The sequence below is a fragment of the Moschus berezovskii genome, chromosome 24, assembly GCF_049115385.1.
Source record: "Moschus berezovskii isolate FMDL1 chromosome 24, NW_MosBer_1.0, whole genome shotgun sequence".
Lineage (NCBI taxonomy): Eukaryota > Metazoa > Chordata > Mammalia > Artiodactyla > Moschidae > Moschus > Moschus berezovskii.
In genome coordinates, this window is record NC_142483.1 from 38,025,044 (window position 1) to 38,085,991 (window position 60,948).

Below are 60,948 nucleotides of genomic sequence, written 5' to 3' on the forward strand. Positions count from 1 at the left end.
TATAGATTTTTTACTGAAGGCCATTCTGATCGGTGCGAGGTGATATCTCATTGTAGTTTTGATTTGCATTTCTCCAATGACGTTGAGCATCTTTTCATGTGCCTTTCGGCCATCTGTACATCTTCTTTGGAGAGGTGTCTACCTAGGTGTCCCAACCATTTTTTGATTGGGTTGTTTGTTTCTTTAATACTGAGCTGCATGAGCTGTCTATATACTTTGGAGATTTTTTCCTTTGCCTGTTGCTTTGTTTGCACATATTTTATCCCATTCTGAGGGTTGTCTTCTTATCTTATTGATGATTTCCTCTGCTTCAACTTTGAGGTTTAATTAGGTCCCATTTTCATTTTCAGTGCTCTAGTTGGTGGATCAAAAAAAATACTGTGATTCAGATCAAAGTGTGTTTCCTCTAAGTTTTATAGTGTTTTACATTTATGTCTTTAATCCATTTTGAGTTTATCTTTGTGAGTTTTGCCACCAGAACACACACGGTCATAGCAAACACCCTCTTCCAACAATACAAGAGACAACTCTGCACATGGACATCACCAGATAGTCAATACCAAAATCAGATGGATTGTATCCTTTGCAGCCAAAATGGAGAAGCTCCATACAGTCAGCAAAAACAAGACCTGGAGCTGACTGTGGCTCAGATCATGATCTCCTTACTAAAAGACTCAGGCTTAAATTGAAGAAAGTAGGGAAAACCACTAGAGCATTCATGTATGATCTACATCAAATCCCTTATGACTATACATCAGAAGTAAAGTCCAGTGCTGTAAAGAACAATATTTCATAGGAACCTGGAATGTTCCACGAATCAAGATAAATTGGACGTTGTCAAACAGGAGATGGCAAGAGTGAATGTCGACATTTTAGAAATCAGTGAACTATAATGGACTGGAATGGGCGAATTTTATTCAGATGACCACTATATCTACTACTGTGGGCAAGAATCCCTTAGAAGAAATGGAGTAGCCCTCATAGTCAACAGAAGAGTTCAAAATGCAGTACTTGGGTACAATCTCAAAAGCGAGAGACTGATCTCTGTTCACTTCCAAGGCAAACCATCCAATATCACAGTATTCCAAGTCTGTGAGCCAACCACTAACGCTGAAGCTGAAGTTAAATGGTTCTATGAAGACCTACAAGACCTTCTAGAACTAACACCAAAAAAGATGGCCTTTTCACCATAGGGGACTGGAATGCAAAAGTAGGAAGTCAAGAGATACCTGGAGTAACTGGCAAGTTTGGGCTTGGAGTACAAGATGAAGCAGGGCAAAGGCTAACAGAGTTTTGCCAAGAGAATGCACTGGTCATAGGAAACACCCTCATCAAACAACACAAGAGATGACTCTACACATGGACATCACCAAATGGTCAATACAAAAATCAGATTGATTATATTCTTTGCAGCCAAAGATAGAGAAGCTCTGTACAGTCCTCAAAACAAGACTGGGAGCTGACTGTGGCTCAGATCATGAACTCCTTATTGCAAAATTCAGACTTAAATTCAAGAAGGTAGGGAAAACCACTAGGTCATTCAGGTATGACCTAAATCAAATCCCTTATGATTATACAGTGGAAGTGACAAATAGATTCAGGGGATTAGATCTGATAGACATAGTGCTTGAAGAACTATGAACAGAGGTTCCTGACATTATACAGGATGCAGTGATCAAAACCATTCCCAAGATAAAAGAAATGCAAAAAGGCAAAATGGTTGAGGAGGCCTTACAGATAGCTGAGGAAAGAAGAGAAGCAAAAGGCAAAGGAGAAAAGGAAAGATCCGTCCATCTGAATTCAGAGTTCCAAAAAATAGCAAGCAGAGATAAACCATTTCTAAGTGACCAATGCAAAGAAATAGAGGAAAACAAGAAAATGAGAAAGACTAGAGATCAAGATTGCTGGGAGTAATATCAAGCTCAGATATACAAATTATAACACACTATTGGCAGAAAGCAAACAGGAACTAAAGAGTCTCTTGATGAGAGTGAATGAGGGGAGTGAAAAAGCTGGCTTAAAACTCAGCCTTCAAAAAATGAAGATTACAGCATCCAGTCCCATCACTTCATGGGAAATAAATGGGGGGAAAGTGGAAACAGAGACATTTTATTTTCTTAGGCTCCAAAATCACTGCAGACAGTGACTGCAGCCATGAAATTTAAAGACGCTTACTCCCTTGGAAGGAAAACTATGACCTAGACAGTGTATTAAGAAGCAGAGACATCACTTTGCCAACAAAGATCCCTATAGTCAAAGCTATGGTTTTTCCTGTAGTCATGTACAGATGTGAGAGTTGGGCCATAAAGAAGGCTGAGGGTCAAAGAATTGATGATTTTGAATTGTGTGTTGGGGAAGACTCTTGAGAATCCCTTGAACATCAGGGATGTCAATCCTAAAGGAAATCAACCCTGACTATTCATTGGAAGGACTGGTACTGAAGGTGAAGCTCCAACAGTTTGGCCACCTGTTGTGGAGAGCTGATTCATTGGAAAAGGCCCTAAAACTGGAAAAGATTTAAGGCAGGATAAGAAGGGAGCAACAGGATTCGATGGTTGTATTGCATCACCAACTCAATGTACATGAGTTTGAGCAAACTCTGGGAGATAGTGAAGGACAGGGAAACCTGGTGTACTGTAGTTTATGGGGTCACAAAGAGTTGGATACAACTAAGCGACCGAACAACAGCATAGTGTTAGATATTGTTCTTATTTCATTTTTTTATATGTCACTGTCCAGCTTTTCCAGCACCTCTTATTGAAGTCTTTCTTCTCTCTATTGCATATCCTTGCCTCCTTTGTCATACGTGAATTGCCCATATATTGGTGGGTTTATCTGTAGGCTTTCTATCCTGTACCATTGGTCTATATTTATGGTTTTATGGTAGTACCATATTTCTTGATTTCGGTGTTGACCATCTGGTGATGTCCATGTGTAGAGTCTTCTCTTGTATTGTTGGAAGAGGGTGTTTGCTATGACCAGTGGGTTCTCTTGGCAAAACTCTATTAGCCTTTGCCCTGCTTTATTTTGTGCTCCAAGGCCAAATTTGCCTGTTCCTCCAGGTGTTTCTTGACTTGCTACTTTTGCATTCCAGTCCCCTATAATGAAAAGGACATCTTTTTTTGGGTGTTAGTTCTAAAAGGTCTTGTAGGTCTTCTTAGAACCGTTCAACTTTGGCTTCTTCAGCATTACTGGTTGGGGCATAGACTTGGATTACTGTAGTATTGAATGGTTTGCCTTGGAAACAAACAGAAATCATTCTGTCATTTTTAAGACTGCATCCAAGTACTGCATTTCAGACTCTTTTGTTGACCATGATGGCTACTCCATTTCTTCTAAGGGATTCCTGCCCACAGTAGTCTGGATCATGGAGAAAGCAAGAGAGTTCCAGAAAAACATCTATTTCTGCTTCATTGACTATGCCAAAGCCTTTGACTGTGTGGATCACAATAAACTGTGGAACATTCTGAAAGAGATGGGAATACCAGACCACCTGAACTGCCTCTTGAGAAACCTGTATGCAGGTCAGGAAGCAACAGTTAGAACTGGACATGGAAGAACAGACCGGTTCCAAATAGGAAAAGGAGTACGTCAAGGTTGTATATTGTCACCCTGCTTATTTAACTTATATGCAGAGTACATCATGAGGCATGCTGGGCTGGAAGAAGCACAAGCTGGAATCAAGATTGCCGGGAGAAATATCAATAACCTCAGATATGCAGATGACAGCACCCTTATGGCAGAAAGTGAAGAGGAACTCAAAGGCCTCTTGATGAAAGTGAAAGAGGAGAGTGAAAAGTTTGGCTTGAAGCTCAACATTCAGAAAACTAAGATCATGGCATCTGTCCCATCACTTCATGGGAAATAGATGGGGAAACAGTGGAAACAGTGTCAGACTTTATTTTTTTGGGCTCCAAAATCACTGCGGATGCTGATTGCAGCCATGAAATTAAAAGACGCTTACTCCTTGGAAGGAAACTTATGACCAGCCTAGATAGCATATTAAAAAGCAGAGATATTACTTTGCCAACCAAGGTCCATCTAGTCAAGGCTATGGTTTTTCCCGTGGTCATGTATGGATGTGAGAGTTGGACTGTGAAGAAAGCTGATAGCCGAAGAATCGATGCTTGTGAACTGTGGTGCTGGAGAAGACTCTTGAGAGTCTCTTGAACTGCAAGGAGATCCAACCAGTCCATTCTAAAGGAGATCAATCCTGGGTGTTCATTGGAAGGACTTATGCTAAAGCTGAAACTCAATACTTTGGCCACCTCATGCGACGAGTTGACTCACTGGAAAAAGAGTCTGATGCTGGGAGGGATTGGGGGTAGGAGGAGAAGGGGATGACAGAGAATGAGATGGTTGGATGGCATCACCGACTCGAAGGACATGAGTTTGAGTGAACTCTGGGAGTTGGTGATGGACAGGGAGGCCTGGCATGCTGTGGTTCATGGTGTCGCAAAGAGTCGGACACGACTGAGCGACTGAACTGAACTGAACTGATACTTTCTTGATTACTGTGGCTTTGTAGTATATTTTGAAATTGGGAGCCCGATTCCTCCAGCTCTGTTTTTCTTTCTCAAGATTGCACTGGCTATTTAGAATTCACATGTTCTCCTGAAGAGCTTCTCTGGTCCTTTAGTCTACAATAAAGAATGTTAATATCTTTAATTTGTTGAGGGTTTTATTTCTGTAAAAAAGCTCAAAGATACTGTTATTTGTATCCCTTGAGTTGGAACCATGACCCTGTCCGAAGGCTACATTACTGTGTCTTGTCTGCTCCTCACTTGTCTCTGCATCCCCTCCCTTACCTGACTGACAACTGTTTGAAAGGTTTCTGTGCCCAGGAGCCCCACAGGGTCCAGCTCTGTTTCACTTATTCTGTAACTAGAGAGATCATACAGTTTTTCTTTATCAGCCAGTAATATGATAAGTAACACTGATTGTTTTTTTAAATGTTGAATCCACCTTGCATTCCTGAATAATCCCAACATTATCCAACTTGATGGAGTCAGTTTGCTAATACTACCTTAGAGATATTTGTTTTTTGTGTTCATATGCATATTGATATGTAAATTCTTTTTTGGTAGTATCTATTTGAAGTTTGTTATCAGTATATGCTAGCCTCAAATGAAAGGAAGACCGTTCCCTCTTCTATTTGCTGAGCAAAAATGTGCAAATTCGGTGTCATTTCTTCCTCAAGTGGTTGGTAAATTTGACCACTGAAACCATCTGTGTCTGGAATTATCTTTGTAAGAAGTTTGTTGAACTAAAGTCCATTTCTTTAATAGCAAAGGGATATTCAGATGTTAAAGGGTCATCCTAGGTCAATTTTGGTAAGTTGCATTTTTCAAAGGATTTGTCTGTCTCATCTACAGTATCATTGTTTGCCACACCAATTAGGGTATAGAATAGTAAGGTGAGTCAAGTGCCAACCAGGGAGCAGGCACGAATAACAAGTAAACAGTTACTGGGCACTCCCTCTTTACTGGGGGATAACATGACATTTACGCCTGGCAGCTCCCCGAGATAGGTTCTATGGATAGTCTCATTTTACAAAGGAAGTCGGTGTCACTTTTCCAGGGTCACACAGGTATGCAGTACAGATGAGTGTCTAACAACCCCGGGGCCAGAGAAAGGCGCGGTGAGGTATAATTAAAATAAATGTACAGTCCTGGTCCGTTGGGTCTCCCCAGGAGCAAAGCCTGGCTGTGCAGGACGGGGAATAACTGAGGACCCTTGCTGAAGGTAGAGCTAGCTGCCGGCAGCGAAGCGGGAGAAACGGGGGAGCCCGGGAAAGCACCGCCCGCCCGCTTCTGCGACTTCCCATTTGCGGTCAGCCGGCGCGCGTTGGTGACGTCACGGCGCCTGCCGCCCGGAAGTGCACGCGACGGCGCCGGAGCCGCTGGGACGGTGAGAAGGCGTGCGGGGCCGCGCGGGTGCGCGCTGCTGGGGGCCGAGCAGCGGCGCCGGCAGGGCCCTGGGGCTGCCCCGCGGGCTTGGTCTTGGGGAAGGCGGGTGCCGGGGCGGTGAGAGGCCTCTTCCGCCCTCGGGAGTAGAGCCCATAGCCGAGGTCGTGGGACCGCGTTTCTGCTGCCATCTCACTGACCCGGCTGATTCATCGGGCTTCCCCTGGTCGCTGTCCCTTCCTTGCGGCCGGGCCTCTGGCCTCCCATTTAGCTCCAGCACCTGTTGTGGGGGACAGGACACGCCGTTTCAGGGCCTGGGTTCCCACTGGGTGTTCTGTGTTGAAGCGTGGCAGGAAGTGCAGTGTTTTTCCTCACCAGTTCTTTGACTAAGGAGAACTCGCCCCCTGGTGGGAAACGCCGCTCTTTGAAACCTGCTTTCCAAGTAAAGGGATGGTTCTCTTCTGGGGTGTCTGTCGGTTTCTGTTTGCGGTCTGTTGCTGCCTACCAGAGGCCCACCCTGCATGGAAAACGGAGCGTGATGATGAGGGACGACAGATGGCCGAGTGTGGATGGGTGGGATTCAGGAGACTTGATGGGATAGGCGGATGGCGAATCAGGCAGAAGCAGGCAACAAAGACAGATGATAGGAAAATATTTTATTTTACAGTGCATAGGACATATCCCGGGGTCATCAGTCTCAGGTGTGTGTGAGCAAATATGCTGATGTACACACGACTGTGACATGTTCTGGAGGAGAGCAAGTGTCCCTGCAAGTATCTGAGTTACATTTTCTGGAACCACTGTCGTGGCAGCCTTGTACAACCCTCAGGCTTTAACTGAGAGCCTTCTCCCAGGAGAGCGTCCCAACAGTAGAACGCGGCATTAACACAGTAGCACGTGCTTCAGGAGGGCAGAACCCGGTAACCGCAGGGGTGGACCCAGTTGTAATTCTCCCCCACGTTGTCAGTTTTTCCCGTTTTTCACGTGGTCAGGAGACGACTTTGTCTCTGTTGATAAACGAAATCCCTGCGCATCCCCTCATTGTCCCGCGCTTGTAAATTTCATCCTGGTGTGTGCGTGCTTGTCTTGTAGATGCGAGGTGGTGACTTTCTCCCCAGATGCTGAGGTGCCTGGATCCCTGGCGCAGGCAATTACTGAGCTGCAGCTGGAGCAGACTGTGCCTCCTGAAGCACTCTCTGTTTACAATGAAGTTGCAGTCTCCAGAATTCCAGTCACTTTTCACAGAAGGATTGAAGAGCCTGACAGGTGAGAAGTCAGATGCCTCTTCCTGCTTTGGAAGCTTGTATAAATGGAGAGGCAGAGAGGTAATGTTTTTAAGCCAACATTCGTAGTTTTTTTGTGATTGTTGAGCTAATGAAAGCACGGTTTACTATGAATAATCCAAATCTATAGCCAAGTCATGAGAAGAGGCGAACAATGATTGCAGTAAAGAGTATGGCTTTTTTGTGTTACCCCCACATACTTTATATGCATCACAGAATTGGGCCTACTGACTTAAGGATTAGATGCTTTTTCTCCTGTTGTATTGTTGAGGAAGCAGAGGCTTAGGAATGTGAAATTCCTTGGCACCATTTTTATAACTAATAACTGGAGAGCTTGGATTTGAACTTTTCTGTCTGATTTGAGAACCCAGCTTGTCACCACTAAGCTGTATTTCTGGCCCAAGTATCAGTGCTTTCTGGGAGAACCAGAGGCGGAAGTAAGTGGGAGTCATCTCCATTTGTGCTTATATAAACCTTATCTGGAAGGGACACAGGAAATGGCTTTAGCTAAGTGCCTGGTCACAGAAGCTTCTTGTTGCTTGCCTCAGTTCTCAACTTGGTATCAACTATTGCTGTTGCGGTGCACACAGTTGCATTGAGAGTTTATGGTCTCTTAGTCGGATCTTTAGAAATACAATGTTATTGTTTAGTGACTCATTCCTGTCCAACTCTCTGGGACCCTGTGAACTGCAGTACACCAGACTTCCCTGTGCTTCACTATCTCCTGGAATCTGCCCAAACTCATGTCCGTAGAGTCGATGATGCCATCCAACCATCTCATCCTCTGTCGTCCCCTTCTGCCCACTGTCTTTCCCAGTATCAGGGTCTTTTCCATTGAGTCGACTCTTCACATCCGGTGGCCAAACTATTGGAGCTTCAGTTTCAGCATCAATCCTTCCAGTGAATATTCAGGGTTGATTTCCTTTAGCATTGACTGGTTTCATCTCCTTGTTGTCCAAGGGATTCTCAAGAATCTTCTACAGCTCCACAGTTCAAAAGCATCAATTCTTAGGCGCTCCCCCTTCTTTATGGTCCAACTCTCACATCCGTACATGACTACTGGAAAAACCATAGCTTTAACTAGATGGACCTTTGTCATCAAAGTGATGTCTCTGCTTTTTAATACACTGTTTCGGTTTGTCATAGCTTTTCTTCCAGGGAGCAGGTGTCTTCGTTTCATGGCTAGAGGCACTGTCCACAGTGATTTTGGAAGTAGAAACGTGACCTTGCATGTTGGTTTGTCCTTTAGATTCACCTGGGGAGCCTTTATAGCTTCTGAATGCTAGGGTCCCGCTCCTGCCCTACTGACGGGAATCTCTGAGGCGTATGGGCATTTATAAATTTTTATAAAAACCACTCCCTTAATTCTGACGCCCAGAAGGTGAAGGGACTGTTGCTTTAAAGTGACTGTCCTTTTAGCAGCTAACTTTTTGTTTTAATATTCGTTCGGCTGCATCAGTCTCAGCTGTGGCCTGTGGGATTTCCTTGCAGCACGCAGACTCCCTAGTTTGGCGCACGGGCTCAGTAGTTACGGGGCGCGGGCTTAGTTGCTCTGTGACGTGTGGAATCTTAGTTTTTCAACCAGGGATTGTACCCATGTCTGCTGCATTGCAAAGTGGATTCTTAACCACTTGAACACTGGGAATGTCCCTGTATTAGCTTATTGACAAAGCTACTTTCCTGTTCTTGAAATAAGGTGATTTTTAGGTATATGTTAGAAGTAAATGGTCCAGAACTACTTGAGTTTTATAGTTTTATAGACCATAGTTTCATATGGTCTCGAAGTGAGGGACCGAAAGTAGATACTTCACTCTGATTTTTAGGTAGAGTGAAAAAGAGAAATGGGTGAAATTAATTTTCATTAACTTTTTAGTACATCTCATTTAATTCAATACATCTAAGATACCATTATTTTAAAGTCATATTTGTGTACAAATTATGAGTGACATACTTCCCATTCTTGCTTATAAATCTTTGAAATCTGGTGTTTAGTACAGATCATCTTAATTCAGACTCGCCACATTTCAACTGCTCAGGAACCACATATCTGTAGGTTCCGACTTACAGATGAATTTGAGTTTGTTCTTTATACGTCTGGATGTAGATGATGTAGAAAATGTATTTATTTTGGCTGTGCTGGGTCTTCACTGCTGTGCCATTTTTTTTTTTCCCCTCTAGTTGCGGCGAGTGGGGGCTTCTCATTGCAGGTGCTTCTTGTTGCAGGGCATGGGCTATGTGGCACGGAGCCGTCAGCACTTGTGGTGTGTGAGCTGAGTAGTTAGTGGTTCCTGGGCTCCAGAGCGCAGGCCCTGTAGTTGTGGCACACGGGCTTAGTTGCTCCGTAGCAGGTGGGATCTTCCCGTACCAGGGATTGCACCCACGTCTCCTGCATTGGCAGGTGGAATCTTCACTACTCTGCTATCAAGGAAGCCCCTTCTGTGTTTTTCTTTTGGAAACAAGACGATGGATATTGATTACTGTAGGTCCTTGAACAGTTTTTGACAGTTGCGTTTGGCTTCCTAACCCTGACTTCAAGCGCTGAATGTTCTTTACCTTGAGAGGTGAAGTCCTCAGGAAGTGAGAAACTGCAGAGCATGGTAGAGAGAGGCAGTGTTTGGCCCATGGCCTTGTCCCTGAAAGACCAGCCCAGGGTTTCTACGTTATGGTGGAAGTGGCAAGGATGTAATCTTTCAGTGCAATGCCCAACAGTTAGAAAATCAAATAATTACTTCTCTATGATCTCTGCTAGTTTCTAAAGACTTAGAAACTAAGTGCTGCTGTGCAGTTTAATACTGCACCAGTTGTGAGAAAATGATCGCTGTTTTGCCAAATGTAAAATTAGTTTCCCCTTGTGCAAGAATTTGGGAGGTTTAGGATAGTGGGCTTCCCTGGTGGCTCAGAGGTTAAAGCCTTTGCCTCCAATGCGGGAGACTCCGGTTCAATCCCTGGGTCGGGAAGATCCCCTGGAGAAGGAAACGGTAACCCACTCCAGTATTCTTGCCTGGAGAATCCCATGGACGGAGAAGCCTGGTAGGCTACAGTCCACGGGGTCGCAAAGAGTCGGACACGACTGAGCGACGGAACGGAACGGAACGGAGGATAGTGTATGATGCTCATATAGAATTTCATGTTAGTTTATTTCATGTAATTTGTTTTCCTTTTGCTTAAGGATAGCCATATGATACTATTGCTGTTGTTTAGTTGCTAGGTCATGTCTGACTCTTTGTGACCCCATGGACTATATAGCCCATCAGGCTTCTCTGTCCATGAGTTTCCAGCCCAAAATGCTAAAGTAGGTTGCCATTTCCTCCTCCAAGGAATCTTCCCGACCCAGGGATCGAACCCACGTCTCCTGCTTTGGCAGGCCAATTCTTTACTACTGAGCCCCCTGGGAAGCCCCTCCTTCATTCTATACTTGAAGCTAAAGTTCCAAATGTAATAATTTTTGTGTAAGTTAAATGGTTATTGTTCTACAGTCACTCAGTCCTGTCTGACTCTTTGCGATCCCATGGACTGCAGCACGCCAGGCTTCCGTATCCTTTACCATCTCCCAGAGTTTGCTCTAGTTAATGTTCATCAAGTTGGTGATGCCATCCAACCATTTCATCCTTGGTTGCCTCCTTCTCCTCCTGCCCTCAATCTTTCCCAGGTTCAGGGTCTTCAGTGAGTTGGATCTTTGCGTCAGGGGGCCAAAGAATTGGAGCTTCAGCTTCAGCATCAGTCCTTCCAATGAATGTCTCCTTGCTGTCCAAGGGGCTCTCAGGAGTTTTCTCCAGCACCAGAGTTCGTGTGACCTGCTCATGGGTCATAAAATCAATTTCATGGTCATGACCAGTGTTAAAAAATAGAGGAAACGAGATAAAGAATAGAGCAGGTTAGATTGCATGGTATATATAGTAAGGGTGAGTACTATTTCATGAAACTCTTGTTTACCCTCCCTGTCTGAGTCTGATGAAAACTGTGCACTAACAGATAATTTTAATGTTTTAAGGAACCGCGGACCCTATATTAAGGAATCACCGGGACTTGACTGGAAATGTGGGGTTAGAGGAGTATGAGCACTCCCTCTGGGAGGGGCTCCCAGAAGTGGTTTCCGTGTGCAAGAGCTTTTAGTCAAGCAGGGAGGTAAAGGGAGCAACCTTGGTTGTTTTTCAGCATGTGATTCTGGGGCGTCTACAGAGGTATGGAGCTGGGAGGCTTGGCAAGGACAGGTAGGGGAGGAGGATGGCGGAGCATGGAGGTTGGCATGGGGCTGGAGAGTGACGTCTTGAGTTGTGATTGCAGTGCTAGAGCTCTGGTGCACCCTCCTGCCGAGGACCAGTAGGAACACCCCTCAGCGAGTCCAGGCAGAGTGTGGGTTGCTGACCGAGGAGAACCTCAAGGCGTCTGAGAAAAACCACTGTAGAAATGACTTTTTGTAGGATTTGGGCTTGCATCACATGATTTGGGAGCTTTGCTGTGGATTAGGGTGTCAGGAAGCAGGGGTTAGTCTGATGGTCTTAATAAGCCTTACCTGGAAGGTGGGAACACAGCTTGAGGATAAAAGTGGTACCTCAGGCACAGTCACCTGTATTAACTGTGAGCGGGTGCTGTCCGGACAGTGCGTGGCTCACCTTTATTCACACGTGATGACTAGGTGTCTTGATGCACACCGGTCACAGAGGCCTTGTCTCGTGTGGATGTTCTCTGATGTGGTGGTGTTGACAGGAGGATCCCAGGCCTCACGTGCGACTCCAGCACATAGCAGCAGCTCGGCTTGGGTGGGGAGTCAGGCCGGGCCCTGGTTCATGCTCACTGGATTCCGTGTGGGTCCCTCAGTCACGGGGTGGTTATGGTGGACTCAGCCTTGTCTTCCGCCTGCAGCGGAGTCCGCTCTGGGTCTCCTGGACTCAGTCCTCATGGTTGTTGGCATGTGTGGCTTCTCTGGAGCAGAGCTGTGAGCTGGTTTTATATGTGGCTTATTTCTGGAAGGATTCTTAGCTGCAGTGTTCACCATGCATGGTGTGATAGATAATATTTGATGGCTTCCTGCCTCAGCATGCTGTTTCTTCAACAGAAAACACACCGAGGGGTGTGCAGGAACACTTCATCTTTCTGGAGTATCCCCTGTACTTTTTGGTAGTGATTCAGATTTACATTGATGACCTTGAGGCATTTAGATATTCTGAATTAACCTAAGGAAAATTCTGCCAGTTCCCTGCTTCTCATGATTGTTGAAGTCGTTCTGCTGTAGGCAGGTCCATTCATTGCTGTGGGCTTTGTTCTCACAGTTGTTTTTTTTTTTTTTTTAATTTACTTATTTTTAATTGGAGAATAATTGCTTTACAATGTTGTATTGGTTTCTGCCATACCACAGTGTGAATCAGCCAAGAGTATACCACGCTCCCACCTCCCACTCCTGCTCTCCCAGTTTTATATAAAAAGAGTGAGTTCAGTTATCTCTGCTGTGCCAAATAGATGGAAGAACTTGTGATTCTGTGATTCTTGAAAGAAACCCACTGAAATAAAACACATTCCTTTTTGTCTCAGAATTGTTTGTCAAGGAAAATCATGAGTTGCGGATTGCGGGAGGAGCCGTGAGGGATCTGCTGAGTGGGGTGAAGCCGCAGGATGTGGACTTTGCCACCACGGCCACCCCAGCTCAGATGAAGGAGCTGTTCCAGTCGGTCGGCATCCGCATGATCAACAACAAAGGAGAAAAGCACGGAACCATCACTGCCAGGGTGAGTGAAGAGTCTGACAGGAGTGGCGCTGCCTTTATGAAAACTTAAAACATTGTATGGATGATTTCTAGTGTTTAAAAACCTAATAGCAAAGAAGCTTCATTAAAAAAAGAAGTCTCCTCTGCCTCCTGTGAAATCCTGCGCCCTCCTTTGTTGCAGCCCCTTTCAGCGTCGGTACCTTTTCCCTCCACATTTCTAAAACAGACCTTTCTAATGCTTCAGTGTTTCATTTTCGTTTTAAATTTCCAGTCTTAAGATGTTGTTTATTGACTTCCTACAAGGAAGACGACTTAGCCTTCTTAGTACATTTATGCCGTAATTTTTGGCTGAATGCATTCCTCCCTGTTGTTTGCAGCTAGATGGTGTAATGTGCTTGACTCCATTCCTTGTGTCTCATGCTCAGGGATTTGCCTGCGGTTAGTAGTGTGTCTCTCTGACACGGCTCTTGCACGCCACTCATTCACTCTGCGCCCCGCCTGTGCACTTCCTCTGGGGGCCTCACCACAGCGGGTTTCAGTTCCTTCTTCTGGAGCCGGCTCACCTGCTGCTGTCTGCTCCTCCCACCCGTGCTCACCCTGGGTTGTCCGCGATCAGCTCCCAGGAGTGTCCTTGCCCTTTTCCTTATTAGACCTCCTGGTTCCTGATCCCATGTGCTGTTCTGTCTTGGTTTATGCCCTCATGTTAGTAGCCTGAGAGAGCTTGGCATGAGTGAAAACACTGCTATCTTGCCTCCATTCACGCTGATCAGGTAGTTTGGTTGGCTGTGGAATTCAAGGCTGGGAATCACTCTCAGGCAGAATTGTAAAGGCTTTGTTCTCTACCTCCCAGAGTTGCCACTGAGAAGCCTGAGCCTGTTCAGATTTCTTCCTTGTTTGAGAACTGATTCCCCGCTCCCCACTTTGGAAGCGTTTCCGATCACTTTATCTCTGGTGTTTTTAATTTGAAGAGGACATGCCTTGGCTTGGATTGGGCACTGCCTTGGCATAGCACACTGAGCAGGCCTTCTTGTGTTCGTTGCTCTCCTGACTCCATCCCCTTTGGCACATGTCTTCTCTTGTGGAAACCTCTGAATGCTGGATATTGGGCCACAGGGACTGATCCCCTAGTTTTATCTTTTGTCTCTTATATTTTCATTTAATTTCTGTGAGATTGCCTTAACTTGATCATCCAGTTTTTCTCTTGGCAACTTTTGCTATCTTTTTTATATTTTCAAGAGGTCTTTTTTAGAATATTTTTGAAAGCTTCTTATTCTTGTTTCAGATGCAGTATTATCTGATATTTCCCTGAGAGTATCAATTCTAGGTACTCTGTTGTTGTTTAGTCACTATGCTGTGTCTGACTCTTTGCGACTTCATGAATTGCAGCACGCCAGACTTCCCTGCCCTTCACTGTTTCCTGGAGTTTGCCCAAGTTCAGGTCCACTGCATCAGTGATGTCATCCAACCATCTCCTGTTGCCCTCTTTTCCTTGTGCCTTCTGTCTTTCCCAGCATCAGAGTCTTTTCTATTGAGTTGGCTCTTCGCATCAGGTGGCCAAAGTACTAGAGCTTCAGCATCAGTCCTTCTGATGAGTATTCAGGGTTGATTTCCTTTAGGGTTGAGTGGTTTGATCTCCTTGCAGTCCAGGGAACTCTCAACAGTCTTCTCCAGCACCACACGTCAAAAGCATCAATTCTTCAGCACTTTCCCTTCTTTATGGTCTAGCTTTCACAACCATCCATGACTACTGGAAAGACCATAGCCTTGACTAGACGGAGCTTTGTAATGTCATGTCTTTGCTTTTTAACACACTGTCTAGGTTTGTCCCAGATTTCTTGCCAAGAAGCAGTGGTCTTCTGATCTCATGGCTGCAGTCACCATCTGCAGTGATTTTAGAGCCCAAGAGGAAGAAATGTGTCACTACTTCCACCTTTTCCCCTCTGTTTGCCACGAAGTAATGGGGCTCAATGCTATGATTTTAGTTTTCTAATATTTGGTTTTAACAGGCTTCTTTACTCTTCTTCACTCTCATCAAGAGGTTGTTTAGTGCATCTTTGCTTTTGCCATTCAGTTCAGTTCAGTTCAGTCGCTCAGTCATGTCCAACTCTGCGACCCCATGAATCACAGCACGCCAGGCCTCCCTGTCCATCACCAACTCCAGGAGTTCACTCAAACTCATGCCCATCGAGTCGGTGATGCCATCCGGCTATCTCTTTCTCTGTCGTCCCCGTCTCCTCCCACCCCCAATCCATCCCAGCATCAGAGTCTTTTCCAGTGAGTCAACTCTTCGCATGAGGTGGCCAAAGTATCAGAGTTTCAGCTTTAGCATCAGTCCTTCCAATGAACACCCAGGATTGAGCTCCTTTAGAATGGACTGATTGGATCTCCTTACAGTCCAAGGGACTCTCAAGTCTTCTCTAGCACCACAGTTCAAAAGCATCAATTCTTCGGCGATCAGCTTTCTTCACAGTCCAACTCTCACATCCATACATGATTAGAGTGGTGTAATTCACATATCTGAGGTTGTTGATATTTCTTCTGGCAGTCTTGATTCCAGCTTGTAATTCATCTAGCCCAGCATTTCTCATGATGTGCTCTGTGTATAAGTTAAATCGACAAGGGTACAATAAACAGCCTTGTCACATTCCTTTCTCAATCCTGAATCAGTTGGTTGGTGCATACAAGGTGCTAACTGTTACTTCCTAACCTGCATACAGCTTTCTGAGGAGGCAGGTAAGGTGGTCTGGTATTCCCATCTCCTTAAGAGTTTTCTGCAGTTTGTTACAATCCACACAGTCAGGGGCTTTAGCATAGTCGATGAAACAGAGGTAGATGTCTTTCTGGAATTCCCTTGCTTTATGATCCAACAAATGTTGGCAATTTGATCTCTGGTTCCTCTGCCTTTTCTAAACCCAGCTTGAACATCTGGAAGTTCTTGGTTCATGGACTGTTGTAGCCTAACTTGGAGGCTTTCGAGCATAACATTACTAGCATGGGAGAGGAATACAATTGTCCAGTGGTTTGAACGTTCTTTAGTACTGTCCTTGGGAATTGGGATGAGGATTGACTTTTTCCAGTTCTGTGCCCACTGCTGGGTTTTCCAAATTTGCTGACATATAGAGTGAAGCACGTTGATAGCATCATCTTTTAGGATTTTAAATAGCTCTGTTGGAATTCCATCGCCTCCACTAGCTTTATTGACAGCAGTGCTTCCTAAGGCCCACTTGACTTCCCACTCCAGAATGTCAGGCTCTGGGTGACTGACCACGCCATCGTAGTAATCTGGTTCATTAAGGTCTTTTTTGTACAGTTCTGTGTATTCTTTCCCTCTCTTCCTGATCTCTTCTCCTGTTAGCTTCTGTCCTTTTTAACAGCCATCTTTGGATGAAATGTCCCTTTGACATTTCCAGTTTTCTTGCAGAGTCCTCTGGTCCTGGCCTTTCTGTTGTTTTCCTCTGTTTCTTTCCGTTGTTCATGGAAGAAGTCCTTGTCTCTCCTTGCTGTTCTCTGGAGCTCTGCATTTAGTTGGCTGGCCCTTTCCCTTTCTCCCTTGCTCTTCACTTCTCTTCTCTCTTCAGCTATTTGTGAAGCCTCCTCAGACAGCCACTTTGCCTTCCTGCTTTTCTTTTTCTTTGGGGTGGTTTTTCGCTGCCTTCTGTGCAGTATTATGGACCTCTGTCCATAGTTATTCATGCGTTCTGTTTACTAGATCTAATCCCTTCAAACTATTTGTCTCCTCAACTGTATATTCATAGGGGATTTGATTTAAGTTGTACCTGACTGGCCTAGTGGTTTTCCCTGCTTTCTTTACTTTAAGCCTGAATGTTGCTATGAGAAGCTTATGGTCTGAGCCAGAGTCAGCTCCAGGTCTTGTTTTTGCTGACTGTATGTAGTGTCTCCGTCTTCAGCTACAAAGAATGTAATCAATCTGGTTTTGGTATTGACCATGTGGTAATGTCCACGTGTAAAGTTGTCTCTTGTGTTGTTGAAAAAGGGTGCTTACTATGAGCAGTGCGTTCTCTTGGCAGAATTCAGTTAGCCTTTGCCCTGCTTCATTTTGTGCTCCAAGGCCAGACTTGCCTGTTACTCCAGGTTTCTCTTCACTTCCTACTTCTGCATTGCAGTCCCCAGTGATGAATGGTGTTAGTTCTAGGAGGTCTTGTAGGTCTTCATAGAATTGATCAGCTTCAGAACTTTTTCAGCATTACTGGTTGGGGCATAGACTTGGAATACTGTGATGTTGAATGGTTTGCCTTGGAAACCAACCAAGATCATTCTGTCGTTTTTGAGGTTGCACCCAAGTAATGCATTTCAGACTCTTGTTGACTCTGAGGGCTGCTCCATTTTTTCTGTTGGATTCTTGCCCACAGTAGTAGATATAATGGTCATCTGAGTTAAATTCACCCATTCTAGTCCAGTCCATTTTAGTTCACTGATTTCTAAAATGTCAATGTTCACTCTTGCCATCCATCTCCTGCTTGACCACATGCAATTTACCTCGATTCATGGACCTGACATTCCAGGTTCCTATGCAGTACTGTCCTTTATAGCATGGGATTGTACGTTCATCATCAGGCGCAACCACAGCTGAATGTTCTTTCCGCTTTGGCCCCGCCACGTCATTCTTTCTGGAGCTGTTAATAGGTTGTCTTCAGCTCTTCCCCAGTGGCATATTGGAAACCCGACCTGGGGGATTCATCTTTCGTTGCCTTTTCGTCCAGTTCATGGGGTTCTCACGGCAAGTATACTGGAGTGGTTTGCCGTTCCCTCCTCCAGTGGATCACGTTTTCTCAGAACTCTCCACTATGACCCATCTGTCTTGGGTAGCTCTGCACAGCATGGTTCATAGCTTCATTGAGTTATCCAAGCCCCTTCGCCACAACGAGACTGTGGTCCATGAAGGGGCTAGGTACTTTGATGATGTCTTTATTTCCTTTAAGCTTGTTCTGTCTTTACTGTTGGCATTCCTTCAGTGTGGAAGCTTTTCAGTGTGTCTTTGTTGGAGTAACGGACTGCATGCAGAATGCCCTGGGCAATTTACTGTAGTTTTGTGTGGAAAGCATCAGCCTTGTTAGTGATAGGACCCTGCTCTCAGTATCAGGAGGGCATTTTATCCGGGGACACCAGAGAAATCCTCTAGCATTACCCAGGTTGGAATAAGGCTGCTAAGTAACATTGTGAAAACTGCCTGCAGAAAGGGACAAAGGGCATGTTGGGTTTTCTTTGCCACCTTATTTCCCTTTCCCATGGTTTTGTATATGGTGCCTCCAGTTGTGATTTTTGGGGGGTCATCCTTTCTAGTTAATCTCTGCTTCTCTGTTTGGGCGAGGGAGGCACTCTGGGGGTCTCATTGTTTTCTATAGATTTCAACTGTCTTAATATTTATACCGTTTTCCTCTAGTTGACTTGTGCCTCAAATTCCTAATTCTGGAATTCCCCAGCGAGAACCAGTTTGTAGAAAACAGTACATGAGATTGAGAGGTATTCCAGAACAGACTTTGTGTGTTAGTCGCTCAGTTGTGTCCGACCCTTTGCAACCCATGTACTGTAGCCTTCCAGGCTCCTCTGTTCATGGGATTTTCCAGGCAAGAGTACTGGAGTGGGTTGCCAGTTCCTTCTCCAGGGGATATTCCCAACCCAGGGACTAAACCCATGTCTCCTGTGTCTCCTGCATTGCAGGCAGATTCTTTACCCGCTGAGCCATCAGGGAAGCCAGAACAGACTTTACTGATCATTAATGGCTTTCAGTTCCTAATGAAAAGATCCCGAACTCCTGCTTGGCGTGTGAGACCTTTGGCTGCTACCCCTAACTGGATGCCGTTTCTGCGGTGAACTCGCTCTTAATGCACCCCTCTTCCTCTGCACTGTGCCTTTGCTCATCTTGAACTGCTCTTCTTCCCTTATCCGCATGTCCAGATCTCACTTACTTTTTCAGGCTAAGCTCACTGATCACTGTAGGAGCTACTCTGCTGCTCCCAGCAGGGGGTAACCTCTCTTCCCAGGATGTACAGGGCACTTTAATGTAATTGAAGATCACCAGCAAAGGAGCTGCAGGATGTGTTGCCTATATTTCTTCCTCTGTCGGTCCTTTCCTCAGCGGTTTATATTTATAAACTGATATTCAGCTCTTTGAAAATTGGAGCTATTAAAAAAATAACTCAGAGTAGCCTGGTCTTGTGTTGAAGAACCAGAATATTTTAAGGGATCTTACTTTCTGCCACATAATTTGTCAAGCTTGCCATTTTTTCCTATGCAAATTTATCTTTTTAAATTAAGATGGGTTTATTATTTCTTAAAAATGTTCTTTGGATGTATCTTTGAATACTGTGGGTGTCATTGTATTTCAAGGTGAATGTGTCCTAGTTGACTTAAAAAGGAAAGAAGCTATACTTGTCAGGACTTACATTTTTTTTTTCCATCCATCCAGTGATACTGAAAACTAATTTTTGAAAAACATATTTACTTCCAGCTTCATGAAGAAAATTTTGAAATTACTACACTGAGGATTGATGTAGCCACTGATGGAAGGCACGCCGAGGTTGAATTCACAACTGACTGGCAAAAGGATGCTGAGCGCAGAGATCTCACCATAAATTCCATGTTTTTAGGTAATGCCTGGGGGTCGTGTTTTAATTCATTCAGTCCGAATGCTTTCTTTTCATGTGAAATGTTTCTTCTGGAAGTGTTCTCCCACTGGAGGGCTTGTGTTAGTTTCTGTGAAGAGACAGGCTGTTGGTTAAAGCTGATTGTGGAGCCAAGATCCCTGGGTTCCGCTGCCTCGGTCGCGGTCGCTGTCATACGAGGCCATCGATACCAGCTTCCTTTGCAGGGCCGTCATGAGGGTTAGCGGAGTCGGTCGTGGCGCGTCCCTGGTGTGTGCACGTCCAGTCAGTGGTTCCTTAGGAATCATATCCGAAGATGTCAGGTTTCAGGTGGAACTGTGGGGCGCACCTGTGTTGCCCCATTTTCCTGTCTCGGGTGCGCGCACATGCCACCTGCCTTCTCTGCCGGCACCTGTGGTGGACGTGGTCAGTGACGCCACCTGCTCTGTTGCTCCACGTGCCGAGCACTGGCTCACAGTCCTCCGTGGCCCCACGTCTTACGGACCGTCTCTACTCAGCCCTGTCATGGGAGAAGAAACCTCTTGATCCTCTCAGCCTAAGCTCATGAAAGAAAGCAGTGAGGATCATAATGGGGAGTCACTGTGATTTCGGTTAGCGTTTTGGTGTGCAATTGAAGCATTGTTTTTTGTCCGTTACATTTTAGGCAAGTTCTTCGGGGTTAGGTCTTTGGATTAGGAAAGAGATGGGCATCCACTCTTACCTGGGGCGCAGTAACAGCTAGAGGAGGAAGCGTGGTGCCTGCTTTGTGGATGGAGAAGGGACTGTAGACGCACGCGGGCTCACTTTGCTAATTACATTCATCCCAGTAACATCACTAGGCTGCCTCCCTGGCTTGAGGTGCATCAGTGCTCACTTGATGTACTTCAGCTCATTTAATGCTCAGGAAAACTCCTTAAAGTAGGTATTAAACTCATTCAGGAGATGTGGAAACAGACTCAGAGACGTTAAGTAATTGAGCCCAAGTTCTGGAGAGCTTTGATTGGAGCCCAGGTTTCCAGAGCCCGGGTGATTTATGACCAAAGGGAGCCTAGTTGGAGGCATGTTTTCTCTCCATTATGGGGTCGAACTCCAAGTATTAATTTCTTCTTATATCATTTTTACTTAGCGTTAAACTGCTCCAACTAGTGCAGTGTATGGAAACTTTATAACTAATGTCTCATAATCAGACATAACTAAGAGAAACTAATATTCTTTTTCAAGATACTGTTTTATAAAAATAAAAGCTATTCTTAACGGTGCTGCTGTTTGCTGACATTTGCTGAGCCCTTATAAAATGTGACAGTCGTCGTTCTCAGCCCATCACAAAAATTTAATCTTCTCACCAACCCTATGAGGCAGATCTTGGTATGTAACTAAGGAAAATTTGCTCAAAGTCCTGCAGCCAGTAAACTGCTGAATTAGGATTCCAACTTAACAGTTTATTGACCAGAGACATTTTAATACATCTTTCATTGCTGCTGCTGCTGCTGCTAAGTCACTTCAGTCGTGTCCGACTCTGTGTGACCCCATAGACGGAAGCCCACCAGGCTCCCCTGTCCCTGGGATTCTCCAGGCAAGAACACTGGAGTGGGTTGCCATTTCCTTCTCCAATGCGTGCAAGTGAAAAGTGAAAGTGAAGTCGCTCAGTCGTGTCTGACCCTTAGCGACCCCACGGACTGTAGCCTACCAGGCTCCTCCATCCATGGGATTTTCTAGGCAAGAGTACTGGAGTGGCTTGCCATTGCCTTCTCCGACATTACTTGAATGTTATTGACTAGAGTGTTTCAATATATATAGCTAGGGGTCGCACAGAATCAGACATGACTGAAGCGACTTAGCAGTAGCAGCAGCTTCTGCAAAAGTTTCTTGGTCAATCGTGTGTTAAGCAGCCTGTTTCCAGGGGTTAGGTCCGTAACTACTGCATTATGCTCAGCACCTCAACTTTATTTCTAATTTCTTTTTTTAATTTTTTTTTTACTTTCTAAAAATAATCCAACTTTCTCATGGTTCTGGTTAAATTACATATACCAGTTTATAACAAATGGCAAAATCTGTAACTCTGTTCAAAGTTTTAAACAATTACTTAGGAATAATTTCTTGTATTTCTATGCCACCTTTATAGTTCTGATTTCTCATTTCTTAATTAGTAAATTCAGCATGCAGGTTCTATCCCAGGCTAATTTATACACTTCCAGAAGAAACAGCCTCTTAAATCCAGAGTGTTGAGGTGGGGAACCCCCAACCACGTCAGATTCGTTTCACATATGATAATATACATGTTTCAATCCATTCTCCCAAATTATCCCACCCTCGCCCTCTCCCACAGAGTCCAAAAGACTGCTCCACACATCCAAGTCTCTGCTGTTGTCTCGTATACAGGGTTAACGTTATCCTCTTGCTATATTCCATATATGTGTGTTAATATACTGTATTGGTGTTTTTGTTTCTGGCTTACTTCACTTTGTATAATGGGCTCCAGTTTCGTCCACCTCATTAGAACTAATTCACATGTATTCTTTTTAATCTCTGAGTAGTACTCCAATGTGTAAATGTACCACAGCTTTCTTATCCATTCGTCTGCGGATGGACATCTAGGTTGCTTCCATGTCCTGGCTATTATAAACAGTGCTGCGATGAACATTGGGGTACATGTGTCTCTTTCACTTCTGGTTTCCTCAGGGTGTATGCCCAGGAGTGGGATTGCTGGGTCATATGGCAGGTCTATTTCCAGTTTTTTAAGGAATCTCCACACTGTTCTCCATAGTGGCTGTCGGTCAGTTCAGTAGCTCAGTCGTGTCCGACTCTCCACGACCCCATGAATCACAGCACGCCAGGCCTCCCTGTCCATCACCAACTCCCGGAGTACACTCAAACTCATGTCCACAGAGTCGGTGATGCCATCCAACTATCTCTTTCTCTGTCGTCCCCGTCTCCTCCCACCCCCAATCCATCCCAGCATCAGAGTCTTTTCCAGTGAGTCAACTCGTCGCATGAGGTGGCCAAAGTATTGCAGTTTCAGCTTTAGCATCAGTCCCTCCAATGAACATCCAGGATTGATCTCCTTTAGAATGGACTGGTTGGATCTCCTTGCAGTATAAGGGACTCTCAAGAGTCTTCTCCAACACCACAGTTCAAAAGCACACTGTTCTCCATAGTGCCTGTATTAGTTTGCATTCCCACCAACAGTGTAAGAGGGTTCCCTTCTCTCCACACCCTCTCCAGCATTTATTGCTTGTAGACTTTTGGATAGCAGCCATTCTGACTGGCGTGAAATGGTATCTCATTGTGGTTTTAATTTGCATTTCTCTAATTATGAGTGATGTTGAGCATCTTTTCATGTGTTTGTTAGCCATCTGTATGTCTTCTTTGGAGAAATGTCTGTTTAGTTCTTTAGCCCATTTTTTGATTGGGTAGTTTATTTTTCTGGAATTGAGCTGCAGAGGAGTTGCTTGTATATTTTTGAGATTAATCCTTTATCAGTTGCTTCATTTGCTATTATTTTCTCCCATTCTGAAGGCTGTCTTTTCACCTTGCTTATAGTTTCCTTTGCTGTGCAGAAGCTTTTAATTTTAATTAGGTCCCATTAATTTTTGCTTTTATTTCCAATATTCTGGGAGGTGGGTCATGGAGGATCCTGCTGTGACTTATGTCGGAGAGTGTTTTGCCTACGTTCTCCTCTAGGAGTTTTATAGTTTCTGGTCTTACATTTAGATCTTTAATCCATTTTGAGTTTATTTTTGTGTATGGTGTTAGGGAGTGTTCTAGTTTCATTCTTTTACAAGTGGTTGACCAGTTTTCCCAGCACCACTTGTTAAAGAGATTGTCTTCTCTCCATTGAATATTCTTGCCTCCCTTGTCAAAGATAAGGTGTACATAGGCGCATGGATTTATCTCTGGGCTTTCTATTTTGTTCCATTGATCTATATTTCTGTCTTTATGCCAGTACCATACTGTCTTGATGACTGTGGCTTTGTAGTAGAGCCTGAAGTCCGGCAGGTTGATTCCCCCAGTTCCATTCTTCTTTCTCAAGATTGCTTTGGCTATACAAGGCTTTTTGTATTTCCATACAAACTGTGAAATTATTTCTTCTAGCTCTGTGAAAAACACCGTTGGTAGCTTGATAGGGATTGCATTGAACTTATAAATTACTTTAGGTAATATATTCATTTTCACAATATATATTCTTCCAATCCATGAACATGGTATGTTTCTCCATCTATTAGTGTCCTCTCTGATTTCTTTCACCAATGTTTTATAGTTTTCTATATATAGGTCTTTTGTTTTTTTAGGTAGGTATATTCCTAAGTATTTTATTCTTTTCGTTGCAATGGTGAATGGAATTGTTTCCTTAATTTCTCTTTCTCTTTTCTCATTATTAGTGTATAGGAATGCAAGGGATTTCTATGTGTTGATTTTATATCCTGCAACTTTACTATATTCATTGATTAGCTCTAGTAATTTTCTGGTAGAGTCTTTAGGGTTTTCTGTGTAGAGGATCATGTCATCTGCAAACAGTGAGAGTTTTACTTCTTCTTTTCCTATTTGAATTCCTTTTATGTCTTTTTCTGCTCTGATTGCTGTGGCCAAAACTTCCAAAACTATGTTGAATAGTAATGGTGAGAGTGGGAACTCTTGTCTTGTTCCTGACTTTAGGGGAAACGCTTTCAATTTTTCACCAATGAGGATAATGTTTGCTGTGGGTTTGTCATATATAGCTTTTATTACGTTGAGGAATGTTCCTTCTATTCCCGCCTTCTGGAGGGTTTTGATCATAAATGGATGTTGAGTTTTGTCAAAGGCTTTCTCTGCATCTATTGAAATAATCATATGGTATTTATTTTTCAATTTGTTAATATGGTGTATTACATTGATTGATTTGCGGATATTGAAGAATCCTTGCATTCCTGGGATAAAGCCCACTTGGTCATGATGTATGATCTTTTTAATGTGTTGTTGGATTCTGATTGCTAGAATTTTGTTAAGGATTTTTGCATCTGTGTTCATCAGTGATATTGGCCTGTAGTTCTCTTTTTTTGTGGCATCTTTGTCAGGTTTTGGTATTAGGGTGATCGTGGCCTCATAGAATGAGTTAGGAAGTTTACCTTCCTCTGCAATTTTCTGGAAGAGTTTGAGTAAGATAGGTGTTAGCTCTTCTCTAAATTTTTGGTAGAATTCAGCTGTGAAGCCATCTGGACCTGGGCTTTTGTTTGCTGGAAGATTTCTGATTACAGTTTCAATTTCCATACTTGTGATGGGTCTGTTAAGATTTTCTATATCTTCCTGGTTCAATTTTGGAAAGTTATCCTTATCTAAGAATTTGTCCTTTTCTTGCAAGTTGTCCATTTTATTGGCATATAATTGCTGATAATAGTCTCTTATGATCCTTTGTATTTCTGTATTGTCTGTTGTGATCTCTCCCTTTTCATTTCTAATTTTATTGATTTTTCTCCCTTTGTTTCTTGATGAGTCTGGCTAGTGGTTTGTCAATTTTATTTACCCTCTCAAAGAACCAGCTTTTGGCTTTGTTGATTTTTGCTATGGTCTCTTTTGTTTCTTTTGTATTTATTTCTGCCCTAATTTTTAAAATCTCTTTCCTTCTATTAACCCTAGGTTTCTTCATTTCTTCCTTTTCTAGTTGCTTTAGGTGTGGAGTTAGGTTATTTAGTTGGCTTTTTTCTTGTTTCTTGAGGTATGCCTGTATTGCTATGAACCCTCCCCTTCAGTTCAGTTCAGTTCAGTCGCTCAGTCGTGTCTGACTCTCCGCGACCCCATGAATCACAGCACGCCAGGCCTCCCTGTCCATCACCAACTCCCATATATTTATAATAGTTACATCTTCTTCTTGGATTGAGCCTTTGATCATTATATAGTGTCCTTCATTGTCTCTTTTCACAGCCTTTGTCTTAAAATCTATTTTATCTGATATGAGTATTGCTACTCCTGCTTTCTTTTGATCTCTGTTTGCGTGGAATATCTTTTTCCAGCCCTTCACTTTCAGTCTGTGTGTGTCCCTCGTTTTGAGGTGGGTCTCTTGCAGACAACATATATGGGGGTCTTGTTTTTGTATCCATTCAGTCAGCCTTTGTCTTTTGGTTGGGGCATTCAACCCATGTACATTTAAGGTAATTATTGATAAGTATGATCCTGTTGCCATTTACTTTATTGTTTTGGGTTCAAGTTTATACACTCATTTTGTGTTTCCTGTCTAGAGAAGGTCCTTTAGCATTTGTTGGAGAGCTGGTTTGGTAATGCTGAATTCTCTCAGCTTTTGCCTGTCTGTAAAGCTTTTGATTTCGCCTTCGTACTTGAATGAGATCCTTGCTGGGTAGAGTAATCTGGCCTGTAGATTATTTTCTTTCATCACTTTAAGTATGCCCTGCCATTCCCTCCTGGCCTGAAGAGTTTCTATTGAAAGGTCAGCTGTTATCCTTATGGGACTCTCCTTGTGTGTTATTTGTTGCTTTTCCCTTGCTGCTTTTAATATTTGTTCTTTGTGTTTGATCTTTGTTAATTTGATTAATATGTGTCTTGGGGTATTTCGCCTTGGGTTTATCCTGTTTGGGACTCTCTGGGATTCTTGGACTTGGGTGATTATTTCTTTCCCCATTTTAGGGAAATTTTCAACTGTTATCTCCTCTTTTCTCATGGTCTTTCTTCTTGTCTTCTTCTGGGACTCCTATGATTCGGATATTGGGGTGTTTAAAAGTGTCCCAGAGGTCTCTGAGATTGTCCTCATTTCTTTTAATTCGCTTTTTTCCTCTCTGCTTCATTTATTACTACCATTCTATCTTCTAACTCACTTATTCTATCTTCTGCCTCTGTTATTCTACTATTGGTTCCCTCCAGAGTGTTTTTGATCTCATCCATTGCATTATTCATTGTATATTGACTCTTTTTTATTTCTTCTAGATCCTTATTAAACCTTTCTTGCATCTTCTCAATCCTCGTCTCCAGATTATTTATCTGTAACTCCAATTTGCTGTCAAGATTTTGGATCAATTTCACTATCATTATTTGGAATTCTTTATCAGGTAGATTCCCTATCTCTTCCTCTTTTGTTTGGGTTGGTGGGTGTTTATCCTGTTCCTTTATTTGCTGGGTATTTCTCTGCCTCTTCATCTTGCTTATATTGCTGTGTTTGGGGTGGCCTTTCCATCTTCAGGCAGTTTGTGGAGTTCTCTTTATTGTGGAGTTTCCTTGCTATGGGTGAGGTTGGACGCATGGCTTGTCAAGGTTCCCTGGTTAGGGAAGCTTGTGTCAGTGTTCTGATGGGTGGAGCTGGATTTCTTCTCTCTGAAGTGCAATGAAGTGACTAATAATGAGTTATGAGATGTCAGTAGGTTTGAAGTGACTTTGGACAACCTGTATAGTCACTTCCAAGGTGGTTCCCTCTGTTTTAGCTTCTGTTTGCTGGTCTCTTCAGTATCTAATTTCTGCCCTGACACTAGGGGGCGGTGGTGGACACTTTTTAAAGCTCACTTGTTCAGTCCTGTTCTGGGAAGGGAGGAACACTGCAGAGAAATATCTCTGGCATCTGTGGGGAGTGCTCGCAGTGTCCCGGCCACACTGGGTTTGCCCCCGCTCACGGCGTGTGTGCTGTCCCAGTCTACACTGCACGCTCTGCCGATAACTGTCTGAGGCCGGTGCTGGGTTGCATGCACGTCCCAGGTCTAAGCCACTCAGGTTCAGGTACTCGGTTACTCCACAAAAGTGCAGACTTGGTTGGGCCTGCGTTTTGTGCCTTCCCCAGACTGAGCAGCTCAAGTGACCAGGTGTTTGGTGAGTGCAGTCGCTGTGACTTATCACCTCTCTGGTCCCTCCCACTCGGTTTTCTGTGTGTGCAACCGGCGCACCTTCTCAGGCGGATGTTAACCAGCCAGAAACCCAAAAAGTCTTGGTTAACACTAAAGGCTGCCTGTAGATTGGTATCGGATGCCTCTCTGGGACCATGATTGCCCCCTTCTGGCTGTGACTGCCCTCCCCTGCCTGTCTTGGTGGGGGATGGGCCGTCCGCAGCCAGCTAGCTCTGCTCAGTCTTTTGTTCTGTGAGCGGGGCTGGCAGAGCCTTAAGTTAGGGCTTCTCGCCTTTTCGCTGGGTAGCTACCCCACAGTCTGCTCTGCTATCTCCAGTCAGCTTCCCCAGACTGCCCTCGTGGCATTCAGGCCTGGTCCTCTTTCTAAGCAGTTCAGCTGGCTCCTCCCTGCCCAGGCCCCACTTGTTAATTATTTCTAATTTCTACTCATCATTTTTAGAAAAGATATTCAGAGCAAAACAAAATACACACAGATAATACTGAATAATTTTTACCTTCAGCCTGTTTTCGCATCCAGACTTTTTTCAAACCTTATCAGACAAAGCATTCCTAGTTCTGGGGGTGATGGTCACTTTGTTTCTCAAACTCTTATTTTCCCTTTTGTAACTCTGTGTTTTTTTCCTGGAGATTTTGATCTTCCCTTTACTGAAAAAGAGCTGGTTTCCGCAGTCCCCAGGGAGTTGAGTCTGTTCAGTGAGAGAAGGAACAGGAGATGGGCATGCTGCATGTATGTTGTGATCATATCATCTACTTGTTTTTGTTTGTTGTCATTTCCTGTTGTATCTTTCTGAATCTGGAGCCTTATAAATTGGCTTTAAGTGTCAAAATGCCAAGAAGAGTTTGGCAGGAGTTAAGCCTGAGCTTAGAGTGTGGCTGCATTTGCCGTAATCATGACGCATGGTTACTTTCTTCCTTTCCCGCCTTCCTGTGAGGCCACGTGCTGAGGTCTGTCCCAGGCTCATGGAGCTCCCCATTCGGGTGGTTGAATGGCACCCTTGTCTTTGCTCCAAGTGTTTCTGTTTTTCCATCTTAGTTCCCAGAGTGACCACCTGTCTCAGTTTGCCTGGACTAAGGTATCCCCAAGACAGGAGATTTTCAGTTTTTAAATCAGGGAAATCCTGGGATAGTTGGGAGAACTTGGTCACTTCACACATACCTGAGGTTTTATGTGCCTTATATTAAAATTGTTAAGTTTTTTGTTTTGTTTTATTCAACATGAGAGGATATTGTGCTAGAAATATGTTTATAACATTTTGAACAAATGTTAGGTTCACATGGTTCAAAATTCAGCAAGTTCAGAAGGCTGCGCGGGAAAGTGTCCCGGTCAGCTTTCTCCGTCCTCGGCTAACATGTATTTGGACTAGGTCCTTGCTGAGCTGGTGTAGGTCTGAAATGATTATCTCATAAATGTGCACTTCTTACAAGTTGAAAATCTTCATTTTTAAAGCTTTTTATATTTCATATATATATATTTTAGTTCATTTTTTTCCTCTTTAAAAAATTTTTATTAAGAGTATAGCTGACTTACATGTTGTTAGTTTCTACTGTACAGCAGAGTGAATCAGCTATACCTTTTTTGAATTTCATTCCCATTTAGATCACCACAGAGCACTGAGTACCGGTCCCCGAGCTGTGTACAGTGTCATTAGTTATCTGTTTTTCAGTGTACAATAGTGTATATATGTGAATCTCAGTCGCCTAGTGCATCCCAGCCCCTCCTTCCCCCCTTGGTGTCCGTGTGTTTTATTCTCTACCTCTGGGTCTCTCTCTGCTTTGCAGATAAGATCATCTATATCATTTTTCTAGATTCCACCTGTTAACATACAGGATGTTTTTCTTCCTTCACCCTGTATGACAGTCTCTAGGTCCGTCCGCATCTCTATCAATGACCCAGTTTTGTTTCTGTGGCCGAGTAATGTTTGATTGTATACATGCACCACGCCATCTGTGTCCGTTCCTCTGTTGATGGACACTTGGGTTGCTGCCACGTCCTGACTCTTGGGAATAGTGCCAGAACACAGGTGCACGTATCCCTCTGCATCATGGTTTTTCCCGGGTATATGCCCAGGGGTGGGATTGCTGGGTCGTACATGGTAGTTCTGTATTTAGTTTTTAATGAATCTCCATACCGTTCTCCACAGTGGCTGCACCAATTTAACATTTCCCCTAACTCGTCTATATATGGTCTTTCTTATTTAGGAGGTTTTTGTAGATGATAGAAAGCCATTTGTCTCTCTGATACTGACTTTAAATGTTTTCCCCAGTTTATGTTACCTTATGCAATTTTGTATTGTGGCATTTTCTTGCTATCCAGGAATGAATGTCTAATGTTTCATGTCGTTGGATTTACTAATAATTTCTTTGAAGGCTCTGGGTGTTGTGTTTTGGTTTCTTTTGGTAATCATAGTTTGAAAGGTCTTCCCTAAATTAGGATTATAAATTTTTTCCCTATGGTTTATTACAGTTTTTACTACATTTTTCCAGATAGTTTTGACTTATCATTTCTTCTTTCCAGGTTATATTGGCTGTTCTTATTCATTTTCCATTTTTTACTTGAAAATCCGCTTGCTTTATTGTTTCTGCCATTTCATACTGGCATACATCTTGTTTATTTAGTGTGTTGTCTTTTTATTGCTATTGTAAATGCCACGTTTTATCCCATTGTATGTTCCATTTGGTACTGGACACAGATGAATGTTGTTACCAGTACTTCACTGTGTAGCTCTTTCCCTAACTTTTTACTGTTTGTGATCGTTTTTAGTAGATTTTCTTGTTTTCCAGTTTTTCCTGTTTTTTAAATTGAGGTAATGAAATACAGCCTTACATTAGGTTCAGTATACAGTGTTTGATATTTGTATATATCAAGAAATGATCACCACAGTAAATCTAGTTATCTAACACCATATTTTTTATTCCCCTTGTGATGAGAACTTTTAAGATCTACTATCTTACCAACTTCCAAATGTGTAATACAGTACTGTCAACTATAGTGGGCTACAGTCTCTGGGTTGCAGAGTCAGACACAACTGAGCATGTGCGCGCACACACACACACATTGTTAACTAGCTGCCATAGTATATACTGCCTCCTCAGGACTTACTTGATAGCTGGGAGTTTGTACCTTTTGACTGTTCACTCATTGTATCCACCCCACCCTCAGCCTCTGACAACCACCAATCTGTTCTCTATCAGCTTGTTTTAAGATTCTATATAAGAATGAGATCATGTAGTATTTATCTTCCTCTGTCTGGCTTCTTATACTTAGCATAATGTCCTCAAGATCCATCCATGCTGTTGCAAATGGCAAGATTTCATTCTTATTTTTATGGCTGAATAATAATTATATTTGCACCAGTGTTTTCCAATTCTTATTTGCTAATAGTAATTTTTCTTCCCTCTTTTAATGACTAGGTTTTGATGGTACTTTATTTGACTACTTTAACGGTTATGAAGATTTAAAAAACAAGAAAGTTAGATTTGTTGGACAAGCTAAACAGAGGATACAAGAAGATTATCTTCGAATTTTAAGGTATTTCAGGTAAGGATTTTTATAAGTTATAATAGTTTTGAATGTTGTTATTACCGAAGTGCAGTTGTCGTCATGTGAAATGCCCAGCAGGTTAGTGCACAGTGGTGACACCTCACACCTCTGTCTCCAAGAGACAGGATACTGTGACTTTGAGATGCCTCATCTTTGCATTCTCCAAATCATTTATTCACTCCTTTCTGTGGTGATCTTTTCTTTAATGCAGTTTTAAGTCTTTTCATTTTCTGCAACAGTCATTCATCACACAGGTATCTGAGTGCTTATCACTGTCCTAGGTGCTTTGAACCTGGAGAATGAGTGGCAGTGTGCCTTCATGTGGCTTTCAGTTCTAGGTGGTCATGGGAAATGTTAGATGAATCTGGAAGGTATGTAATGCACCCCAGATGATTTGTGGGTAGCCGTCTTCAATGCTGAACTATAAGACTTAAACTGTTATAACTGGCTAATTTGTTATCTATTAATAGTTAATTTTTTACAGTTTGGGATCATGCTCAGAATATTGACAGATTTTATACTTTGTCAATAACTGCTATTCCTTTAGACATCAGTGTTTGCAAACAGTCTCTCTTTACAAATAAGAGGACACAGACTAAGGTAAAGAGTCGTTTAATTGGATCACTATAGCAATGCGTTGTGAAGAAATGAGTGGTAAAGGCAGGTATACATTGACGCTTCCAATAGAGTCCATGAAATACACTCCCAGGTCTGCAATGAGATGTGTTTCACGTGAAACTCTTAATTGAAAGCATTGATGTGTACAGACAGGCAACCTCTGAGGAAGCAAGACGACTCATAACGATATAAAAATGAAGCACAGTTTTCTGGTGAAATGCCAGCATAAAGGCGGTACTTTTGGACAATGTTTGCTTTGTAGGTTTTACGGGAAAATTGTTGACACACCTGGTGACCATGATCCTGAGACTTTGGAAGCAATTGCAGAAAATGCAAAAGGCTTGGCAGGAATATCAGGAGAGAGGATCTGGGTGGAACTGAAAAAAATACTTACTGGTAATCATGTGAACCATCTGATTCATCTCATCTATGAACTTGATGTGGCTCCTTACATAGGTGAGTCCAACTTGTAAAATGTTTGCATTTTTGGCAGTGAAACACATTTGGTTTAAAATCTCATAAGGAAAAAAAGTTAATTCATTCCAAAAGGAAAATAGGACTACTTTCATATATAGTAGACTCTGAGCCAGGAGTAGTTTTTCCCAGGCAGGGGCCAGCACAAGGACAGCATGTGAGAGTGGACGGTCCATCGTGGCTTTGAGTGCAGCTTCAGCACTTTATCAGCTTTGTGACTTGGGTTATTTCCTGTTTGCGAATCTAAAAAAGGGATATGAAAATAATAGCACGTGTGTAATGGAAGAGCTGAGAGCTTCAGGGAGTTAACACATGTAGAGCGTGGAGAAGATGGGCCTCACACAGAGAGCGCTCAGTAGGTGCTAAAGTTAATATTCAGAGCAGCAGTGGCAGTTTGAGATGTGGGAGGGGAGAGCAGCAGTGGGCAGCAGTTTGCCCGTAGGACGGAGAGCAGACTGGACAGCAGTGAATCCGGGTACCAGGACAGTTCTGTATATGGGAACACAGTGTGCTTAAGATGGGAGCTTTTAAATTGTACCTAAAAATGGGTGGAAAATGCTTTTGTCCCTACAGGCTTACCTGCTAATGCAAGTTTAGAAGAATTTAACAAAGTCAGTAAAAATGTGGAAGGTTTTTCACCAAAGCCAATGACTCTCTTGACCTCACTGTTCAAAGTACAGGATGATGTCACGAAATTGGATCTGAGGTTGAAGATTTCAAAAGAAGAGAAGAATCTTGGTTTATTTATTGTTAAAAATAGGAAAGATTTAATTAAAGCAGTAGATAGTTCAGAACCACTGAAACCCTATCAAGACTTCATTATAGATGTAAGTATTTTCACAGCTTGGTCAGAGTATAGATCATCTCCACTAACTGCAACCAATTCATTAATACTAGGACCCACAGTTATTATGTGAATTTCCTTTATTTTAAATGAAAAGTTGCACATTGTATTTATTTAAATGTCAGCATAAGATCATTGCAAGTGTGGTGACATTTGGTTTTGGCCCCAGTCTAGAGAAGCTGATGCGACTGCTCGTGTGTGTGAGCTTCTCAAGTACCAAGGTGAGCATGGTCTTCTGAAGCAGATGCAGCAGTGGTCCATTCCCCCGTTTCCTGTCAGTGGCCATGACATCAGGAAAGTGGGCATTTCTTCCGGAAAAGAAATTGGGGTGCTCTTACAGCAGTTGCGAGAACAGTGGAAGAAAAGTGGTTACCAACTGGAAAAAGATGAACTACTGAGTTACATAAAGAAGACCTAGAGTTGATGAGCGCTGACTTACTAAAAAGCAGAAAATTTTTGGTAAGACTGGTTTTCTTTCCCCTCTTAGTGAGATTTAAGAGACTCAAGTATATAGCAGAATAAAAGCCCGCTTAGGGGATCTCTTCAGAAGAATGAAGGTCTTATTTTATGAAAACTATATTTTAGGCACTAAAGTCTACTTCTTCTCAATCTGATTTGTTATCTGAAGCTTGTAATTCTTTTGGAATAGTTCCTACTGAGAAAAGAGTTGGCATCTCTTAATCTGTCTAGGCTTTTAAAGTGGAATTTTGGTTGGTTTTGTTGCATATGACAGTGCTAAGATTGTTCCTAAGAAGTGCTAAGTGTCTTGAAAAACATGTTTCTTTGTATTCGCAATTGAAATAACTGGGTTAATTTTGTACAACGATTGTGTATGGTGTCAGTTTTTTTTCTGAATTCCAGAATAAACTTGTTTGAATACAGCTGACAAATTTACATAAAATGTAACATATACAATGTGAAGACTATATGTGTCCCAAGTGGCTGTCATTCCTATACCCAGGACATGTTTGTAGGGAGCTGTAGTTTAGGATATAGTTGATAGTTTTTTCTCTGTCAGAATGAAATTTCCCTAACTTCCTGGTAAGCTCTTGCGCCCATTATTTTAATAAACATTTCCTTTGATATCGGAAGATAAACGTGGTATCTGATATTATATATCAGGTGCCCTATATACTTAGTGACAGTACTCCTGTCGCTTTAAAGTTAAAAAGGTTATGGCACACGCATTTGCTCTTTGAAGATTTGAGCCTGTGTGCTTTCTCTGTAGGTTAAGAGGTAAACAGCATGAAGTGTTGTTTGTTTCAGCTGCTGTATTCTGACATTTTATAACTCTCCTTTCTGTGTAGCCAGTCAGAGCATCTTTGTGCACTATGGGCAAATAGCACTTTTGGACCTTGATAACACAAAAAAGCATATTTCTGTTAAAACCCAGATAAGAGGAAGTGTGACAAACACTCAGAGTAACCGGGGCTTATGCTGCAAGAAAGGGAGCCTCAGAAACATCTGCACTCAGGTCAGTAATTGAATGCTTATGAAATAACACTTAAGATATTTAAGTACTAGTAAGATATGTATTGGACGCAACATTTTTACAATTCCTACTGTTCTATATAGGATGTATGCAGATTAAGCTATTACCGGTCTGGTTTTGTCCGGTTAAAAGATCTTAGATTAGCATTATATGCATATTTCATATACCAGAATATTTTATTTGCAAGAGTCAGTACAGAACATTCTGAGCTTACACTCTTCCGGGGCAAATGTAAAAGCAGTGTTTAGTTACTGCAGCCGGGTTGGATGTAGAGATATGCTGTGCTACCGAAAAAAACACTCTGTGGAATCCCTTTAGAGGAAGTTTTGGTTCAGTGTAAGACTAGATGAACAGTTCAACAGTAAAGTAATAATTGTAAAGTCATAAAAACCCAAGGTGGTTGTTAGTTGTGAAAAGGTAAAGAAAAGTTAGGCATATTTTAAAGAATCAACAGCATTCTTAAGTTGGTTTTCCTTTACTCCCTTTACATAAATATGCAACATGATAACTCAATTTAGGATTCTAGTCTAGGCAGTCAAAACCATTGCATTTTTGGAAAAATAAAATAAAACCTTAACAGTCCATTTTTGGCCACATACATTGTACCTAATTAGCTGAAGTTTTCCCAGTGAATTATGTAAAGCAGTGGAGGAGTATCAAAATTACACCAATGTGAAAGGATCTGTAAACCCCTTGAATGTGTAAGCAGAGAGGTAGGTGGCAAATCTGTCTAGAACTTTATCTCAAAAATTATTTCTTACACCTAAAGTATCCACATCTGAGTAGATATTTTACATTATTTAAACAAACATGTTTAGCTTTGCTTTTATAGTTTACTTACAGAGTTTCTTTACATTGAACAAAAGAGCTATGACATACATCATCACCTCTAGCCTGTAGGAAGGAGAACGTGTTTTAGCATCTGTGCTCCACAGTAGTCTAAGTTCGGATTCAGCTTTGGAACAGAATAACCAAACACTGAGCAAATACACGAGATATTACTATTCACTAACAAAACATGATAAGAAAACTTTTATTTTGGGGCTCAAACTGCATATTATAACTCTTTATTTTCAAAATTTACAAATGAGCATCTCAGAAACTAAAGAAAAGGAACAAAGCCCTTTTAACATTATACACATTTCCTTGCCTCTTTCAAAAAGGAACAGTACTAGAGCTTGGCACCCTACCTTCTGGAACGTCCGCCCTTTGGAGCACTGATGCAAACACGCCATTCTGTTCCGTGTATCAGGATCAAATAAATGATGGACTGCATTAATTACAGCAACTTACAGGAATTTCAGATTTGTTTTGTGCAGAAAACATGCTCACCAGTTTCACAGATGTCTTCATGTCCTCTCAGTGATAACACTACCAGGCATATCAAGAGTCCACAGGATAACGGCACCAAGCTGCTAAAGTAGGTATTCCTGAAAGCCAAGTATTCTAGACTGCTTGTCATCCTCTTCAATAGAATATCTTAGTTTAATCTTGAAATCTTGTTGTTCGACTAAGAAACTGCAACCTTCCCTGTAATGTTGCTTTTTACTTAGGTATGCATCAAAAGCAGTAATTTCCAAAGCAGATCTGGTGTTAGAATACCAACGTTAAGTAACCTTATCCCTACTGTATTCGTTTACAAGCAGAGTATTACTTTGTCAGGGCTTATGTCATCTTCCGTATCTGGGATGGTGGGCAACAGAGCGGATCGAGTCAAACCCCAGAATTTTTGAGGTGACATGTCTTTTTTGGTGGCTGTAAACTTCCATCCAATATGGCTGGCGCAGATCCTGCACTGGGCAATAGTCCAGGCATACCTAACGAGATTAAGGAAAGGTAAATCAGCTCAGGAAATGCATCTCTGTATCCCAGCCTGTCACCTCAGAAACCCGTCAGAAAGACAGATCTTTTAGTAGCCAAGTTCTAAGGATGGGGAAGAGAAAACTTGGAGCTTTGATTCCCTGAAACAGACACCACAAAAAAGAGTTTCTAATTTGTAGGAAGAAAATAATATTAATACAGACTTCTTTATGCAATTGTAAGTTGTAGCACATTTTCTTAGCAGTTTTGCATTGCAGTCAAGTTAGGAAATAGCTGTAGAAATACACTCTTCTTCTGAGTTAAAACTGGGGATGGATGGACGAGGTAAGTGTTTCTCTCACATAAGATTTAAGGACTGCTTTTCTAAAACAAGAATGTTTTTTTTGTCACATAATTTAACCAAAACTACAAGCCCTGGCATTAGAGGGGAAATAATCCCAAACCAGAAGTCACCCAAACCATATAATGAAACTTTTTCTCTGAGGAGCCATACTTCTATTAACCAGTTAATTCTACTTTTAGTCCTTAAGAATGCTATCACATAAGATTGGCCCGTCCAAATGGCATGGTTCTAGGGCCAGAATAATATGGTCACTAAGCCCTGCCCAGCTTGCCTCTTTCAAAATAAAAAGGCTGAGCCAGCGTCATGGCTGAAGGGAGCTCACAAGTTCTCAGGTAGTGTCATAGGTCACAGTCATACTTTGCCAAACAAAGCACAGCCTGCAAACTAGAGGAACGCTGGATTCTGCATGTTTTGTGTCTATCACTGCTTGGGTAACAGTCGCTAATTTTACAAATTATAAAATACAGCTATACAGTGGACCCTTGACCAACACAGGGGGTTAATCCACCTACGATTTAGAGTTGGTCCTTGTATCTGCAATTCATCTCTGCATCTAACAATTCAGCCAACAGAGAAGCAGCCAGTATTGTAGTATTTTACTACTGAAACATACCTGCATCTAAGTGGAAGGGAGCAGTTCAAAACCATGCTGTTCAAGGGTCAACTCTAGTTTTACTGGATCATGAAACAGTTGATATTTCATTTTCCTGTCAGCTCATTCTGAAGGGTTGTGGATCAACCATACAGTTGACTTAAGAACTGCAGCTGCCACCTGACAGTACAGACTGTGCAAGAATAATTTTTTCTAGCCACTCATGAAATGAACATTTAAATAGCTATTCATTTCATTGCCTATTTCTGATTATAAATTCCAGCAACTCTGCTTAATATTCTTAGAGTTTTACTGCTCAATTAACATACACACAAACCCAAAAGGGGACGCCACTACATTACCCAGGAAACCAGCTGTGGTCTGTAGAAGGCCGGCCAATCAGATTCAAGTTGCAAGCCTTATATACGGTAAGCGTCTCATGCACGTATCCGTGAGGGTTCACATAAGCTGCCATTGGCCCACATAAAGATAAACTAAAAGAGAGAATCAGCGCAGAGTAGTCAAGATGGGGGGAAAAAAATCTAACAAAGTTCACCAAGAAAAGAGGTTAAACGAGCTATAGTGTAGTTAAAACTAACAAGAGGTGGCAGTCAACCCAATTTTATTTGGTGTATGTTTTCCCTTGTGGTTCAGAAGGTAAACAACCCACCTGCAATATGGGAGACCTGGGTTTGATCCCTGGGTTGGGAAGATCCCCTGGAGAAGGGAAAGGCTACCCACCCCAGTATTCCGGCCTGGAGAATCCCATGGACTGTATGTAGTCCATGGGGGTCGCAAAGAGTCGGATTTGACTGAGTGACTTCCACTGTTTTCCATGATGACAAAAAGGAAAGTGGTACTAGTTTTTTAAATCTTCCTCAAGATACACACTGTAATATACAGGGAGCTCACTTGCCCAAAAAGTGTGAGAGGGCAAGACCATCATTGGACTCCATTTGGTTCCATTTGGTCATTCTTGGGCATCTGAGTACTTTGCAAACAGCAGGACTATGTATCACACAGCATCAGTACATGTCCAGAAGCATGTCCTGCTTTTATCTCTGACCCTATGTGGTGAAGTAAAGCCGAGGCATTCCTGCTAGGTCCATCAGTACTGAGAAAGATACAGTTGATAGATTTTTAACAAGGTTGGGTGGTGGGGAGGTTTTCCTTCACCAGGCTCACTCATTGCTGTGAATAATCCCGTCCACACCCACTGCTGTTCTGGTACCCGGTCAGGAGAAGTGTCTTACCTACCACCAAGATAGGGTAACCTTCCGTATTTCATTTGCTGAGTATTTGTAATTTAATGGAGGGAAATATATGGGGAACAGAAATACAGTCTTGCCAGTTGTTCTGTTATGGCAGCTGGGAAAATGTACTCAGACGTGTACTAAAAATGTAATAAAGAACTCACCTGAATATTTCATTTTTGGTTGTTATTTCAGTTTCTTGACATTGTTTACAGCAAAGTGACGTACACTAAAATATTTAAGAGAAAATTAGTTGGGGAAATGCTCCAAAGTGTTGATTCCTCTAACTATATTTTAAAGATGGAACAATGGAACAAGGAAGACAAGCTGACATATTCAATATTCACTAAACTAATGACCCTCTGGGATACACAGAGGAACGCAAAACAATTTTTCTGTCTTATGATCTCAAATGTTTAAATAATTCTAAAATATTTTTAATGCAAACCACGATTAGTTCTCTATTTCCATGACGACATGACTAGACACCCTACAGCCAGCCTTGTTGGTCCCAACAGTGCAACCCTGCCCCCCACAGACTGACAGACAGAATGTGAGCATCCAGACGCTCATTACTCACTTTATTCATAATGTCTAGTTCACAGCGAAGTCGTTGGATTGCACTACCAATTTTAAGGAGCTGAATTCGTAACACATCATCAATAGGAAGACAAGCAGCTACTCTGTAAGAAAAATCTTAGAGACGGGACAGGTTTTTCAAACTTTTAAACTAAAGCAGATACATATCAGATAACTTATGAATGCAATAACATCCTTTTCAAATAAACCCTTCCCAGAGAACACACTTCACAGTTATAAACAATACTAAAATGTAGCAGCTCTCAAGTATATATACATACATATCTTAAGGATGTAATTTCTTTTCCCATACTTGTATGCCTTAAACATGAAATCAAACCATTTTATTAGAAGTCACTTATTTACTAAGAGACTAGAGAAATAGTTAAATTGCACCTAATTAACAGTTATGTAAATACAATAGTAAGTCTTGGAACTAAGTGACCTTTAAAGGAACCCTGAAGACCAAGGAAAGGAGTCTTTATACCCAGAGAGCATTTCTGGTTGCAAGCCATTTACTGCAACCTGAGCCTCTTATGCCTAAAATAGGAATGCTCAGAATTTAAGACCCTTGTTACAATTAAGTAAAAAAATACTTTTTTTTTTCCCCTGTAATTCATGAAAACAAATGCTTTTTCACAATAATAAAATTTTTTTTGGTTTCATTAAACAGAAAACTTACAAAACAATTTTAGTAAAACATCACGGGAAGAAAGCTGATTTTTCATACCTATTGGATTTGAAGGAAGAGAATCTTCTTTGAGATTTTCATCCCACTCGCGTAGCTGTTTCTTGATTCTATCCATTAAGGTTTCCTTGTTTGAAATGAGCCATAGTAAGGTTCACACATTTTACACTTCACCATCAGCTTTTCAACTCAATAAATCTAACATACTAGTACAATGTAAGTAGTTACTATCTAGTAAAGTTCCAGTATATATGTGTCTGTGTTCGCACACAGAAATGATTGCAGCCCCTGCTTAGCCCAGCGCGAGGCTGCCTTTCCAGCCTCTCTTCCCTGGGTCTGGCTTCTTGTCATGGGCCTCTCTTCTTCCCCTCTCCAGGAAACCCTGTTGCTGGTCCCTGTAAGCTGCACTAGCACACACTCCCTACACCTTACCTGATGCCTACTTACGACATCAGAGTGCTATCTTTTCGCAAGTGGATGTAAAAAATACTCTTGTCTATCGTGTACTTGTAATGCCTCTTAAGCTGCTAAGAGCAGACTGAACCATTGTTTCCTTCGGTGCTGCCCACGAGCCAAGTGCTCACAACCGACCAGTTCAGTAAGCCCAGAGCCAGCTCTGTGGCAGGCTGATTCCCAGGGGAAGATGAAGACCCTGCTGCATGCCAAGACAGCAACAACACCTTTACCCCCATTTTATACTCAGGTTCTGCCCCAAACCACAGAAAAATTAACAGAAATCAGGCTTTGAACACAGCCTGTGTCTATGACCTACATTCTGGGAACTACCCCAACAGTCTCTCACTGAATTTTTCAAGCTGTCATGATGCCTAATATAAAAAATTTGCACTGCAAAAGCACTGGTGTATACATCACTTAGTACACTAAAAGCAGGAAACAGAAGTGGACATACTTGTTTACAAGAGAACTAAAACACTGTTCAGGATTCTGTATTTTTCTAAATGTAACTGTAACTTGACAACAAAATTTTAAATGCTTAATACACCCAAAGATGCTACAGTATCTTGTCCTGAAGCTATAAGCCACTATCCACTGACAGAAAACTAAAGATCTGTATGTTAGAAGTCAGGTCTGTCCAGCAGTATGATTCCTGCCTTTTCCCCTTAAATGAATGGCGCTAGTTCCAAAAATAAAATGCCACTTGTTTTGTCTACTGACCCTGATGACATGACTTCTCCTAGAAGCAAAACATTCAATGTAAGTTACTTACAGCATCATATAAGGAATACAGCCAGCGAGGCCATGAAGTCAAATTTGCACAATGAAACTTTCTCTGAAAAGAAAACAAAAGTCACTTAAACACCATAGAATCAAGATCTTGGGGTAGAAGGAACCACATTTAAAAACTGATCTTGGCCCACAGAGACGTTCTAATTTCAAAAAAGATGAAAAAGTTTGCAGAGAATCCCATAAGATGACTATATTTGACAAAGATGTTTTTACTTAATTCCTGTAAAATTTCAGTAACTGATGGGAAGACTCAATAAGTAAGATATTAGTCCTCAGAGTATATATTCACTGTGATACCAATGACTTGGAATTCAGAAGCAGGTGAAAGTTCAACTGAAAGAACAGATGTGTAAACACAACCAAGAAAATCTGGAAAGTGAAGTGTTATACGGAACATGGACACACTGTATGATGCACCACAGCAGTGCTGTTAACAGGAACAGGTTGGAAACAACCTAACTGTCAAGAACAGTTCAATATGATATGCTCACACTAGAGAAGATTCTACACCTGACTGGAAAAAGTACAGAATTTAAAGAATGATCACAGTTTCTCTCTATGCAAAACAAAGCCTGCACAGCTACAGACATGTTAATTTTGTACAGAAGCCGTTCACTGACAGAGGGCATGACACGTGACACTGGGTGGGGAAGGGGTACTGTGCCTGTAAGACCAAACGGTGGTTTACGCAGTGACCAAGGGTAGTCACTTGTGTTAGATCCTAGCACAGTCAGCAATGTAAATGATAAAAATAATCTATCCAAGTAATTGAAACACTACAAGTTTTTGTTTCCTTCACTTATCAAATCCTACTTGCGTGTAAGAACTGGAATGGAACGGTGAGCTTTTTCTAGATTCTGAGGCTTGCAAGCTCATAATGGAAGATACACAGCTGCAAGCTTACAGTGTATGCTGGGAAACCCTTCCTCTGCGTGGGGAAGTCTCTGCCCACACTACACTTAGCTACCATTTCAAGACTTCTCTTTCATACATAAATACTACTGCTCTTCCTGCTGCTCTTATTACTACTCTGGAATAAGACAAAAACAGACTCTAATGTTCCTATGGATCAGGTAATAAGCAACAGTAGCCACACAAATGTTGAAAAGAGAAAAGCTGTGATGGGGTGAGTGGTCATATTTTTACTTACAAAATTACAAACTGTCAGCAGTTACATAACAGTATCCTGGTGTGGCATAAACAGACTGATCACAGAGCTGAAGAAAAATAAAGTAAAAAACATGAATCTGGTCTATAAGGCAGCACAGGTGTGCTGAGTGAACAACACAGGAGCCTTTCAGAAAATGGTACGAGGACAGTGTGCAGCTACCTGGGACAGGTGCTGGAATCACACCAAGAGAAACTACACATGGATCAAAGCTTACATTCTGATGTCATTAAGAAAAAATGAAGTCAAAAGTAAAAAGTGACATGTTTCACTGATGAATGAAGGTTCCTTCACACAGGGAGGAATCTCTAGCTATGACTCCGAATACAGAAGTATTAAAAGAAAAATTCAACTATATGACCACCAAAATACAGTTAAAGGACAAAAGTGACAAACTAAAGAAAATGTTTGAAACTAACTGCAGATAAAGGGATGAGCTTCCTTTACACACAGATAAGTGCGTAACGAACTAGCAATAAACAGAGCGGGTGAAGACAACTCCAATTAAAGGAAATAGGACATGCTCTTAAACACAAAATGTCACATCATCCACATTCAGAGACACTCAAGTTAAACCTTCAACAAGCTCCTATATTTCACTTACCAGATCAGCAAAAATTAAGCTGGATACTGTACAGCCTTACTGAAACAAGGAGTACAGATAGGAACAACGTCCTTAAGTAAGAAACTTTGAAAATACATGTCAACATTACAAATGCAGTTGCCCTGACATCCAGTAATCTCATTTCTCAAATACTGACCTGTATGAAAGGTCATCTGTGTATATAACTGAGTCTACGTCCGTCATTAATACAGCTTTCAAGATAAGAACTGCTCTGAAAACTAAAAACTTAAGAATCTCCTACACTCTTAAAATAAGGTGCAGGACAGCATGGATCGTCCTACATAAGGAAAAGGAAAGAAATAATAATATTTATCCGTGTTTTCATAAAGAAACTGGAAAAAGGCTGAGAAGCTAACCTGTGAGCTGCTGTTTGTAGGTCCCACCCTTGAGTTACGCTCAGTTCTTCCCTGCTCCGTATAAGCAGAAGCTTATAAATTGAGCGGAGACCAGAAAGATGAGCTTCAGTCACTTTCTTATTTCGTTCCCACATTCAGTTTTTTTCACTTCGTCCTCTTTTCTCACTAACATGGAAGGGCTTCATAAATGAGCAAACAGTGTGGGCAAGAAGGGAGTACCCTTAGAAACAAATACACTGTATTCTCAGGAGGTTAAACAACATTTTCCTCATTTTGAGAGAATTACGCTACAGTAAACGTGAAGAGAAAAAGATACTGAAAGAGGGAATAAAGGGAGCTTCAAAGCTCGAACCACTGAGTGAGAATGGTTTCCAGGCAGAAGTGGGTTTGGAAGTGCACTGCCTGCTTATACCGGCCTAACCTCTCAATCTCTCGGGACACTTTCTCCAGTGTTCCCTTGTCAGAATGGAAGATAACTGAAGCATAAATACTCTTGTCATTTCGATTGTTTTGTTTTCAATGGCAAATGTTGAGAGGTTATGTACACAGTGAATGTCAAGGTCAACTGAATATATTTCAGGAAGATTCCACTCCACTCCTAGATCCTTTAAGTATCATTTTCTGGTGGAAAAGTGGGTGGCAACCCGATTAGAGTGAGTTATTTAGGAATCAACTAAGCTTCTCCCAGTTGTGGCCTCGTGAACCGCTTCCAAGACACAGACGCACGAGGCCCTGCTGGGGCCGCAGCAGGTACCGCAGTCAGATGTGAGTCAACTCCACGGGGGGCTGACCCGAGCCCCGGTGGGCCTGAAGACAAGCGATGTGACAAGTCAGTGTCAGCTACAGGTGCAGCAGGACGACCCAAGACGGGCCCAGGCGCCTGGACTCCGCCCCAGTGCCTCTGCCAGCCCTTCCCTGCACTCCCCACCGGGCTGGCATGCCGGCACAACGGCTCCCAGCGGGCTCTCTGAAGTGAGTCAGAGTCTGCAGGATGCCTGGAGTCCAAAATAGAGTGGCTAGTGCTTTTTCTTGGCCTAGTGATCTAGATCCAAATTTCAGAACCTAAGAAACTCTACCCAAAGTGCAAGCAGCGGAGCAATCAGAGACACACGGATGAAGGCGTCTGTAGCTCTGAACACCTTTTATACTTGCGCATTCCTCAGGACCTTCGGTTTAACCCTTGGCAATTCTGAACATGAAGAAAACTGAGGGCCACTGTTTGAGAATCCAGAATTACTGAGGAAATAAGACAACGGGGGCAGGGCGGAGGACCTGGTTCCTAACACCTGACGGCCCGGCTGCAGAGGCCTACACCTGAGCTCAACATGAACAAGCTGAGGTGCTTTAGCCACAGAACAGGAAGGAGTTAATCAGTAATTCACACAAAAGATTTTTACAAGTTCTGTTTGTCTAACCCAAGTTCAGGTTTAAGATGGCAAGATCCTGCAGAGAGAACACGGAACTAGCTGTCCAGAGCACTTAACTCAGGAATTAACTCCACAGACTCTCTCTACCCTCAGAACTACGCTAAGAGGTAACAGGATTTTTAAATGGTTAAGAATTTTTAACAAAAAAATCTTGGTGTGGAAGAACTATTATATAAATAAAATAATACCTCCTGGAAAAAATATCCAGTGATCGAAACCCACAGCTATCTAAATCCTATGTAATCCTGACAGTGACCTCGCCACAAAGCCTCTCAGCACCACCCCACGCCAGCACACTGCTGGGCACTGACTCCACGCATTCCAGCACACCCCACGGAGCCATGTACAACAGTGCCATCCTCCACAAACTCATTTCAACAGTTATGCTGAAAATGACCAAGAGCAAAATCTCCCACTGTGCTACTGGTCAAATAAACATGATGTAAAGTATGTGTAAAGCGTCTGTACTGGGGACATCCCTGGTGGCCCAAAGTACAAATGCACTCCCAATGCAGGGGGCCCAGGTTCCATCCATTGTCGGGAAATTAGATCCCTCATGCTGAACTAAATATCCTGTACATGGCAATGAAAGATCCTGCATGCCACCATTTACACCCAGTACAACTAAATAAATAAAAAATTAGATTAAAAAATAAAGCATCTGTATCAAGTCTGAAAACAAAAGTATTGCACAGCTATACAAAAGTTACTGTGAACTTAAGCTGTTTGCTGTTTACTTGCTAAGTCATGTCAGACTCTTAGTGACCCTCACGGACTGTAGCCTGCCAGGCTCCACTGTCCATGGGATTCTCTAGGAAAGAATACTGGAGTGGGATGCCATTTCCCCTCTCTAGGGGATCTCTCCAACCCAGGGTTTGAACCCTTATCCCCTGCATCTACTTCTGCTTTACTGACTGTGCCAAAGTGTTTGACAGTGTAGATCATAACAATGGAAAATTCTTCAGAGATGGGATACCTTACTTGCCTCCTGAGAAATGTGTAGGCAGGTCAACAATCAACAGTTAGAACTGGACATGGAACAACAGACTGGTTCCAGATTGGGAAAGGTGTACGTCAAGGCTGTGTATAGGCACTCTGCTTATGTAACTTACATGCAGAGTACATCATGAGAAATGCTGGGCTGGACGAAACACAAGCTGGAATCAAGATTGCCAGAAGTATCAATAACCTCAGATATGCAGATGACATCACCCTTACAGCAGAAAGCGAAGAGGAACTGAAGATCTTGATGAAAGTGAAAGAGGAGAGTAAAAAAGCTGGCTTGAAACTCAACATTCAAAAAACAAAGAGCATGGCATCCAGTCCCAGCACTTCATGGCAAACAGATGGGGAAACAATGGAAACAGTGACAGACTTTATTTTCTTGGACTCCAAAATCACTGCAGATGGTGACTGCAGTCATGAAATTAAAAGACGCTTACTCCTTGGAAGAAAAGCTGTCGACCAACCTAGACAGCATATTAAAAAGCAGAGACATTACTTTGCCAACAAAGGTCCATCTAGTCAAAGCTATAGTTTTTCCAGTAGCCATGAATGGATGTGAGAGTTGGACTATAAAGAAAGCTGAGCACCAAAGAACTGATACTTTTTTTTTTATTTAGTCACCTTTACTTTTTCTCATTATAGAATAACACATATCCAATATAAAACATTTGAGAAACACAAAAGTTTGAAAAAAGGAAAACAGACCAACTGTCAGTATTCCTTAGAGGCGGCTGCCCTTCCAAACCTTCTCTTCTATCAAGTGAAGTGAAGTCACTCAGTCGTGTCCGACTCTTTGCGACACCATGGACTGTAGCCCACCAGGCTCCCTCGTCCATGGGATTCTCCAGGCAAGAATACTGGAGTGGGTTGCCATTTCCTTCTCCAGAGAGAACTGATACTTTTGAACTGTGGTGTTGGAGAAGATTCTTGAGAGTCCCTTGGACTCCAAGGAGATCCAACCAGTCAATTGTAAAAGAAATCAGTCCTGAATGTTCATTGGAAGGACTGAAGTTGAAGTTGAAACTCTAGTACTTTGGCCACCTGATGCGAAGAGCTGACTCACTGGAAAAGACCCTTAAGCTGGGAAAGATTGAAGGCAAGAGGAGAAGGGGACGACAGAGGATGAGATGGTTGGATGGCATCACTGACTAAATGGACATGAGTTTGAGCAAGCTCCTCAAACTGGTGATGGACACGGAAGCCTGGTGTGCTGCGGTCCATGTGACTGCAAAGAGTAGGACACGACTGAGTGACTAAACTGAACCGAACTCCTGCACTGGCAGGCAGATTCTTTACTGCTGTGCTATTACCTCAAATTAGGACCTTGGGATAATATACATAAAAATTAAAACCTTCAATACTCGACAAAGAGTAAAGGATGATTAGTACAGGATTCTTCAGGTTACTATAGAAATTGTTTTTCCATATTTTTAAAAGACATATCTCAAGAAGTAATTTTAAATTTAGACACTAGAAATTTTTTTCCTTCAGGGAGAAATCATAAATATTAGGTATTTTATATTCAAAATTGATACATCTCTCAGATAAGTACAAACAAGTTTCACTGGTATTTGTCCTATGAGAACGATCTAGCCAAAAGGATATACACAGGAATTAATGCCCTAGAGGCAGTACTTTTAAGAGCGCCCAGTCTAAAGCCATGACACCCCACTCCAGTACTCTTGCCTGGAAAATCCTGATAGGCTGCAGTCCATGGGGTCGCAAAGAGTCAGACACGACTGAACGACTTCACTTTACTTTCATGCACTGGAGAAGGAAATGGCAACCCACTCCAGTGATCTTGCCTGGAGAATCCCAGGGACGGTGGAGCCTGGTGGGCTGCCATCTATGGGGTCGCACAGAGTTAGACACGACTGAAGCAACTTAGCAGCAGCAGCAGCAGTCTCAACCCAGTTTTGGTGATTTCCATACTGCTGCACAAAAACAGCTTCCTTTCAGAAGTCCACAAGGAGTGCAACAATTACCACTGTGGACTCTCCCAAACTCTTCCTCTGAGTCGAGGTGTTTGACTCAAGAGCCAAGCATCTCCTGTGATCAGTCTCTAACAAGCGTTTCCTGCAGCACTTAGAACCACAGTGAAATAACTCACAACTTAAAGGCCTAATAGCTGGAATACCTCACAGTATTGTAACAGTTTACGTGATTTTGCAAACTGCTCTTGCATCAACAGCTGCCTATGAAATTTTTAGAAACTCCAGCTATGAACAAATGCAACTGTAGTATTGCTCAGATGATGTCTGGGGAAGGAATCATGAGAGTTGTTGGTGTTTCTTTCTCTAACAGGAAAAAAGCAGCCTGTCTTTGCTGTCGGAACATGCATAAGAAAATCAGTTTCTCACCTTCTGGTACTTCTGCCACCATTTATATGAACACTGGTCTTCCCATGAGACAGGTTTTGAAGGAAATATCTGGCACTTATTGAGGGATTCTAATTGAACTGCAGACATAGTCGAAGGCAACACACACTCAGGAAGAATTTGCACTTTAGCCTGCTGGATTCTAAAATAAAGAGAACCAGGCACGGTGTTCATTTTTAGGATAAACTAACTCTAATCACTACATGTCTAACTGTTATGGATAGCTTCAAGTACTAAGATTTTCAAGGTTTTCTTTTTTAAACATATTCATCAAATCCTGATATTAAGATACAAGAAATTTTCAAAAAATACTGTATTTCATAAATCATACCAAAGTTTAAAACCAAAGGTAACCAAAGATTTTCTATCTCACTGTGGAATGGAAAATGCTATTTTTACATTTCAGACAAAGCCTGTAAATGAAATAAAGTTAAAACATCAATATACCACCAACCCCTGATGTGTTGATACTTCTGTAAAAATTTCTCATTCTTGGACACTCCCCCCATCCCACTTCTTTACAGAGCCTGACTCTTACATCTATCCCTTCTCACGAATCACCTATCTTAAGAAGTAGGTAGGTAAAAAAGAGAAAATCAAGAACCCTTTTACATGGATAAGACTAGAGAATTATATGTAGCCTTATTTCTATGTGCGTTCCTTTTCTCATTCCTAAACATTTGCCCTGAATATGCAAAGAATCAAAATCCATATTATCTTTACAAATTATTTCCACTCGTAAAGTCATTATTCAACAATGCTACTTGAGAATATCATAACTGCAATATCTTCTCATGAATTAATGCCGAAAAGGCTGTACCTCCAAGCCATTGTCTTATGAGACACCGAAAGAATCATCCCCTATTATAACTTTTCAAATGCAGAAAGTATCAACACATCCAAATGCTGGAGCAAAAATCATTATCAGTCGGAAGATGTCAAACATATTACAAGTCTCTGCTTCACTATTATTCATGTTCAGGAATTCTAACGTGGTCTTTCATTGTGACCACTGTCTCAATCCACAAAAACTTATGACACTTTAATACTTCTTCTGATTTATTAAATGAAAATAGCTGAAAATATGTAGGTTTACTGTCATGATAATATTAGACACATTCCACTCACTTCATTTCTTTCCTGCAAGCTCAAATTTAAGTCTACATGACTTTGGAAAATGGTAATATGACTATGTTCAAATGTTCTTACGTTATTAGAGCTAATCAAAGACAAAAATAACTAAATAATCATTATGTTTTCCTCACCTAATTCATAAGATTTTATTATGATACAAACATTAATGCTACAGAAACATCAGCTTAGAGATCGTTTTAATAATTAGTGTACACAGGCTGTCTAAATCGCCTCAAAGGTAAAACACTGCTCTCCGTTCCTCTGTGAAGCACCCCCCAGGGTCTGCCACACACATGGCTGATTCTTCTCCCAGCAGCTGAGTTTTGGTTTTAACATAAACTAGTTTTGTTCCTTCCCAACCTGTTTGTGGCAGTTGTTGTGCAATTACAGCTATATAATTTATATAAATATTTTTGAAGTGGAAGGAGCTTTATAAAAAATTTTATTCCAATACAGTTGATTTACAGTGTTGAGTTCATTTCTGCTATACAGCAAAGTGATTCAGCTGTATGTGTATATACGTTCTTTTTCATATCCTTTTCCATTATGGTTTATGACAGGTTATTGAATATAGTTCCCCGGGCTATACAGGAGAGCCCTATTGTTTTGTAATTTATGTAAATACTATGGCAACCAGGAAAATAAGTACAAAATTGAAACTGCTTTAAGGAAACACTAGCTTGAGTCAAAAAAATGCTTTCAAATTAGGTTCAGACAATTCTAAAAGGGAGAAAAGTGCATGAATCTGGAAGGTTTCTGTGCTCAAAGTCCTTGTGAGTATCTTTGGAATCTCTCTGAAGGAAACTACAGGTATGCACTGCAGACAGACGATGCAATGAAAGCAACTAATACAAGAACAACTAACGTCAGCTCCATCTGCAGACCCGATATAAAGACAGCACCCTGTCCTACCACCAAATGTGAAACTCATGAGGGGCATTTACATATTTTAAGTTAAAATAAAACGTTTAGGATATATATGTATGTATTTTTATGAGTTCTAGTTCTTTTTGGCTAAAAATTACCTCAATTATGATAAGTACAAGGGTTTCTTTTATAATTACAAATAGAGTATTAATCTCCTCTTCCTCTCTACATGTAAGAAATACTCAGGAATTTCTAAAACAGTCCTACAGAGATGCAATGATACATTTCTACTTTTTTATTAATTTTTCAAAAGAAAATTCCATCTGTTTAGAAGATGGCAAAGAAATATAGACACGACTTGGAAAGGTCAGAAGGCAGCAGTACGCCTTATATCTATGAAGGGTCTTAATAAGACAGATCACTGTCGTCTGGTCCTGCATTACAGAGAAAAGGAAACTGGCCTGAGTTGCAGATGCGCAAGGGAAGAATTCTGGTTTGGGGAGAAGAGCACTGGTTTGGAAGTTGGGGGCCTAGAACTCACCAGTGATGCCCACGAGCTGTACAACTTTGGGCAAACTGATCTCCATCGCACGTGGGCTCCTTATCTGAAAAAAGAGGAGCTTGCACTACATCCTCTCTAGTCTCTTCCATCTCACCATTTCCACTGAAGGTAGCTATAGGGCCAGAAGGGCAGTGGACCCAGAGAATTCTCACTCCATGGAGGTCTTTTAAGACAGACATTTTTGTGAGAGCTGTGGTGGTGAGCCTAAGGAGTACTAGGCCCTTTCCCAGTCCTGTCCTGCCTGATCAGTCTGACACTATGTAGATCAAGTCTACTTGAGTCCAATGCACAGCCGTTTACTTGCTTTCAGAGTCAAGGCTCTGTTGCCATCTTGCATTCAAACTAATTTTCCACACTCACAAGTCACTGATGTCGACAGCCTCAGAAATATACTTTTCCCCAAGTCAATTTGCTATTATAGTTTCTGGAATATAGTACTCACAAATATTCAAAATTTTATAAGCACAAAGGTAGGAAGTATTTTTACAATGGAACTGTCAGTAAAATCCACAGCACAAACAGCTTGCTGTCTCAACACAGGGTTCTCGGGGGGATGCTCACTCACCCATGGAACACTGATGGTCCTAAGTGCAGAACATACAGGAGTCGCATCGACGGGCCTGAGAAGCCTGCACCCTGAGGGACAGACACACAGCACTACACTGACGGTGCCCGTGTCCAGTGCGGCGAGACCTCCCGGAGCGAATGCTCCAGGGAAGCACCAGGCAGGGAGCACCGAACCCCCGCGGGCTCTGGCACTCCACCCCTCCTTCTCCTATGCTCGCTCAGGCCCCAAAGGGTGGCTGAGTACACTCATATTTGTGAATGCCCACTATGTGAAAACACATAAAAAGTTACTGCCCTCATGCAGTTCATATTCTTAAATCTTAACAAAAAACAAGATACCCTCTGAAACTCCTTGATTTCAGAAGATACTACCTATCCAACACAGAGGTCTGACAAGATTTGCAACCATGACTACAGATAAGAGACCAATTCCCTAAGGCTGGGAGGACCCAGGAATTTGTATCTTTCTAAGACTTCACTAGTGATTCACTGATGATTCTTATGTGCCAGAGTTAAGAACCATTCCTATAAAAGCAAACACACAGTGACGAGGACAAATGCTCTGTGGTTTTTTTGGAGGTCTGCAAACTGAACTCCCTGTTTTTAAATGAGGTTTTCCTAAGGAATACCTTAAGGAATGAGGTATTCATTCCTCACTGAGGAATGAGGCAGTCCTTAAATTTGTGGAAAAAATTCTAACATGAGAGTCACACCAGAATGGAAGTGCTAAATAGAACACTCAGAGAATGTCTAAACTGTACAAGGCACAGGATGACAAGCACTTCTGCCACTTAGTACATATATGACCCATTACGGGTGAGGGAGCATTTGCGGTGGAGATGCGCACGCAGCGTACACGGTCTCCAACACCCAGACGGAGGGGGTGGCAAGCGGGACCACCGCAGCCCTCAAAGCACCCGATGCTGCACGCAGCTCACCGAGCCCTGACTTCCCATTCTTCCCAATTTGAAGAGAGGTCTTCAATCCCAAAGAAGCCCTGTCCCAAATGACACTGCCTGTTGGGGTTACATCACTGCTCCGAAACCTAGACGGGCATCAGAGTCACGTGGACATCATCAGAAAAGAGGCTGTGGCCTCCTCCCCGACTGGTCACTCTCTAGGGATGGGAGGAAGGGCAGGAACTCAAATGTCTGTAGTTTTACTGCCCAGGTCACTATGATGCACAGCAAAGTCAGAAACCCTAGACTGCACTTTCAAAGCGAAAAGAACAACTTAAAAGCTATAAAATGTGAACGTCAGCAAAACAGACAAAATATAAGAAAACTACTTCATTTTATGATGTCTGAGGACTTTTAAGATAGACAGTGTTTCTTACCCGTCTGACTGTGTCCTGATCTCAAGGACTTTGAATCTCTGTCTTCCGATTGCTTTCACTTTCACAACCTCAATTCCAAAATCCTGTTCTTCTCGGTAAGCATATATCTCTGCAGTTGTTCCAAACTGTGCTTCCCTTTCCTGTACATTACTTGCAAGGTAAATTTTAAAAAGGCAATAGTTTTGAACATTTAATTTTCAAGTATGCAAAGTTGACAAAAGCAATACATGTGGGAAAACAATTTATAGCAATCACTTTCACTGCAAAGCTGTTTAATTTTATTTATTTTAGAATCACACAGGGAACTGAGATCTTTAAAGAGGGTTCAGGAAGCACAATTAGAGCCCACTAGCCTGGAGAATCCCAGGGACGGGGGAGCCTGGTGGGCTTCAGTCTATGGGGTCACACAGAGTTGGACACGACTGAATTGACTTAGCAGCAGCAGCAGAACAGATTTCTAGTCACTGAAAATAACCCACAGCTGACAGAGGTCAAACTGTCACTTCCCAAACTAAACATTCTTTTATTCGGCAGATCATCCTTTCTGCCGCTTATCAGCAGCTCTGCAGTGGGTTGGGTGCGGGGAGTGGGGACTTCCTGTATCAATTTCCTGCCCCCACCACTGATTTCCTCTGGTTCTCATGGGACACTTGATATTTAGCTTCAACTTACCACTTGTCTACAAGAGGACAACTTGGGAATTTTCAGAAACAGAAAATAACTAGTCACTCCTTTGTAAAAGCCATCCTTTACAAACAGTGTAAAAACCCTCTTTTTCTTGAAGACAGCTCTTGAAAATAAGGTTCTAGAAATGTTCTTCATTATGTATTAATGATTTTAAAAACTTTCACATACCAGAGAGTTAACTGTGTGTGAAAGTTAAAGCTTGACTGAGATGGTAATGATCATAGCAAAATACTCCAACTTCCACTTCCAAGCTTTGTATGGAAGTGTTTTACTTCGCAGCCTTGTCCCAGCTTCTATGCAGGCAAAGTAGCAGTCAGTTTTGCCTTTAAACAACCTCTCCTGTGAGTGCACAACAGAGCATTACAGTCAGTTCACTCTAAGATTTTACCTGTACGCAAGCACTGCAAAGGTTCTGTCCTTCTGAATTAAATTGCGCACCATACTGACTTCTTGAGGGCTGAAGAGCTGGAGAGGCAAGGTCTGCCCGGGAATCAGGGTCATCGCCACCTGCGGCAGCACTGGGATCACCGGGCAGCTGTCGTCGTCGTGCAGAGTTCTGCCGTGGAACTCCTCCATGTCGGAGCCCAGGTACTGCAGAGGCACACGGGTTCAGTCGTTACACACTAACGCGCAAACTGACATGAAGAACACACATGGAAGGTACCCCTATTGAAATAATAAATCTGCCGTATCAGCATCCCACAGGAAAATCTGTTTGTGACTCCTGGAAGTAGAATTCTCAATTCCTTGTGAACAATCTCTCATATACAAATTAAAGAGCATTTTTTAAGTTCAAAATATTTGATTTTGACTAAGCTCGACACCTCTATGTCTGAAAAGCATAAATGACAAGTATAAAAATGCTAGCATGTTAAATAACACCCTGGAACCCTGCGGTACAGAGAATAAGCAGTACTTTAATAGTTCTATTACTAGCCAAGATATAAGGAGGGTGCCAAGTGTGCAAATAGTTGTAACAGAAAAAGTACCAAACGGCTTAAAAATTACAGCTTAACACTTTATCAGTTGGCAAGAAGCCCACATCTCATCCATGATTTCAGGCGTTGAGGTAATATCAGGTAATGCTAAAAGCAGTCATTCGTTTTCAAGAACTTTTATCTACAGTTAAATGCACGCATCTCTCATACAAGATCTAATACAAAGTTACATACTGTATGTGATGTCGGCAAACTAGTGTCAAAATTTATGATGTTTGGTTTCTTGGGTTCTTTGATATCCTGGTCTTCAACTTCCATTTCAATTTCATCTTCTTCCTCTTCCTCTGCTGTAAACGTACAGTATTATAAGCAAAAAACAAAACACAGAGGCATGGAGATGTAAAAGCTATGTTCCCGTTCAAATACATAATTCCTTCTTAGGAATTCCAGGCCCATGGGAAGAGGAGTTCTTATGAACACCATCCACACTTGGGAATCTTGACAGTACTGTGAAGAGGCAGCCGGAGGGCTGGGGTCTAGGCTTGGTCTGCCTCTAACTACTTTTCTTAAATCAACATTTATGTTTAGAATAGTTTAAGACTTACAGCAAGTTGCAAAGATGGTAGAGAGTTCCTTAAGCCTCACACCTGTTTCTCGATAGTTAACATCTTAATTAGTGTGGCACACTTGCCATAACCAAGGACTCAGTGCCGGCATAGAACCATTAACTGAACACATTTCATTTGGATTTCCTGAGTTGTTATCTAATATGCTACTTCTGTTCCAGGACCCTGCCCACGACACATTACATTTAGTCGTCAGGTCTCCTTAGCCTCCTCTGCGCTGGGAGGGTCTCTCAGACTTTCCTTGTTTTTGATGGCCTTGACAGTTTTGAGGACTATTGATCAGGTGCTTTGCAGAATGTCCCTCAAGTCGGAATTTTCTTGGGGAGGAAGCCCAGGGAGGTGAAGAGCCGTTTTCATCTTGTCAAGGGTGCACACTACTGAGGTGACTGACAGCTGCTGGAGCTGACCTGGATCCCCTGGCTGGGGTCCTGCTGCTCAGGCGTCCCCACTGGAGAGCTCCTTCCCCCGCTTTCCACACTGTCCTCTCTGGAAGCAAACCACTAGGCACAACCCACATCTAAGGGGCTGGGACTGTGTTCCCCTTCCTTGAAGGGTGACTACCTGCATAAATTATTTGAAATTCTTCTGCACAGGACATGTATCTCTTCTCCCTCACTAGGAACCAACTCTGACACAGCAGACAATTCACCCCACGTGATGAAACCTTAGTTTCCTCATTTGAAAAATGACAGACATGAACAAGACAATCTCTATAAAGTTTTTTCATGCATTTAAAGAGTTTCTAGAGAAGACGGAAAGGAAGGAAAGAGGAAAGGGCTAAAAAGCAAGCAAGTTCCTAAATAAACTTCTTTGCAAAATAGTTACTTTCTGCTGTGCATATCATTATTTAAATCTACCCACCTCCAGCTAGGTTTCTGACAAGAAAATATAAATGTTTTTCAATATGGCAACTGCTTTGGACTTTCTAGTAATTCCTACAAAGTCCTTAGACATAAGGCTTTGTCAAAGAGAACAATCTAATTATTTCAACTTAAATTCAAATGTTCAGTGATTTAACACTGCATACAAAATTTTCATAAGAACAAAAGAATTCAACGAGACCAAGAGATAACAAAGAAAAATCTAAACCGATGACAAAAATATCCTGCCTCTACTTCCTTGCATTCACAATTCTGACAGCATGGCTTTCATTATGCACTTCTGACACTTTACTGCTCTATTATGCACACTATTATGCAAAGTTTAAAAGGTCAACTTTTAGCTCAAAGGCTAGAACTCTTTATTTTTAAATTTACATCTTAACTATTCCGACTTCATCTCAAAATGATTTCCTTTATATAAACTAGCCTTTCTCCTATACATGGCTGAAACGCACTTCCCCCTACTTGGCTGTTTATCTATTATTTTATTTTTTTGGCTGGGACAGATTCTTCAAATCTTAAATATTAAGCAACTACTTAAGCACTAAAAGGGAATTACTCTTCCAAACAACTCATACTACATGGAAGTATGGACAACCGAATGTTTCTAAAAGTAAGTCATATATGATTTGCAGGAGCATATCTATTATATTGACAATCTCTCTGAGTCCCTTGCGCTCTCAATTTTTTTCGACAAAACACACCGTTCAGGGCTACCAGGGTGAAGGGTGATGACTCATCTCATGCAGGAGCACCATGTGGATGCCAATAGAACATCAGCATCTTCCCTGACACACTGGATTTGGCACGGACAGAGTTGGGCTGATGTCTCTGAAAAAACAGCTCAGCTCTTTGATCAAATTCAATTCTGCTAGGTTGCTTCCAGATGGACCACTGACTCTGATTCTAATCTATTTTCATGGAAAAGGTCCTTTCCATACAACAGTGGGCAAAGTCATCCTCCAAGCACAGTTTCCCTTAGGTCTGAAATCCACAACAGCTTCTCTCCAATCCATGGAACAAACTCACAGTCCCACTGGTGAGAAATGCAAGCTTTCCAACACTCCGACCCAACCTCCTTCCAGGCCTTATCTTCTGCAAGTCTATCCAACGTCATAACGCTTTTGGATGTCTGCAGTACACTTCACAGGGCTTTCCCCCAGTTCTTCTCAGCCATAATCAATCCCTCTCTCTGATGATTTACTTATCTGGCCTACATCAATGGCCTTCTGCTAGTTATATTTTCAGGAACCATATATACAAGATAAACTTCTTCAAATATCAGACTGTGCATTATACCACTTTTTACATTCAGGATACATAACACATTCCCTGGCACACAGTGAAGTGACTTCGCTAACAGTCTCAGTTTGGCTGATACACTTCCTGCAAGGCAACTCCTGTCTACAGCATTCCATGACAAAACTGCACAATTATTCCAGACTTTTTTTCTGCCCACTATTCCAACATAAGGCCAAGGTCTAAATTTTCACAAAACATAAAAGAAAGAGAATCCTGAGTTCCAGTTCTAAGTATCTAAAATTAGACTTATTCTACCATGTACTTGAACTACATGCCTAAGAACAGACCAAACACCGGCGCCGCACTGAGTGATTAAGACACACCAGCTATGCACACAAGGCAAATTTGCCTAGGGCTCCTGGCCCTGCAACTGTGTGACCTTGGACAAGTCACACACTAACCTGACAATTCATTTCTCACCCACCAAGTCAGGACCAGAACAGTGACGCGGGGAGGATAAAATGGAAAAATGCATGCAAAACGCATGGGGCAGGACCGGTGATACGGCAGCACTTAATAAACTAGCTGTCACTCTTATGGGGGGGGAAGAAGTCCCAGAAAAGTCTGGGATGCTGGGCGGCCCCAGTCTCCCTCCTTTCCACTCAGTTTCACGCCATTTCCTTGGAGCCACGTTCTGGGCACACAGAGGATGGAGCGCACGGAGTCCCTGCCTTTGGGGGCAGCCTCCTCCCTCCCCAAACCCTCGTCCCCAGATTAGGGCGGGCCGAGCTGCAGCGAGAAATGCCACGGTCCCGGCCCGCGGCCCCGCGCAGGCTCCGCACCACCCGCCCGCCGCCCCGGCCCCGCCGAGCCACTCGCGCCTCCGGCCTCGCCTCCTCCCGCTGCCAGGGACAGGCCCCAGGCGGCTACCGGGAAGGAGCGGCAGGTGATTGCCCATGTTGTGCGCAGCGTCCTCCTGGTCTCCCTCGCCGGCCATGTCTGTTTACCCGCAAAGGAGCCTGGGACAGGGCGGCGCCCGGGCCGCCGGGGGAGGGCCGTGCAGCGCCGCTGTCGCTGCGCCTCGGGCCACAGCTCCCCCTCGCGGCGCCCGCGGGGAGGACAGCGCGCTGGCCTGCTGGGAAAGGCACCGCGGGGACAAGCGCTGTGTCAGCTGCCCTTCGTGCTCGCTGCGCTTGGTACAGAGCCCTCGCCTGTTCCCGTCCCCGGTAGGACGTTTTACACATATAGGGAAACAGGCTCAGATTCTTCAGTCTCCACCTTGCTCTTGACAAGGGAGACGGGAAGCAAATAGAAACCCATTTATACAGCCTTAGCTCCAATTCTTAAAATAAAGACTGTATACATGAAGACTGGGAAAATGCATCAGTTATTCCGAAGATGAATGGATTATACCTGAGTTTCTTTACAACAGTCAAAAGTGGTTTTCATGTATCTTTTCCAAAATTAATAAGCATTGGTCTGAAACAAATACTAGAAATGATAAGAGAACAGAGAAAGGCCTATGATTGGCAAGTGAGATTGTCAATATAAAATAGCTTACTCGTTATTACTTCAACTAAAATGAGTTATTGTGTTCAGTTCAGTCGCTCAGTAGTGTCCGACTCTCCGTGACCCCATGAATCACAGCACGCCAGGCCTCCCTGTCCATCACCAACTCCCGGAGTTCACTCAAACTCATGTCCACAGAGTTGGCGATGCCATCCAGCCATCTCATTCTCGGTCGTCCCCTTCTCCTCCCGCCCCCAACCTTTCCCAGCATCAGAGTCTTTTCCAGTGAGTCAACTCGTCGCATGAGGTGGCCCAAGTATTGCAGTTTCAGCTTTAGCATCAGTCCTTCCAATGAACACCCAGGATCGATCTCCCTTAGAATGGACTGGTTGGATCTCCTGGCGGTACAAGGGACTCTCAAGAGTCTTCTCCAGCACCACAGTTCAAAAGCATCAATTCTTTGGCGATCAGCTTTCTTCACAGTCCAACTCTCACATCCATACATGACCACAGGAAATACCATAGCCTTGACTAGATGGACCTTTGTTGGCAAAGTAATGTCTCTGCTTTTTAATACATTATCAAGGTTGGTCATAACTTTCTTTCCAAGGAGTAAGCGTCTTTTAATTTCATGGCTGCAATCAGCATCTGTAGTGATTTTGGAGCCCCAAAAAATAAAGTCTGACACTGTTTCCACTGTTTTTCCATCTATTTCCCATGAAGTGATGGGACCAGATGCCATGATCTTTGTTTTCTGAATGTTGAGCTTCAAGCCAACCTTTTCACTCTCCTCTCTCACTTTCATCAAGAGGCTTTTGAGAGAAATAAAAAATGGGGTTTTCCTAATAACAAAGGGAAGAGTGAATGGCAAAGCAGGCCTCTAAGAGTTAAGCAATCCTAGTTTTACTTTAACTTTTACTATTCACAGTGCATGTACCTAGACTTGTCCTTCACAGAGGAATTCCACAATCGCTCCCTGACTCTCTGTGAATCATATACTGCACCGAGTTGCCTGGCATTCATTTTTTTAACTGGAGTGTAGCTGCTTCACAGTGTTGTGTTAGTTTCTGCTGCACAAGGAAGTTAGCTAGCTATATTCGCCCACACTCCCCTGTAGCATGCTTCATTTCAGAAAGGCCATAGGCATTCAACCAGGAGCCCACCAGACCCAGTTACCTAGCTGCCTGATGCCACTTGTGGCCATTTTGAAATTTCACGGAAGAAAAAAGAACGCAACACCTTCACTGCTTTGATCCTGCTCACTTACCCCAGACCAGTAGCCCTGCCCATAAGACTTCTCCCTATTAAAAAGGACATTCTAGGTTAGTTTCTAAGGCTTATCTCAGTAACCAATCTTCAGATAAAGGTCGGATGCTCCATAATGTACAACCAGGAGATTAACACCAGACTATAATCATTTAACGAATGAAGTCAGGTGACTTTGGGGTATACCAGGCTTTATCTAATGAAAGTTCTTGACTTATAATTCTTATTTTACTAATAACTGCTAGCTATGGCTATATTATTTTCTATGTCACTTGTTTCACTGAGCCTGTGATATAATGCTGAACTGACAGTTCCATATGAGATCAATAATTGTAATAATGTGACTCTGGGTATGAGAAAAAGCAACAAGAGGAAATATTTTCCTGGATCTGGAGGCTAGTAAGACAGTGGTCCAGAGACTTTTGTTACCTGCAAGGCCTGGTCCAATTTTAGCACACTGAGTGGCCCATCAATTCCCTAGACCTGGGAATGAGCCTTCCCAGCACTGCGGGACACAATGGCCATGAAATGGTGTCACGTGGTCAGATATGTGGCTATGAAGGGACCCTGCTGACTGGAAGTTGGTACTTGCCAGCTGCCTCTACAAAGATTACATCATGACCATTGCAAGCTGCTGACCTTCAACACCCCCTGAAAGAAGTTCAGGGTGAAAATCAGGAATGAGGCACTCTGTGCTCTGAAAAAAAAAAAACAAACAAACTGGCAGAACAGGCCTTCAGATAGTTAGATCTTTTCAGAAAAAGGTTTTATGAGTTCCAATTCTTGCATCTTCTCATACCTAGAAAAACACTGATGTCATTAATGGTGAAACCTGCTTTGGCTATTAAAAAAAATTTTTTTTTTTTACAATTAAAAGTCAAAATAGAGTAGCTATGGTTCAGACATCCTGGTATATAACTATTTCCCAGATATCCTGAAAAATGATATTATGGGTGTGATTTCAGATTAGACGCTGTAACCTAATATAGAACTTAATGCTCCTGTAATGTGTTTTTGCTTTTGTACTTTGCTTGCTGCTTGTAAAACCAAAGTTACTCCATTTTAAGATAAGGTTGTTTTTAAGTAAAGGTTCCTAAAATTGTTTTTTAAAAAATAAAAATAAAGGAAAAAAAGAAAACAAAGAAACAAAAAAAATGTTATGGCTAAAGTATTCAACAGAAGAGATTAAACAAAATAAAAAAATAATCAGTTACTCCAAAAAAAAAAGACTTCTCCCTATTCCCCAGGGAGGGGGGCACAGTTTCAGAGGAACTAGCCTGTGGTGTTCCATCTCTGCCTGGCAACGAAATAAAGCTACTTTTCCTTGTTTCCCCAAAACTCTGTCAGCATTGGTGCACAGAGGGCTATTTGGATGATGGACAAAAGCTTTATTAGTGCCTTTTCACTCTTCTCAGTGAGTGAAATAGAATACCTAAACATGGTGGGGAGAAGGGTGACAGGAAGAACAGCATTGCTCTGAAGAAAATAATGAAGCGAATAGTTTACGTCTGTTCCAAAAGTTTGCGCGCTGAAAAGTTAAAAGCTGCAAATATCTTTGGGAGAGAGGCTGATGGA

The 60,948-nt window shown here is 42.4% G+C and overlaps 2 protein-coding genes across 5 annotated transcripts; one reads left to right on the forward strand and one right to left on the reverse strand.

Moving 5' to 3' along the window:
* The first annotated feature begins 5,859 nt into the window (after nt 1-5,859).
* Nucleotides 5,860-33,201, forward strand: TRNT1 (tRNA nucleotidyl transferase 1). 4 transcript variants are annotated; one of them, XM_055414354.2, is made up of 8 exons: nt 5,860-5,910; nt 6,999-7,172; nt 12,719-12,912; nt 19,360-19,498; nt 30,718-30,844; nt 31,728-31,921; nt 32,513-32,766; nt 32,953-33,201. In XM_055414354.2, the coding sequence occupies exons 2-8, from the start codon at nt 7,025-7,027 to the stop codon at nt 33,199-33,201; spliced, it is 1,305 nt and encodes a 434-aa protein (XP_055270329.1). In that variant the 5' UTR covers nt 5,860-5,910; nt 6,999-7,024. The 4 variants fall into 4 exon arrangements, with proteins under 4 accessions (XP_055270329.1, XP_088688069.1, XP_088688068.1 ...); XM_088831943.1 differs by having other exon boundaries at nt 5,887-5,910; nt 7,025-7,172; XM_088831942.1 differs by lacking the exon at nt 5,860-5,910 and adding an exon at nt 5,915-5,936.
* CRBN (cereblon) lies at nt 32,846-57,624 on the reverse strand. Its single transcript, XM_055414353.2, has 11 exons — nt 57,529-57,624; nt 54,084-54,196; nt 53,300-53,502; nt 52,225-52,374; nt 47,741-47,900; nt 40,780-40,842; nt 39,594-39,678; nt 38,865-38,980; nt 38,449-38,513; nt 37,394-37,525; nt 32,846-36,092 (listed from the first exon to the last, which is right to left on the reverse strand). The coding sequence occupies exons 1-11, from the start codon at nt 57,593-57,595 to the stop codon at nt 35,912-35,914; spliced, it is 1,335 nt and encodes a 444-aa protein (XP_055270328.1). The 5' UTR covers nt 57,596-57,624; the 3' UTR covers nt 32,846-35,911.
* Between the last annotated feature and the right edge of the window lie 3,324 nt (nt 57,625-60,948).

Excerpts from the sequence above, each read along its gene's own strand:
- TRNT1 (XM_055414354.2), top strand. The coding sequence starts at position 7,025 with ATGCTGAGGTGCCTGGATCCCTGGCGCAGGCAATTACTGAGCTGCAGC. Across the intron at positions 19,499-30,717 it reads CATAAATTCCATGTTTTTAG|GTTTTGATGGTACTTTATTT; the intron begins GTAATGCCTGGG and ends TTTAATGACTAG. Across the intron at positions 30,845-31,727 it reads CGAATTTTAAGGTATTTCAG|GTTTTACGGGAAAATTGTTG; the intron begins GTAAGGATTTTT and ends TTTGCTTTGTAG.
- CRBN (XM_055414353.2), bottom strand. The coding sequence starts at position 57,595 with ATGGCCGGCGAGGGAGACCAGGAGGACGCTGCGCACAACATGGGCAAT. Across the intron at positions 38,981-39,593 it reads TCTTCCTTCAAATCCAATAG|ATTTTTCTTACAGAGTAGCT; the intron begins GTATGAAAAATC and ends CCCGTCTCTAAG. Across the intron at positions 38,514-38,864 it reads AACTAGACATTATGAATAAA|TGTACGTCACTTTGCTGTAA; the intron begins GTGAGTAATGAG and ends TAAATATTTTAG.